Source organism: Wolffia australiana, chromosome 18 (assembly GCF_029677425.1).
Source record: "Wolffia australiana isolate 7733 chromosome 18, ASM2967742v1".
Taxonomy (NCBI): domain Eukaryota; kingdom Viridiplantae; phylum Streptophyta; class Magnoliopsida; order Alismatales; family Araceae; genus Wolffia; species Wolffia australiana.
The window spans coordinates 8,646,747-8,718,835 of record NC_135852.1 but is presented as its reverse complement, the minus strand read 5'-3'; the positions used below and the strand labels follow the sequence as shown (position 1 = coordinate 8,718,835).

Sequence of the window (72,089 nt, the reverse complement as noted above, 5' to 3'; positions counted from 1 at the left end):
GTAACTTGCTCTTTCTGTTGTTTCTCAAAAGCCAGGGTACATGCAACATTCTCTCTATCAAACCAACCTAATTTTAGATGTACATAAGCAATGGGACGGGGAGAAAATAAGGATAATCAGGCTAAAACAACATCATGTAAGTACTTTTGTGACTGCGTCTTGAGAATGCTAGGTCGTTGTTTCGTGAGTGATTTAGAAGATAAATAAAGTAGTACAATTCAAAGATTTCATTCGTTGAATAAGCTGTGGTGAGTGGCCCATTTCATTGAGGGAATTGGTAATGCTTCTTTGAATACATATCACTGAGCTCAGTAGTATTTAGGACTAAACAGTGGACAATTGACCAGCGTATGATTCAACTGACAAATCTTATCAGATTAGATTTGCTAATTATTATACAATTTTTAGTTAACAATGTTAATAAATATTGGTAATAAAATTAATAAGAACACGAACACAGTAATGTTTATAAATATTGGTATATGATTCTCTTTTTGATTTTATCTGAATAGTGAGTTCAATAATAGTAGTTGTGAAATAAAGAACTTGATTGTTCCCGATATCATTAAAATGTGACGTAGCTGATCGTTGCTCCTTAGTATATCGTGATGAACTCAAATTGAGGTTGTTAATTTGTCATTGTTATATAGTTAACCTATACAATATATAATACCATGAGTTTTAGAAACTATAAAACTTTGATTCCCCCAAGAACAATCAAGGGTTCCCATATCTCTAATGAGTTGAGAAACCACTACATTAGTTTCCCAGAGGAAAATAAATTGCTTCGCAGGGATATATTCTAAAAATAAGTTATAAATTGCCCCTCGTCTCAGCTTATGTGAACAATGGATTCTCAGCTAATGGGAACACTGGATTATTTTAGTTCTTCAGCTTGCGGAATTAGCTACTCTATCTGTCTCTCTTGAAAAGTTTCTAAGTGCGGATGATTCAGGAAGCGAAACCGCCAATTGGGAGACGCGCAGGACGTCAATCAGGCGGTCAGGAAGCAAAGTGAAAGTGCACGAATGAACTGTTGAGTTTTCAAAATTCCCGTTGGTGCATATATTTTTGGGAAGAGTACTGTCCTCCAGAACGTTATTCATAACCCCAACCCACCCCCCAACCCTCAGGCTTTCAACTCAGCAGTGTAGAGAAGAAAGAAAACAGTCGAATAAAAGAGAGACAGAGAGAGATCATCGACCCTTGTCTACAGCAGTTGGTGGAGCGTTTCAACGACATGGCAGACGCGACACGGTGGAGAATGATCAAGAGCTACCGACGAACGATGGAAGCTATCATGAGGCAGGTGGTAGCGAAGATGGAGGTTATCCTCTCCAGGTGGGGAATCGTCTGCCCTCACGACATCGTCGACTACCAGCGCGTCTTCGGCCCCGCTGAGATTATCGACATCGATATATCGCAAGGCAGTCAGGTCTTGGAATCCCTCCTGTCTAGCTTCACTCTCCATTACCGAGACTTTGTTACTCTGTCCTACAACGGTGTGGATCCGCCCCCCGAGCTGCAAAGGGACAACCAAGCACCAACTCTCGCGCTATGGACATGTCTGGCTAACCATTGTGAGAGCTCACGCTGCGACCCAAGAACGACGCCGCCACCGGCGCAGGTTCTGGTCACACATCTTGGGGCGAAAGCGAAGGACGACGCAAGGAGGAAGTCTTTTACACTCCTCAAGTGGACCGCCAAGACGAGCCCGGCCCCTCTTTGATGCCGACTCATGCGCGTCCTCCTCAAAGGGATTCCGTCTTCTTATCTCTCTTTTATCTCTGTCTCTTCATTTGTCTTTCTTTTTATCTATCTGTATCTCCACATGGGTTAACGTCAGTCAGGATCTGTTTGTTCTCCGCGTAGAATAGGGCACATATAAAAGAAATAAAGAATGAAAAAAACTGTTTTACCGGAAAAGCAGCAGAAGGTTGCCGATGATAAGAATCAGAACTGCCCAACTGCTCTTGTACAAGCAGAACCACGGGACCGAAGAGGAGACGGCTAAGAGTAAAGGGACGGAACAACTGCTCTGATAAGAATCCGTCTTCTCGACGTCCCGATGACACGTAATTTGCTCCAGCCCTCCTCCCCCCCCAAGATGTTTAATGTGCAGGTTTGCAGCGTTTGCTCAAAGAAGTCCTACATTGCACAGCTGAACAAGAACAAGCCCCTTGAAGGATTGATTTTGCACGGCGGAAGAACACCGAAGGTCAATCGTCGCAGTAATCTTTCTTCAATAAGAGAACGCCGATGCAACCAGCGGCGGTTTGGAAACGATCTTGTTGCGGAGGAGAAGAATACAATCTTGAAGGAGCGAATGCTGCAGCAATCAGTCGACAGGGAGAAGAACTACATTTGAAGGGGAGAACGCCGAAGAAATCAATGAAGGCGGAGAACAAGATCTTGGAACAACGAACGCCAATGCAGGCAGGGATAGGGCGGGGCCAAGATTGCACAAGAACTTGAAGAACAAGGACGACGTAGGTGGTTGGGCAGAGTTTGAGTGAAATCTCAGCCATTGGGTCTTCGCAAAAATGGTGCGAGGAGAAAAGATAATAAAATGACTCATGAAGAAACCGTCTCAACGGTGTTCTAACTGTATAGCTCTCTCTTTTCTTTAACTTATCTCTTGCATTCAAATCATATCGTTATCTCTGGCGGCATTGTTTCTGTTACGTTAGTTTTTTTACGACTCCATTTAAAGGAGACCTTGATAATAGTTTTGTGATTAAACTCTTTATTCATGAATAAGAAATGTATCTTTTTTCATATTCAGTATTTTTTAATATTATTCCGAAAGGAGGAGACGAAGCCTTCTGTCTCATTCATGAAGGCGTCTACCTGCTGCATCCTACCCTAAGTTATCTCTCAATCTCAATCTATCACTTTAGTGTAGGTAAAAAACTGATTCCATCATTTCTTCTGGACTTTTTGTCTTCAGTATCTTTTCCATTTCAAACGCCCCTTTCCGACCAAGCCCATCGCTCGTTTACTCTTACGAACAAGTCGTTTCATTAAAATGCATTCTTACTCACTTTTATCTCTCTTCCTCTTCCTCTCTCTATCTATCTCTCCCTCTCTCTCTATCTATCTCTCTCTCCCTCTCTCTATCTATCTCTCTCTCTCCCTCTCTCTATCTATCTCTCACTCCCTCTCTCTATCTATCTCTCTCTCCCTCTCTCTATCTATTTATCTCTCCCTCTCTCTATCTATCAATCTATCTCTCTATCTATCTATCTATCTCTCTCTCGCCCTCTATCTATCTATCTATCTATCCCTCTTTCTCTATCTATCTATCTCTCCCTCTCTCTATCACCCTATTTCTCTCTCTCTCTCTCTCTCTCTCTCTCTCTCTCTCTCTCTCTCTCTCTCTCTCTCTCTCTCTCTCTCTCTCTCTCTCTCTCTCTCTCTCTCTCTCTCTCTCTCTCTCTCTCTCTCTCTCTCTCTCTCTCTCTCTCTCTCTCTCTCTCTCTCTCTCACTCTCTCTCTCTCCCACTCTTTCTCACTTTCTCTCTCTCCCACTCTCTCTCTTTCTCACTTTCTCTCTCTCCCACTCTCTCTCTCTCTCTCTCTCTCTCTCTCTCTCTCTCTCTCTCTCTCTCTCTCTCTCTCTCTCTCTCTCTCTCTCTCTCTCTCTCTCTCTCTCTCTCTCTCTCTCTCCCTCTCTCTCTCTCTCCCCCCCTCTCCCCCCCCCTCTCCCTCTCCCTCTCCCTCTCTCTCTCTTTCTCTCACACAGACACTCACTCTGACAAACACACTTGGTTCTATGTGATCCACCTGTAGGGAAAACATGCTGGGAAGAAATTTCCAAGCTTCAAAAGTCTGTCAGTTTCTGCTCTTCAATACTCTTCAAGAAACGTACATGGATAAACAAGTCCCAAGGACACCAAAACAATTGGGTGAGCAAAAAAAATCGCCCCAATCCATTTTTTAATAATATTAGAGCAGTAAATTTTATTCATAGTTCATCAGCCATCGAATAAAAAGGAAATGTAGATAATGTCTTCTGGCAGTGCAACTGTTTGAAAGTAAAATTGAGGTAAAATGTGATCTAACCACGAGAACAAAAATTGAGAGTTGGAGTTCACCCTTTGAGGAATGAGCAGACACTCTGTGCTGACCAAATGAACTGTTCCAGTCTCCTCCATTATGGGCATAATAGTCCATGGGATATCTGTCTTCTTCTTATTATTTTACTTCTTTTGCTTCATCTTCTTCGGAAGGAAGGTCCTGTGGTGCAGTCTGAATTTTTCTGTTGCTGTGAGAATTTTTTTGTCGCATTGTAGGCCATGTTCAATGTCATGTGCAAATTTGTGCAAAAATTTGCATTGCACATCCCACGAATCTGCATAGCTGAAGGCCCACTATTGTGTTGTTTAAAGTTTTTTAAAGTACATATATCTAATAGGTTGTAAAATTCATATTTGAATACATATACTTATGTATAAATTAATCACTATTCTGAAATTCATTTCATACTTATGAAATTAATTTCATAACTATTTCTTAATTATTGCATAATCATTATAATGGTATTAAAACATAGGGCATTATGTTCTATATTTTATGAACATTAGGTGTTACATGGGCTCCTGGTATTATAAAAAAAGAATGATTCAAAATTAAATTTATAATTATTTTGTTCTTCCTCTAACTAGCTAATAATTATAATGTTGTTCAGACTTAGGGGATTTGTTCAATATTTTCAGAACATTAGATGCTTTGTGGGCTCTTGGTATTCTAAAAAAAAATTATGATTCAAAATTTAAATGTTTAATTATTTGATTCCACCTCTAACAAGGAGTAACTTTAATATTGCTAAGACTTAGGGCAGTACGCTCAATATTCTAAGAACATTACATGTTATGTGGGATAATAGTATTCTATAAAATATTTATGAGAAAAAAATTGGAGACAATAGAAATGAATGGAGAAATATTTACAAATAACATGTTGCCCCAAAAGTATAGAAAACATTGTTTAAAACATTCAACATGCTAATTGAACCTTGGATCCTCGTCGCTGTCTTTGTCATGTTTGTTGCTATAATTGTAGATATTTTCATCCACTCGCCACCAACTGTGTCATGAGTAGCTCAATGCTCTCCACTGTCAACCTTGATCGCTTGTAGTTGATGTCAGCATGATCGGGGGAGAAAATTCTCTCTAAGGGCACACTTGTCGCCAGGCTAACAAGAACTCCTTTGCAATTACTAGTAATCCTGGATATGAATGCTCACCTGTGACCTTTTACCAACATAACAGTTTTGTCCCCCATTAATAAAAGGTGAACTATTGTGGACATCTAACTCGTGCTCTAGATCAGCGGTGGATGTATGCTCATTGGCTTGCAACAACTCATCAAGTGCTTCACTGAAAAGAGTTGTAGTTGTCCAGGAGGGATGAAATTATCCAGAAGAAACTGAATTAAGCATGTTTTGATCATTGCTGAACCCATGCATAGTTCATATATTCCACTTATAACTTATGACTTCGTCCCCGGAGTCATGGTCAAATGATCATACCTTCACACATGGATCCATATTTAGCCGGCAATGGGAAAGACTTGGTTGCGATTGAGGACATTTGCATATTTGTTCGGCTTGGTCTTGATTTCAAGACAAGCATCATAGACAGAAGTTTTTTTTCGTGTTGATATGACTCTGTTTACTAGAAACATGGTTGAATCTCTGATTCTATGCATGACACTATTGGGACGTTTGACTATCACTCTTATGATAACAATTGATTCATTTGCTGTTTGTGACTTTGATTGCCAAGTGAGGGCAATAGCCATCACAATGGGTTGTAGTGGCCCTACAAAATCCTTGATCATATGCTACTCTTCTTCAACCGGCACAAGTTTCTTCAACACATTCAATGTAATGATGTCAAGAACATCCCTCTTCTCGATGCCCATGACAAGCATCTCATACATTGAATTCCACCTTGTCGGTTAATATTATAGGATAGTTCTCTAGTTCAGAAGGCCAAACTTCTTGCATAATTATACATACCACTCACTACGTTGTGTCGACCCACCTATTGTAGTGATTATGTCCCCCAGCCAAAGTACAGTGTCGCCCAAGGTAGATGAACTGAAGTCATCATACATGTTGAATTCTTCACTGTCATTGGACCCAAGACTAGGGTTATCATCCAAAATGACATGCTCTGATGATGCTCTATCACCCGTAGTGAGCTCAACAAAGCCTGGACTACAATGTTGATGATGTGTGCCAAGCATAAGACATGCCTACTTGTAGTGAAATGAGGGTGTTACAGCTTTAATTCATCTTCTACAATAGTAATCATTTTCTTGTTATTTGATGCATTATACGAAAAAAATCATGTGACAAAAATCAAAGTGCTGGAACTATAACTAATAATGTCATGCATACCTTCGATTGCAATTTAAAATCTACCAAACTTTGGAGGATACTCATGCTCATGTTCTCCCTTGTGTGAGGGTCTTTCAATTGGCGTATCCCGAGCACATACTCACACAGATTCCACTCCGTGTCTACCCAATGCATAGTCACCCCAAAAATTCAGTGGTATTCTCTGAAGTCCATGTGTCAAGTGTTAGTGAGATATGGGCACGGCCAATTTGCGCCGTATATTTTTTTTCATATCCTTCTAAAGTTTATTTTCTTTTGCTTTGATTTCCCTCACTGATGGGATAGATATCTCTTTTTGTGTGATATAACGGAGAAGTCTTATGAAGTACTTCTTCTTAACAGTTGCCCATTGGTGAATCAAACACACAAATGAAGCGCACTAGTTCTTGTTTTGTATTTTCGATTGCACAATAAGTATAATATTGCCTCTTACTATCTGTTGTGTCAAAATAGTCAGATATTGTCATGTCCCTTGGAACTCGTCTCCCCTTGCCTTTCAAGGTAGCATACACTTTACGAAGAAACTTTTCCAGATGTCTCCAAAGAGGATTTCTACTTTAGATACTTGCTAAGGTCCACAATTACACCACATAAGTCGCACTCGAATTTATGTTCTCCCATGGACATGTAATACCTTAGCGCATCGAATGCATTAAGGCAGGGTATTTTGAGCCTGGTTTGTCCTACTATCGTTTGCTTCATCTTTCGCATACATTACTGCAAAGTCATGGCCATGTGAGGACTCACAGTGTTCCATCCTATCAGTTCGAAGTATAATGAAATGAGTGTAGATGCAAGCGGGAACATTGTAACAGAAATAAGAAAAACAATATTGGTCGAGCATCTAGGACGAGCTCATTCCTAGAACTCTTGCCCAAAGGTTTCATTATCTATGGAGGAAGGGTAACTCCTTTGTCCATGATGCATATTCGGTAATTGGATATTCTAAGTAGTAGTCATTCAAAATTTCAAAAGTTCAAAATTCCAAAATATCAAATATTCAAAAGTTCACCAATTTAATTATTGCGTGTATGTGATGTGAGAAAGGAGAGGTAGTGTGTGTATGTTTTGGAAAGACAGTGCATGTGAGCAAGATAGAGAGGATGAGAGGACTAGATGGATTACATTTATCTATAATTACATTAATGAATTCCACTTATCATGTTATAGTGGAGAGATCTTATTAAAATCAGATCTCTTGATTGTAACAATATAAATGGAATCAGCCACCTTGTTACATTCAAGCCATCTGATTTTAATCAGATGGCTCGATTGTAATAACATTAATGGAATCCATTCATGTCATTACGGTCAAGAGATCTGATTAAAATTAGATCTCTCGACCGTAATGAGATAAATAAAATTAGCCATCTTTTTACAGTCAAAACATGTGATTTTAATCAGACGTCTCAACTGTAATAACATTAATGGAATTGATTAATGTTATAACAGTCAAGAGTTCTGATTAAAATCAGATCTTTCGGCTGAAACAAAATAAATGAAAGATAAATACTGTGTGTCTCTAAAATAGAGAGATATAGAGACATGATGTGTGTGTTTGTGAAAGAAAGATATATAGAGACATGAAGTGTGTGTGCCTGAAAGAGAGAGATATAGAGAAATGATGTGTGTGCATCTGATGTGACTGAGCAGAGGTGTTGTGTGTGTGTTTCAGAGACACAGTTCATGTGAGAGAGATAAAGGCAGAGAGATTTCAAGAGGGGGAGGAAGATATAACACTGTTAAGAACACCATATATCACATCTGATTGATGGGATGCGGCCACCTCATTACAGTTCACATATCTGATTTTAATCAGATTTCTTAATTGTAATAAGTATTTCACTTCTTTATCATATTTTCATAGTAGCTAAGAGTAAGAAGATTACACATCCAATTATCTTTAAAGTCGACTAGAATAAGATGAGTGCATAAGAAATATTGAACCATTGGCTTTGAAAAAATCATTTTAGATTGAAGGAATTGCAGGAGGTTGAAAGCTCTTAATAAGGTAAATTAAACAGAGAATGAGCTATCAAAAGTAGTATGAAAAATCCATATTAAGCACACCTGATTAGACCAAGAGAGCTTATCTGCTGATAAAAAAAATGCTTAGAAATCTTCAGCTGAACTACAAAACAAAATTCATAGAGGTTCAGTTTGACAAAAACATAAGGATATATAGGGCTTCTATCTGGACATACTTGCTCGAAAGATCTTGTGTCTACCAAATTAATGACCCTGAGAGGAATTACCACGGTTTCTTTCCCCGTTAGCATCTTCGTTCCTTTTTCAGACTTAGTATCTAATTGTTGCATTATGTTGTTTAAAGATATATAAATTTTCCTTATTAGATACCAATAGGAACTTACAGAAATGTACAAACTAGTAAAACCTGAATCATTCAACTATCTCAACCAATCCAAATCCTACAAGCTGGAAAGGGTAGATGATAGAGAGGAATATCTACCAACCAGAAGATCCCAGGATATTTTTGGAATTAGTGAAGAAGAACATGTCAGTCCCTATAACAATAATTTATGATTTATGTATATATGTATCTTTTATTCTTTTTTTCTCAATTGACATCATTTTTGTTACATTTTATTTTATTCTATTTTGGATTTTTTTTATCAAACCGGATAGAACAGAAAATCAAATGGTCAAATAATATTTTGGTAGTTTAAGCCCCAAGAGAATGGCCAAGTATTCAAATGAATCAGATTAGTGCCTCTCTTGAAAACGGCAAGAAAAATACATAATCAGTGTAAGTTGAAAATGGGAGAAATAATCTAAAATGATACAATAGGCCCTGGACTTCCTCCTACAACATAGTACATTCAGCGAAGGCCATTCAATCTGCTAGAGAAAGGTCGTTCAATCAACCATATTTGGAGAGGCGCCGCTGCATTTCTTAGACCTTTAGACCGTTTGAAGGCTGAAAAATATTTTTCGCACGAAACTGCGCATTCGCTCTGCACAGGGCCTTGCATGAGGCATGGTGAGAAATACCCAATAAGTCTTCAATGTGCGGTCTGGAAAATTGAACTGGACTGCACATCGCACTTTTTTTGCACCGGTCATACGAAAGGACTATACATACTTCTTCCTCCTCATTCATCCCATTCTCTTCCATTCTCTCCGCCACGATCTCTGGGACCTTGCAACTTGTTGGGTTTCATCTTGACCATTGAAAGTTAAGTGACAAATAAAGCTTGAAAATTCATAGTGGAGAAATGAAATTCTTCCAACAATCTTATTAATTCTCTATAGAATTTATTTTAAAATTTTATTCCTAATGGTTCTTTGAAAAGTTGTATCAATGCACTATAAATGTGATTTTCATGTATATGATGATGAGAACTAATGCAGTTGATCCTTTCTTGAATTTCTTTCACTCTCTTGTTTATTTGGTTCTCTTTGGGAATCAACAAGGAGACAGCCTTGTAATGTTTCCTAAAATTTGTGTGGACACAGTTTTTTTCTGGTCCTAGTGGAGCCATGTCAAGTAAAAGGAGCAACCTTGTTTGATAGCAGGACTTTGGCAGGGGTATGAATTATCCCTACTGTGTCACAATTCAACTACAAATCATGGGACAACTCAGGCTACTATGGTGGGAAATTTACTCTGGGTGGTAACTAAAAAGGTTTGAGCCTTCAGTAATATGCTCAAATAGTCTGTCACTATTATGACAATGACCTTAAATGAAGCGTTTACATCATCAAAACACAATGAATAGAAGGTTTTTGATATTCAAAGTAATAACAGGCTCTATAAAAACACTCAAATTATTAGCTTATTTCTGATATATTTACATAATTATAATTTTGTGTGTTACGAATCTATAAATGACTAGATCTCTTTTTTACTGTTATTCTGATTTTCAGGATTTATTTTTATTTTTAAGGATTTTTTGATATCATATTCTTAAAGAAATTAACTTTTTATTAGAAATATGTTTTTGACATTTTACTCAAGGACATATTAATGTTATAAATCAAAATATATATTTACTATATTTTTATGCCTTAATACTTACTTTTTAATGATTCTTAAATACATTTATGCGTTAAAAATTTACCCACCATGTGTCACAATTTGATCCGATAGAATGGCGACCAATCCAAAGCTTTGGCAATCATTAGCTTACATTTTTTACTTATTTTATTCGCAAGGATTACATGGACCAATAAAATAAATGGTGTGATTAAAAATGCAAAAAAATGTGATGCAATAAATCGAGATAGAAGAATAAAAATATATATTCATTTAAATGTCAATATTTGTGGTGTTACATGAGTTGCGTACGTGTAATGCTGTCAATGGTTAAAAATATATGATGCTGATGTGATGTGAGGAAATGTGTCACCACATCACACAGTCATTGGCAATTGTTTTGCTTTTCCTAACGAGAATGGCACGCATCAACGTGTCATTCAAAGTAAGAAAATAAATTAAAATAAAAGAGAGAGAAGACATGTGACATGGCACGCAGCAACACGCCCCCCCCTGTCACACAAAGACTGATTAATAGAAACAATTTTTTCTATCTTCTCCTCTATGTAGTGACACATGGCATCATCAAAGCATGTGATGGGGCAAGATGAAACGATCGTGTTAATCATTAAATAACTGATGATTAGACATATCCTTCCCTAAAAAGATGAGAAACTTTCAACACTGATGACTAGGATAGAGAATAAATTGATGGCTAGGATTTCTCCAGCTTCAACGCTCGATATCTGAAGGTCCAAAACTTTGATTGAGCTGAAAGTTGAAGGGATGCTTCATCATTACCCCCTCTTTTCATCCATCCCTCCACTCTATAAATAGAGGCATGGATCCTTGTCAAAATCATCCTTGAACTTGCTCCTTTTTTGGGTGGGTTCCCGAGCTTTCAACCAACCCACATGTGGTGTCACAAGTGTGTAGCAAGAGGCAATACATAAGAGGGGGAGCTTATCTGCACTCTTAAAATGTCTTGATCCTAGTGAAATCTAGGTATCTAAGGTAATTATCCTTGCGTTATGTTGGTCCTTCTTGACATCATCCTTAACTTTGATTGATTTAACCATCATATCCTGCCATCATATTTCATCTATACACTCTCTAATCACATCTTACCATATTCACATCACGATCATGGAGTTAGCTTACTCATGATTCACAATAGATGACTTGATCTTTACCTCGCTCTCATGCATTCTTCTATATATCATTACTTCGTCCTAGCTCTCGCTTGATCTTATCAAATCCAAATTATCCCTATCTGCTATCATCATCTAAATCATTGTAATAATTCTCATTACCTTGCCTCGCATTTGTTTGTCACTCGACTTTCTAATTTATATGTATCTTATAACATTACATTAATCAATATTTTAAGAATATTAAATCCTTAATCACCATTCTCTGTGGTACTGAACCATACTCATCATTAGCTAAATTTACAAAGTAATTACAGATTTATATTTTTATTAAGTAATCTCAAAAATACAAATGACGAATCTAAACCCTGATTTTTATATCATCACTCAACTAGCATGTGTAGTTGAGAAATTTAAATATAAATTAGAAAGCTCCAGTGAAATAAAATGAGGATGAGGTATGACTTGTTGACATTGAGGCGGCAGGAGCACCGACGACTGATGTGATGGTGATCAAAGAGAGGAAACTAAGAAGATGGCTCGTGATAATTCTGGTATTAAGTCTTAAAACTGCTTAAAATATAGACAGTTTACATCTAGATGCCAAAGTGAAAAGAAGGAAGAGGAGTGAAAATGACCAAGATACAAGAAAGGGAGTCAGAAGCAAAGTCGATGGGTTTTGTTGAGGAAGATGCCAAATTCTGCTCCTGTGAATGATGATGCTCAGTTTTTAGATACAAGAGCTAGCAACCATATGATAGGTAATCAATCCTTATACTAAGATATTGAAGATTTCCTTGTGGGGTAGTGAAATTTGGAGATGGCTCTAAAGTCAGTATTTATGGGAGAGGAGATATACCTCTCCAAAAAAAATACTAGCTCAGAGAGGAAGTATACATAGCCTCTCTTTCTCAGCTTGATGAGAAAGGGTATAAAATGGTGAATCCTGGATGGGGAAGAAGACAATGCCAGTCATCTCAAAATTAGAAGACAAATATTTCATTGCCAAAATCAGGATACTAATAAACTCAAAATTAGGGTAAAATTATGTAATGATTTATTTGGGTTTAATCAAAAAAATATTACCATGAGTGGTAGATGGAGGGATGTGAATGAAGGGAATGAAAATGAGAGACTAGAATATAGGAAGACGTGAAGGGGTGACAATAAGATAATATGATAAATAAGGAGAAATAATAAGAGGAAATATTTTAACTTGGGCTTGAAGTTAATACATGATGGAGATGATGAAATGAGGCATAGGTATGAAAATGGTGGATGTAGGGAATGAGTAAGGAATGAGATAGGGGAAGATAAATGTTTAGTGTTATTTAGGTGTATAGAGAAGGAAACATGTGACAAGATCATGACAAGATAGATGATCCATAACGTAGGTGGTCGATGAAATGTGACACAAGGGACAGATAATGATGGATAGTGATTAATGATGGAGGTTGGTGATGGCGAAATGAATATGATGTACCTCAGTGTATGTGATTGAAGATGGATCCTTGTAAGGCAAAAAGCAAGCCATAGATCCCTATGTTTCACCAAGATCAAGGCGTCTTACTGATGTAGATCAGCCTTCCCACTTCTCTATTGGCCTTCTTCCAGCACTCCAAACACCAAGAAAACCCTTGTTAGACCTTCAAAATCTTACTCTCTTTGAATCTGCCTCTCTAAGAGGAAGTTAATTAAAAGATCTTTTTTCAAAGATCGGAGGTCAATTTATAGATCAAACCATGCTTATGTATAGAGAATCAAAAGATAAAGATGCCCTCAAGATTTCATTTGGATCGGACTTGTGGATTGTCAAATATCAATAACTGAAGTAAGACAATATCTAACAATTGATGTCATCAAAAGACTTTTATCTCCTCATCCTCATCAGTGCCATCATGTCATTTTTAGATTTTTGTCTCCATGAGGTCATAAAATGAAATCATTGTCTAGGATTCACCCATATCATTCTTGATCCACACATGCCATCGCGGCATGTGAGATATACATGCATCAAGATGGGTGACAACCTCATATTCAAGTTAGGATCACATAAACTACATGGAAATATGGAAATCTAGAGTGATAGAGATCAAGAGAGAGAGAGATAGAGATGAACAATGCATCTAGAGGAAGACCTAGAGGCATAAACACCAATGTTGAAGAGACGCATATATAATACATATATAGGAGTAAAGAACCCCATGTTCGAGGCAGGATAAAAAAATTATAGGGATAAAAAGAAAGTCCCAAGACATACAGAGAGGCTCAAGGAAGCAAACTGTGTGTGTCCCTATAGGAAAAAACAAAAAAAACAGGAATAACAATACATACTTGTAATCATAAGATTAAATAAAAAGACAAATGTGTGACATGGCGCCAAGTCAGTGTGTGCTACATCAAAATATTTTTCATTATGTCCAGTAGAAAAAGGACACATGATGACATATGTATCATGACACAACATCGTCACCGCAATACTTGACTATTCCAATGTATAAAATAATTGATCATTTGTAGGATTCGTCAGCGTAAGCCCGCATGCACATTAATTGTAAAAAAAGGTGTTATTTACTAATCGAGGCATATCATCCTGCTATTATGTGATGACTTATGGTGACGCCATATCGGTTTTTCCTTTAATGATCGGATGTCGATCATTAATCATAATTGTCAGTTGGTTGTCGTTTGACAAATTGAATGCAGGTACGTGTTTCAAAATCTTAAATTATTTCTACCAACCCCTGTCTTTTGTCATAAGTAAATTTATAAAACATGACTAATAACTTTTGGCTCCATAAATAAAAAGAATAGTTCAAATTGTCATTAAGAAACTGCTTTGGATCACAATGAAATTGCATGCCACATCCCTTAGAGTGCCTTTTGAGCGTTCTCCTTGCTCAAACTTCTGGATAGAGGGAAACTTAGTTTATATGGGAAATATAATTTCTGAAGATAAATAAATGAATTTCAACTTAACTTGCCAGCTCATGCACTCTTTTAAGTATTGGTTGTGATAATGAAATCACGCACTTAACATAATCAACATCTCAATGTTTTTTATGTCAATATAGGATTTTAGATATGTGATAGTGCCACGATTAACAAAGAATAGTCACTCCACTAGTAAATGTCAAGTGGAATATCAAAGAAAAGTTATCTACTGATTCCCAGACACTCATCACTAAGTCAAACGATAGCGTGGGGTTTGATAGTTTACCATACCCTCACTAATCTTAGGAGCATCAAGCAGATGAGGGAGTATATGTACACTGTAATTGATGAAGAAAAGTTCAATGTATAAGTCAATACACATCTTTGTTTCTTCTATAGCACAAAGTATTTCTTAGCACTCCACTTAATGTAAACTCAACCTATTACTTGGGCTCAGTAAATATATATTAAGTTCTCGACCATGATAGTGGAATATCGGAGAAGAGATTTACAATGATTTCTGAACGCAGTAGTAACTAGGATGAGCGATTATATTTTGATAGTCAACAATACCCTAAGCTGATGACAGAAAGATTTGATGAGTCTATTAATACACTCCTTTATAGCTTCTAGAGCGCGAGATGTAGCTAGGCATGTGATGGGTTGGAGACTCAACCTCTACATTCAGATAAATTGATCTGTGATTAATCAATAAATATGATAATATAGATAATAAATTTGGGAGTCCAATAAAGGTTATTGGGACACTAGAGTCATTAACGAGATTGATACATGGGCCTAGAGGATCACATGCAAATGGTTTTTTTTATCAGAAGATATACATAAAATTTATGCTTAAATTTTATTAAAAAATTAAAGTTAAGCATAAATAGGGGGAGGTCCTCAACCAAATTCATCATGGCAAGAATTGATCAGGTGTCACACCTTTTTTCTTCCTTATCCTCTTAGCTCCTCTTCATTCCTGATGTGATTACAATGATGTAGCAATGATGATGGGATGATAACGGATATTCTTAAGTTGAACGAGGAGATCTTATATATTGTGGCTCACGTGGATGCATTTAAGGGCTAGACACATGAACAGCTCGAGCCTTCTCCCTCAAGGAATTGAGAAATCAGAGATCTGACTCATGCACATGTGATTTGATTATCAATTTGAAAGGATTCTGAAATTTCATTCTTTTTCTTCAGTTGCTTGAAAATTGTTGCACTTTTATCTTAATCAAGGACTTAGTACCGGACACAATTTTGGAAAACTTGAGAATTATCATGCGCTGATCTCCATCCATGATGAGAAATTATTGTGTAAGTTTGGCCAACTTGGCAATCACTTTCCGTGTAAGTAATGTTCATGCCCAAACTCTTTGCGGCCCGCGTCTAGTACTGGTATAGACTTCAAGAGAGCACCAAGATAGGAGAGACATAATGATGGCATGAATGGTCCTCCGCATCTAATTTTGAAAATGTATCCAATATCGCCACACTAGCAAATGCTTCATCATGCTGAACCAAGCTCACGTAGTGCATGAGCATCCCGTGCATAGCCACATGGTATCTTCAACTCTTCCCTATGCTCTGCTGGCAGAAATTTTCCATAAATCTTAATAGCTTATGAAATGTGGCTTGTGAGTGAAATCACTAATATAGTGATCTTAAGGATTGGTGATTTCTTGGTTCAGGAAACAAATTCACAAGAGATGCCAAATATTCTTCAAGTATTTCCTAGTTGGGGGATGCTCACATATTCATGGTCATCGAGAGGAAGCATATAGCCATGATGTCAACCACTTTTCTTTTGGGAAGACTGCCGTCCAACATGTAAAACGTGGAGTTACAATGCATATGGTAGACCAGAACTTTTTGATGTAACACAACGACCCGGTAAGGCGGCTTGTGCTACACCATAGGGGAATGACCACGAAAAGTGAGGTGCCGACATGATAAGAAGCATGCAAGTATAGCAAAAAAAAACGAAAAAATATGTAAGTAACCGACAGTCCCGGGGAGTAGGGACATGTAGACAACACGAGGAGTCGTGCCATGGACGAGCTCCCAATGACCCCGGTGGTTGGCTTGAAGGCCGACAGAGTGGAGGACGTCACCATCCTGGCACGTCCACGTCCGTCACAGTGAACGACGCTGATCAGACACTGTCAAGGAATCTCCTAACCTGAAGAAGGTGGCTAATCCTAGAATCACACGTAAATTCTCTAGAGGCAATGGAGCAATCAAAGATCGGCACTAGGAAACATAACGATACTGCAAAGTAATGGGGGGGAGAATGTGACCTGTGGGCAAAGGCCCCCGTGCTCAATTGGCGGAGGCGGCCGTTGAGGGTGAGGGCAGAGGGCGGATCTTGGGACCGTGAAGACCTTCAAGCTTGGACGGGCGGTCGACCGGCTACCAACTAGGTAGAGTTGCAGAGCGAGGCAGGGCCACACGGGAATCCCGGCCAAGTGAGAATTCACCGGCGGGTGTCGAGAGTCACCTTAACAGCAAATTCAGGGAAGTTGGCAGCCTCGGCACGTCTGACGACTTTGGGGATCCACGGCGCCTGGGAGTCGTCAACCCTGGACATAGAACAGTGTCAAAGCGGTTGAAAGAAGAGAACGTGGTATATTGGCGCGTTCACAATGCGGTAATTTGTATCGTAGGATCGAGAGCTTCCTGTTCAGCGTCAAGTGATCGATGGAGGGACAGCCTCCGGGGCCCTTTCAGCACCAATGGAATCAGAGAACAGAAGAAGCCCTTGGCGCGAGATCTTTTTGGGTGCACACACTCGCGGAAGCGTACTTGGACATGAACCAATGCAGAAGATGTAGACGATGATCCCAAGACGATGATCCCAAGACGATACGAGGAGAAACACTGAGGCGTAGTCGTTAGCCTCATCACGTCCCCGCGTCGTCACCGTCAAGAGAGCACCAACTCCAAGAGTGAGAGAGAGAGAGGAAGAGGAAGAGACTTCTAGTTCAAATGAACTTTCAAGAAACTCTACTCAACTCAAAGAGAGAAAATAAGAATACATCATGGGATGTTGGGATGAAGAAAATAAGGGAAATGGGGGCCTTTTATAGGCACAACCCAAGGCCTGAATGGCCCCTAAAAACTAGGCACGATCCTAGAAAGTAGGCACAATCCTATTTTCAAGGATGTGCTAGGTCATCCTACTTTCAAGGATGTACCAAGTCATCCTACTTTCTAGGATGTACCAAGTCAACCCCCACATTTCCAACATGATCAATGGAGGGACAGCCTCCGGGGCCCTTTCAGCACTGATGGAATCAGAGAACGGAAGAAGCCCTTGGCACGAGATCTTCTGACTGATTTTCAAAACCGACGGTAGGATATGTATCGATAGGCCTGGAGGAGACGGCTCGCCGCGCGGACCTGCTTCGGCGGAGGTCAGACGGTCATGAGGGGAGGGGTCAACTGCACTATTGAACATATTTGGTCTCGCCGAGGTCACCATAGTTTCCATTTATTCTGTATCTTTCTTGGGTGAGGCCGTAGACCAAGAAGAGAGTGAAGGAAGATGAGAGTGGAGAGCGAACACCGTTGAAAATGAGCTACCGGTTCCGTGGTTGTGGAGTGTACAAAAGATCGATGGAATTGTAGGAGCCGACCAGGAGGAAGGAGGGGAAAAGACCAGAAGAAGGGGAACACCTGACCCAAGAGCACCAAAACCTCACCCGGTTCAGGAGAAAATTTCTTGGGAGAATGGTGGATGAGGAAGTCGGCGCAGAAAACCCTAAAACAGTAACCGTTCTTCTCTTTTTCAAAAAACCCAGCCCCTCCATGTCCTCCCATCCAGTGCCTCCTCTATATAGAAGAGAAGGGGAGGTGCCCCCCCAGAACCCCCCACAGAGAGAAGAAGAGAATGGAAGATGCACTCCCATCACTCAAAGGTGCAAGTGCAACAAAGAAGTATAAACCGAACAAACAGGGGAGGGAGGCTGAGAGGCGCGCGTGCGGGTGTGGCCTCCCTAGTGAGTGATGAACTCAAACAAACTACGCGAAACAGGGCCCCCCAAGACCATGAGAGTCTCTAAAAAACAGTAAAACAAACAATACGAAAACAACGTGGACAGCGTGGCGGTTGCAGTTTTCTGTAGTGGCTCGGGTTGGGTTCTTCCTTCGGGTTCGGGCTCTGCGGGCGAGCTGATGGGGCAGTCGGGGCGTGTTCAACGGGATGGTCCTCCATCACTTTTTTTGACATCGAATAGCTCAATTTTTACAAAAGTTAATAAACTTCTCTACACGTTGATGATGGTTCTCACCCGAGAAATGGCCATTGTGGAAGGCACAACATTACATGCAGTATTACCATCCATCAATGACTTCGATGGTTGCTCACATATGACACTGCCCCTTGGTCCCATCAGATTATGAATAATTCTCAGCTGTGAATGACATGAAAACTTTATAATCACACAAAGAAAAACATACTATAGAATTGTTCCACTTCCTCCATAGTGATCCCTGTTCTGAATGCAATATTTTCATTCTGCCATTCATCTCAGATCAGATCAATAGTGAACGGGAGCTAAGGACAGAAAGGAGAAGAAGGATGGACTCATGAATAATCTTTTACCAATTATGCCTTAAAACCATTATTTTATCAATATGAAATGAAGATAATAAAAAAAATCAGAAACGAATATTCATGATAAACCTACTGTGCAATATCATTAAAACATGCTAATCTAGTCGATCAATAGAATGAATTTTTTTGATAATATCAAAAGAAAATGCATTATGAATGGTGTAGGTAAAATCACTTAAAACAGACATAGAAGACATAAGACAATATTGATGATTAAAACCCATCACTTTCATCATCTGCAGCTTGGGTGACAATGAGAATTTTGTCCTTGTCATCCAAGTGGCAAACCAATGAAGATGTAAAATTTTGACATTGCCTCTCGTCATAGTCATGCTCAACTTTGGAGTCAATTTTTTGATCAATTTCAAATACATGCTTTACTGGATGCATCTTCAGAATATAAAGCAATCACCTCTTGAGTGATTTTGATTTTTAGTTGACCCCTTGGTTTTGTGAGACAAATATTTAATTTTGGAAGAAAGTGAGAAGTGTGGTTGATTTGATTGAAGGAATTGTCAATACTTCTTAGACTGCATTCCATTCAGCTCAAAACCTTTTAGGACTACACATTAGATAATTGGCCAGCGTGTGATTGGATTAACATGTGCTTTAGTTGACTGACTCTATCAAACATTACATGTTTTATGTTATCTTTTATTGTAATATTTGATATTAATTTATACAATAAATCTGGTATGTATTAAGAATTACTTAGCAGTATACAAATAGATGTGTTAATGTAATGACTTCATAATTCAAACAGAAATATTTTCATTTGATTACTGAAATAAGCATTAAAGTAATAATAGTATTTCTCAAATTCAGGGGTTTGTTTGAGCTTTGATCACAAATTCAAATATTCGACAATATTTTCATATTACATGTGTTTAAGCTCTATAGGTATAAGTATTATTGATAAAATATGGAAAACTTAAGTTCAATGTGATAGTGTCAATGGCGTGATGATGTGATCACACGAAGAACTTTTATTTCAAAAGAAACACCCTTGGAAAGAGCCATTTTAAATCCAAAATTATTTCAGCACCTACCTAGGGTTCATTACTCCATCTGGGTCCCCTTTTCATCAAGCTCACAGAAACCATAGATACTTATTTTCCTGTGGGAAGTTAAATGATCTAACAAGAAGTGTGCTCACTCTGTTGCCATTATTTAGTTAGTTGAAATAATCTGGCTCAGTTACACCTTATTTCTCTCATTCTGTCGACAGCTATTCATCTCTGTGTGCCCAACTGTATTTTTATAGTTAAGTAAAATCACACCCTCTGACAATTTATTTCTAAAGTTTATCGAATTTTCAGATAGTTTCATATGCAAGCCAAATTTAATAAAAAACAAGTAATAAATGATAATATAATTTCATTAATTTTAAACCGTGGAATATTTTCCTGATAAAAAAAGAAAGATCTCAAATCTACAAAATTTAATGATGATTGAACAAATTCGAAAATTAGCAGAAACGGATTCTCACTAATTTAACTCTAAAATTCTAAATTAACACTCTAGGGGTAAAGTATTTGAAAATAGCAATGAAGAAAACTCAAATAGAACAGTGTGATTTCTAAATTGGGAAGATGAATGGCCAAGACACGATACAAATGCAATCAAAGAGTAATCTTTCGAGATCGGCATGTATAAAACTATCTTCATATACAAACCAGGCCTGGACCAGCAGGTTGATCACTTCAAAAGGATTTGACCAGCTTAGCCTGACGTTGATGTAAGCCCTCGAGCCACCTTGACCATTCTGGACCGTTCGATGTCGTTTCCCAACAATCTATACAAGATAAATTCCTAACTCTGATTTCTTTTCAGATCAGATTAGATCAGATCAGATCAGATCTCCCCATTCCCCTTCGGTAGCCTAGACTCGTCCCCAGAAGCCCACGCCTGGTAGTCCTTCACTAGCTGAACAGTGGCATTAAAGATGAACTCATTTGAGAAACCAAATAACTTGCATCAATAATTAGTCTACATAATTTGATGAGGGTCAAAGTGGGGAAATCAGTTTGGATATAAATTGCAAGTTTTGGGGAGATTTTAAGAGAGTCTTCATTAAAAAATAAATCAAAGGCAAACCTGAGACAAAAATCTAGGGAGCATGATCTTCAGAAGCTGGTCAAGAACCTGGGCTCCAGTCGATTCAATCGCCTCCACAGGGATTGCCCTAAACGGAAATGGGATATCGATGCTGACCTAGAAACAGACAGAAATAACTGAGATATGGGATGATACGCCAGAATTGAGATCATATAACTTTATAAAAGGTAAAACGATATTTAACATTTTTATTCTTAGCATGAATATTGTTAGAATTATTAACTGAAACGCAGTCTGCAGTATATGAGGAATTTACAACTAATCTTGCCTTCCATGATTACATATTATATTTACCAGTTTTTAAAGATTTTAGTGGTCGAATTGATCGTTCCATGGAATTATATTTTCATGCACCAAATTCAGCTAGATGACTGGTAAAATTTCATGATCTGAGAGACAGTATGGGAGAAGCTTACCTCGATTACGGTGTCAGTAACGAGTTTCTGTGCTCCGGATTCATCTAATCCCACATTGCAGGATATTCTGTTCTCCATGGAAGCTACATCACCGAAATCAGACAAATAAAACACCCTCCAAAATAACGAGATCAAAATCGTATGCAATCGTTAAATATTTCTCAACGTGGACTCTGACACGCACAGAGTACATCTCAGTTCATTCACGGCATTAAAATCGTTCAATAGTTTGATCCGGAAATATCCAATCAATCTCACTCTATCAGGAAAACTTGAAATCAAAGAAGGAATTCAGAAACTATACCTGAGAATTTCTCATTCTGCGCAACGACTATCGGTGATCCTTCCAGCTATGGCAAAACATCAAGCGACGAAGGTCCGCAAGGATCAAAACCAACAACATCAGACGATTTTTTCGTATTTTTCTTCATCTTTTCTTAAAAAAGGGTTTATAACTGAAACAAATCTGAATCTTTCGAGAGAAAAAAACAAGAGAGAAGAGCACCTTACAGGACAAAAGCCGGATGCAGCAGCCACCGGGCTCTTCCTCCACTCTGACGGTAAGAACGGGGCAGACCTCAAAAGAGAAGAACTTAATCCGGTAAACGAAGCAACGGAAGGTATTTTCGTCCAACCGCTCGATTCTCTCAGCGTCCAGAACCGAGTACTGACTCGCCGGCAAGCTCATATACTCCTCTACCTCGAGAAAAAACACTCAATCAGACCAAAAACAATGAAAAAACGCAAGAAAAGAGAGATTTTCAAGTCGAGGACAGACCGAGAGGGCGATCGAGCTGCCGAACTGAAGTTGATTCTGTGCGCTTGGCCACAAACCGAGCCCGATTAGAAGAAAGAACCGCAGATCCCGCTCGAATTGGGCGATGTCGGAGTGGAGGAGAGAAGATTAGGCGGCTTCGGCGGGGCGCTGGCCGATTGAAGACGGAGATGAAGCACGCCGTCGAGGAGAGCACCGCCATCTTCCAAGCTAAGCGTTCTTCCGGCAACACCAACTTTGTGCGGCTGATGATTAGAGAGAGAGAGAAAGAGAGAGAGTAGGCCAGTTTGAAATTTGAAGGGCCGATAAACTAAATTGACTATTGTGTAGACTGTGGTGTTAGCGGTCACAGATGACGATGATGAGTCGTCATCGATGTCTCATCATTGGCCTTGTCAGGATGATGATGACGAGACAAAATCGTCATCGTCATCGCTCAGATCGCTTAGGTGTAGGGTGCTACTAATGGTATCAGCATCAGAGATCTGTATTTGTAGATTGTGCATAGTGCACGGATGCAGACGGGACGGTTTTTTCACTCTGTAGTATTAGCCGTCATCAATGACGATGATGAGTTGTCATCGTTATCTCATCATTGGCCTTGTCAGGATGATGATGGTCAGACACAATCGTCATCGTCATCTCTCAGATCGCTTAGGTGTAGGGTGCTACTAATGGTACCGGCATCCGAGATATGTATTTGTAGATCGTGAAGTGTACGGATACGGATGGGGCGGTTTTTTCAACCTGTGGTGTTAGCCGTCATCGATGACGATGATGAGTCGTCATCTTTATCTCATCATTGTCCTTGTCAGGATGATGATGAGACACAATCGTCATCGTCATCTCTCAGACCGCTTAGGTGTAGGGTGCTACTAACGGTATTGACATCCGAAATATGTATTTGTAGATCGAGAATAGTGCACGGATGCGGACAGGACAGTTTTTTCAACCTGGATAGAAAAAATTGCACCGCCCCTGGGCCTTGAACGATGTACAAGATGGAAATTAGTCTGTCGAACGAAGAACAGTACGGTTTTTTGTGCCAGGATGAAAAATTGTCACATTTGCAGTCCTTGGACGACAAATAGCACAAATATATTCAATTTCTAATTTATGATTTTTTTCTCGATTTTTAGAACTTCTATGAATCAAAATGTCTCTTTTTACATTCGCAATCTTTGATGGAATGTCAGGGCACAACAATTTCTCCAAAAATTGTATAGAACCATACAGCCACCCTCATCCCAATGATCATGGACTATATTCATGATATCCGTTATCGAGAAAAAAAACAATAATTTTTATCAATATTGGTTCTAATATTGTTTCTCGGTTGGATAATAGATGATGATTACAAATATCAGACACATCAGAATAATACCAAAATAGCAATATTGTTGAGCAGATAAAATAATGATAACAAAGCAAATAACATTATTGCACTTTCTTGCAGGATACTAAAAATTAAAATATTGATGTATATAAAGATATGTTGGGGAGGATTAAAGAACTATGCCAGATTAGAAATACCAAATATACTTCCCATTCTGAATTCATGATCTAGATTAAAGTAACTAAACCATTTTTATACTTTTCATTTTTATACTAGTTTTGATGACTTTAAAGCAACTGATCTTACTCTACTACCAAGTGCCACGTTGCAGGCCTCCTTGGCCTGGCTCCAGCCAACTCCATCTCTGAGGCCCACATCATAGTTAGGCAATTAGGCCTGCTTCTCCATGGACTTGATTGATGCATACTCCGTCAGGTCGGTTGGCAATGTAGTTTCATCTCAATAAAGGACATACATTCTAGCTTCCTGTTTGTGATGCTGGACGTCCCCATCATTGACGTTATCATCCCCATTGTTGATAGTCATCATCCAAATCCATGATGGTTGTCATCTTATTTTTGGCGGTCATCTTCCCCCTTATCGATGGCCGCCATTCCCATCGCCCATGGTTGTCATCCAAGTCATTGATGATCTCGTCTCTATCAAGGATGGACATCTTTGTTGGTCCTCATTGCCTCCACAATGGTCTCATCCTAATTGTTGGTGGTCCTTGTCCCCATTCACAAAGGTTGTCTTATCACGTCAACAAAAGTCCCTATCCCATATACAATTGTCCTCATCCGTGTCAAAGATGTGGATCATGCTCCTCGTCTTTATCTACAATGGATCTCATATAACTGCTTCTATCATCCAAATATGCATTAGACATCCTACGCCATCTGTTCCGTCATTTCTGTCATCAGTCGTATGTCATCTGTGGTGAATGACTGATTACTCAAGTCATTTTGTTTAGTCATATGTCCATTGCTTCGGACAATGACGGATGATGAACTCGAACATAACAGATGATGGTCCGTCATTCGTCCATCAAGCCTACTGTGAGATGATCATAAGTATTTGATGGTGAGGGGTTTGGGGCACAAATTTTCCTTATGTGGGTGAATTTCCCATTCCCCTAAAACACTTGCATGGTGAGCCAAGGTGGTTCTTTGGTGGAAATCTAAACTGCACACCACTCAAAACTAGGCTTTGACATTTTGGACCGGGACCGGTCCAACCGGACCGAACCGGGACCGAACAAGACCGGATTGGAACTGGACCAAACTTCAGGTAAGGTTTAGGTCCATGCCAAAAAACCGGACCGGACCGGACCGGACCCTGTCCCACGCACTACCCATCCCCCTCCGTGTCGCCCTTCCCATCACCCGCCCCAAGCGCTCATCGCTGCGGCTCCACATGCACAACATCCCCGCCACACCCCGTACTGGACTGAACCGGGACCGAATAAGGCCAGACTGGAACCGGACCAAACTTCAGGTAAGGTTTAGGTCCATGCAAGAAAACCAGATCGGGACCGTCAAACCCTACTCAAAACTACCCAATAGGAAAGAGAAACAAGATATGGTCTAGACATTAGAAACGATGGAGAAACAATATGAATGAGAGAGATATAAGAGCCAGACGAGAAATGTGACAGAAAGAAAGAGATGAGAATTATGAAAGAGTTTGAGACGAGGGATAGAGAGGTGAGAAATGAGAGCAATGAGATGGATATAAGAGAGAGATGAGAAATGTGAGAGGGAGAGAGTGTGAGACGAGAGAGAAATGAGGAATGACAGTGACGAGAGAGAGACGAGCAACACGAGAGACAAAGACTAGAAACATGAGAGAAATGTGTGAATGGACAGCAAAGAGAAAAACTATAAGAAACGATAGAAGGAGAGTTGAGATAAAGATAGAGAGATGACAAAGATATGAAAAATAAGAGAGAGAGAGAGAGAGAGAAGCAAAAAAGAATAGCCCTGGAATTGCACAACTGCTCGTCCAATGGTCTGGGCGGTGGAAGAGTGATGGAGAACGAGACCCCTCTCCATCAAAGACGACGCCAAAGACCCCGCCATCGTCAGCGACACCCGTCGGCTCGAGCCCCGCCAGATCAGCCCGCCAAGGCAAGGGCCAAAGGTATCTAGATAGATTTGATTTTTCTCAGGCCATTATCCTTGCAAGGGCCCTTTTCGTTTTGTATTTCCCCCTTCAAACCCTCTTCCTTTTCTTCCCTTTGTTTTGTTTTAAGAACTCTGTAATAGTGGTCTTAAGAGGGGGCCCCTTTCCTAATGGGCTCCCTCTCTTTTGGTCCCTCCTTAGGGCCCATCATCCTCCCAACATAAGGGAAGGAGAGGGCGCCCTAAAAAGAAAAGTCTTTTGAATTTTTGGAAAAGAAAGGAACCCGTCCCGTCCTCTTGTGAGAGGAAGAAGAGAGAAAGGAATAAAAAAAAGGAGAAAAAAGAGAGAGAGTGAGAGAGAGAAGGGCGGAACGGGAACGGGGCCAACCTCCGTCGCCCGTCCCGTCCTGCCGAGTCCCGTTCCGCCGAGTCCCATTCCGTCGGACTCCGCCGACGGAACCCTAGGCGGCGGTCGCCGCCGCCAGAACCCCAGGCTGCGGGTTCCCGCCACCGCTGCTCTCTGAGGCCGCCTCCCGTCGCACAGGGGCACCGCCTCGCGCTCCCTGAGGCCGCTGCCCGTTGCACGGGGCCGCCGCCCCACGCTACTTGAGGCCACCACCCGTTGCACGGGGCCGCCGCCCCGCGCTCCCTGAGGCCTCCACCCGTCGCACGGGGCCGCCGCCCCGCACTCCCTGAGGCCGCCACCCGTCGCACGGGGCCGCCGCCCCGCGTTCCCTAAGGCCGCCGCCCCGCGCTCTCTGAGGCCGTCGCCCCTTGCTCCTTGAGTCGTCGCCCCGTCGCACGGGGACGCCGCCCTCCACGACGCGATCGCCGCCCAGCGCCGCCCTCACCAAGTCAGGGACCGTTGGAACCCTACGCCGCGGATCCCCGCCGCCGCTGCTCCCTAAGGGCCGCCGGATCCACCGCCTACCAGGCTGATGCGCCGCCGCCACCGTGAAGACGCTGATAGGCTATAGCCGACGCAGGATCGCCGCCACCGCCAGGTCCCCACCGCCGCTGGACATCCGCGGCCCGTCTGGCGCGCTCCTGAGCCATCGCTCCTGCCGACTCTACTCCTGCACCATCGCTCCTGAGCCGCGCCAGTAGAGCAACGCCGAGTTGCCGCCGGCCTTGCTCCATCGACCCCGCCAGCTGGTACTCCACATCGACTGCGTACGACTGCGGGACGACGCGCCACGAGGTACCTCACTCCTCTAGCTCTCCTGTAAATTATCTTTTGTCGTATATCTGTGGACGCACTCCACCGCACGCGGGTTAGAGTAGGTGAGAGGGTAAACGGACACGAGAGTGTCCAAAGAGTGTCTTCCCTAGGTACAGGCCAAGCCCATCCGTTACGTGAGAGCTCCAACGGATTTAATCCGTCCGGTGCCGTAGATTCCTTCGTCGCTCCAACGAGGGTCAGGAGGTCACCATCACTGTCATCGGTCGCCTGCCCCAGAGCACGGAGCACGGAGCACGGCGAACCCCATGAGTCGGAGTCTGCACGTATCGTCACCAAGGCTTGCATCGCATCACATAGTCGCATCTCGATAGGTCCACATTGACGGACGATGTCTACGACGACATCCGCGCTAGCCCCTAGTACCTGAGCCTGACCTCGGTACTGACCAGACGACGACACCGTCGTCGTCCTCCATCAGAGCGTGTATGTCCTAGAATTTCTATCTAATATTTTCTCATCCCAAGCTCAATACCATCTAATGACATAAGGACAGATGTTGTAGCAGATATTCTAAATGGGGGATCAAATGATGTTATTGGATATGTTGGTTATAATACTGAGGATCTGTTATCTGTCCTGATATCCCCATCTATGTTTGTCTCAAAGGTTGGATGACGGTATCAGAAATTGGTGTCTCATATTGTTTTTTTCAATTTCTGATGTATAAATTGAAATTTAATTTAAATAATTTTTCTTCTTACTCTGTACTTATAAATATGTGATTAAGCCATATGACTTGTATTTCTTCTCCATATGACTAATATTAATCATTGTTAAGTAGAGTAATTGACATTCAATTAAGTTTAAAAGGTTGAAATTGTAGGAGGAATAATGAACTCAAATTGTATTCAGTTTTAGGAAACTCTAAAGCGGGATGGATAGGTAAACACAATTAAAGACATGATTCTTCGGGAGTAGTGTTTTTCAAATTAAGTTTTTATTTGAAATAATTAATACTTTTTTTCTTTTATTTTCTCCCTTATGGAACAATGTGTTTATATATTAAACCGATATCTGGATCTCGGATATCAATACCATATACGAATTTTTGGTACAAATTTTGGTATACAATATCCGGCACCAAAATCCACCACATCCTGACCTCGACAACATGAATCTCAATATCTGATACCAGACGGATACTAGATGTCCGATACATGGTATTTTAAATAGTCTTAGTTTCATCGGGATATCGGGTGGGCAAACACTCCCTATCATAAGGTTGGTGGACAAACGAGATGATAAAGTATGATATCCTTCATCAGTCATCTAGTTCACAAAGCATTATTCTCAATACCTTGATCTAACCCTGCTCAATCAGTCTACTTTCAATCAACCTGTCATCTAACCGGTCTACTTTTGGGCGTGGCCCTTCAGCCCTGTAACATCCATCCAGAACATTATCCGTCATTCATCTCATAAGCCTACACTTAACACGGAATGGAGCTCTAGATAAGAGAGAAATCCCAATAGAAGGAATATATTAGCTGTGCAGCTCTCATATATATATATATATATATATATATATATCTCATCTGTCTCATTCCTCATCTTCCTCTATCTTGTCCCTCTCTCTCTATCTATCAATCCCTCTTTTTGGAAGAGGGTTTTAGGGAGAATAGGGTAAGAAGTTAACCATACTCAGTCTATTCGTCATCCATCATCTGTCTTTGTCCAACCATACTCACTATATTCGTCATCTGTCGTCGGTCTTTGTCCAACCATACTCACTAAATTCATCATCCGTCATCTGTCTTTTTCCAACCATACTCATTCCATTCGTCATCCAACATCTATCTTTGTCCAACCATAGTCTGTCTGTTCGTCGCCCATCATCTGTCTTTGTCCAACCATACTCATTCTATTTGCATCCATCATCTGTCTTCGTCCAACCATCCTCATTCTATTCGTCACCCATCATCTTTCTTTCTCCAACCATCATCATTCTATTCGTCATCCATCATCTTTCTTTCTCCAACCATCATCATTCTATTCGTCATCCATCATCTTTCTTTCTCCAACCATCCTCATTTTATTCGTCATCAGTCTTTGTCCAACCACACTCATTATATCCGTCATCCGTCATCCATCTTTGTCCAACTATACTCGGTCTCTTCGTCATCCGTCATCCTTCATTGTCTATCCATCTAATCGTAAAAACGCGCATTAAATTAGCGGCGGCGGTTCCTTCAGGAGTGGGCAAGGAGAAAGAGAGAGAGATAATGGGCTAGTTTGAAGGCCCAATAACGAATCCGCAGCTTTCACGAGCAGAAAAGTAGTGCATTGCAGCGAGCCGTGGATAAGGCATTCGACGGTCAAGATCGATTGGCGATGGGGATCTGGACACCGGTGACGTACCGGTGACGGAATCCGCGTCTGTTTGACATCCGAGGGGTATAAATACGAGAGTTGCCTTGGAGAGGGGGGGAGAGAAGAGAGGAGATGGCCGCGGCAACGAACGTGATGCTGGCGATCCACGAGAAGAAGACGACGTCCGTCGATCTCTACCGGCCTCTCCGCCACTACATCGCCTGCCACTACTCAGAGCGGGAGGCGCAGAATCAAGAAGATGATCTTGAATCAGTGAGGAAGATGCGATCGGATCTGGAAAATCCTCAGTCTTCTGATTCCCTTCCCGAAGTTCGTCGCGATCTTCTTCAATCCTACTACCGTGCACTGACCGCCATGGAATCGAGATTCCCGATTTCAATCGACAAGGATCATATCAACACCGTCTCCTTTGTTTGGTACGACGCCTTCAAGACAAACAAGAAGGCGTCGCAGCAGAACATCCAATTGGAGAAGGCTGCTGTGATTTTTAACCTTGGCGCTGTTCACAGCCAGATCGCGCTTGCCGCTGATAGGACCAGTGCTGCTGGGCTTAAGGTGGCTTGCAATTCGTTCCAGGCTGCGGCTGGGGCCTTTGCGTTTCTTCGTGATAATGCGTTAATTAGGAGTGCTGTTGGGTCTTCTGCGACGGTGGATGTGTCTCCGGAGTGTGCTGCAATGCTCGAGCGTCTGATGCTCGCTCAAGCTCAAGAATGTTTCTTTGAGAAGGTTATTGGGGATGCAAAGCCCCCTGGTCTATGCTCCAAAATCGCCCGGCAGGTGAACATTTTCTTTATGACCTGTTTGTTATTCATTTTCGTGCTTGCATTCTTTCTAATTATCAAAGCTGGGGCTGTTACCTGCTTTCTCCTGAATGAATTTTCAAGACGGTAATTTTGATTTTGTTTTGCGTCAAGTTGCTTCTTTTTTAAGTATAATGAGATCCCTCTGGCACTGGAATATTATAAAATTTAACCTTCTTTTCCATTTTGTATGATTTACAACTTTTTAAGAGTGCATCCATCTTCTGAATCAAGGTTTAAACAACCACCTTGAAAGATCAACATTAGCCAATTATCGATTTTTTTCTAGTGAGGAAAGTAACTTCTGAATGAATCCACATTGCTGTAAATTCACGTCGATGATGGCTTTTCTGTCGTGCCCTTGTTAGATGTACAAAAACGCTCGAATGTAGTAAAAATATATTCTCGCGTTCTATCTCTACCCATATGTTTCCATATTTATGAAATAACTTAATTCCACACATTAGCAAGGCACTCATGGGGGTATTCAGTTGATATTATAGCATGCAATCTGATAAAATAAGAATGTTACACCTTTAAGAGATTCATTCTAGGTGGACCACCGGTTTCCGGGTGGTCTGCCCTACTTTTCTTTCAAAAGAAAAAAGAGATTCATTCCAACAATAGGATCTCAACCGTGGTTGACATTGACGGGTTTGTTTTCAACTAGAACTTTACTACGTTATGGCAGATGTCTATGGATGGTGTCAACTGTTTGTGATACCCCATCATCATCAACATCAAGAGTCAACAGTATCCTCATCAGCATCATCGTTGTAGTCATCGTCAACCACCCTAAATTTCATCGTGAAAGGGGTTGACCATGGCGGAGTGGACGTCCCCGAAGGGAGCAGTGTGGGCAGAGGAGTGGCGGAGTGGGCATCACCGGAGAGAACATGGCTCGATGGAGTGAGCGTTGTCGAGAGAGAGAGACTACCAAAAGGAAATAACAACTTAACAACTCATGTCCTGCCCTCCAACGAGGAGGGCCACGTATTTAAAGGGAAAGGCAAGACGGAAGGGAAAGACGATAATGCCCCTAGTGGGCTATCATGACGAAATTACCCCTAGATAGGTTGAGGATCCTAGCAAGGATCCTATCGTAGTCATTGTCAACCACCCTAAATTTCATCACCAAGATGACGTTGATGATGATTGGAGTTGACTCAGTTCCGAACCCTCCCAGGAAATATAAATATCACTCTATTATTTAGAACTTTCAAGTTTGATGGTATTTTTTATTCTTCAAGTTAAAATGCTTTCTCGTCCTTGCAGGTAAGTCTATATTATGAGGAAGCCTTCACAGCTCTGAGTGCCCCCCCGCTGAGTCAGCATTTTGACCGTACTTGGGTTTCCCATGTTCAACTAAAATCTGCGCAGTTCTATGCGGAGGCTTGTTACAGAGCCGGACTGGATTTGCATGAGAAAGAGGAGATCGCACAGGAAATTTTAAGGCTGAAAAGTGGGATAAGTGCACTCACAGATGCAAAAAAAGCATCTAAAGGTGTAGCCGCTCCTCTTCTTGATGCAGTCAACAAACTAGAGAGCAATTTAAACCGCAATCTGGAGACTGCAGTGAAGGAGAACGAGAGGGTGTATTTAATGCGTGTTCCTCCTCCTGGCTCCTTACAACCTCTGCCGAGCGCCTCTCTCGTCAAGCCCATAAATTTAGCAGACGCCCTCGATGCCGCCAAGGAGCGGTTATTTGTGACCCTAATACCCGACACAAGCGCAAAGGCTCTTTCTAAGTACACTGAGATGGTTGACAGCATTATTCGTAACCAAGTGGAGAAGTTGCAGCAAGGCAGTGAAATCACGAGGGTAAAGCTAAAGGAAATGGACTTGCCAGACTCTATTCTCGCGTTAGATGGGAATTTCTCTTTGCCAATCGATGTTAAGGAAGAGGTTGAGGCTGTGCAGGTTGTTGGTGGGCCCTCCGGGCTGGAAACTGAAATGCAGCAGCTCAAAGATTTGAAAAGAGTTAGCGAGGAGCTGTTGGTGCAGACAGAAGATATGCTCCGTAGAGAAGAGAGAGAGGATTCTCAGTTTAGAGTCCAGTTTGGAAGTCAGTGGACGAGACCTCAGTCTTCTACCCTCACAAAAAATTTGAACGACAGACTCAACAAATTTGCTGCGAACATTAAACAGGCCTCCGACAGTGATGCTCGAATTGAGCGTGCTATAAAGGATAATATGGCCTTTATGGCAATTCTCAGCTGCCGGCCAGTAAGTTCATTCTAACTAATTGAATGATTCCATTGATTTATGTGGGTATTTCATACAGATCTACAAATCTATAAATAACTAAAATGTGTCAAGTTTTTGAAATATTATTCTGGGATTTATCTGCAAAATTTTATCCTGCTGATTTAGATTAATGTGTCTTACAGATAGAATCTGCTCTTCCAAGTTTTTCAAGGCCTTTCATGTCTCTGGATGGAAATGAAGACGCTATTGTTGGAGCTCTTAAACAAAGCTTGGTGAGTATTTCCATAAACCAGCACGTACCGAAAAATATCTCCTTAGAACAAAAAATTATCTAAGAGTCCAGAACAGGGTAGTAATTATCTGGGTTAATAGTTGTTAAATATCTGAAAACGTTTAAACAACCTAACTGCTGTACTACATTGGAGAGGAGATAGAGTGCAGGAGAAAGAGTGAGAGAGAGACACGTAGGAGGGACCCCTCAGCCTTAGAGTCTGGCAGATGGATCGAAGGGAAAATCCAAACTCGATTAAGCAAGTGTGGGGAAAACTGAAAACCAAAATCATCGGCTATTCCTGATTGGTGTTTCTCTTTCCAGAGACAACTTGAGGCACTTGGCGCGCAGAGGGCCAGCCTTGAAGATATGCTCAAAGAGATGAAAAGAAAGGTTCGTCTTTATATAATCATTATTTTTAGTTTTTCCATCTTATACCCAATATTTTGTCTTATTATGTCATCTTCAGGACGATATACTGCCTAAACTGATGTCCAGTACGGGATCAAACGAGGATCTTTTCAAGAGGGAGATCGCCAAGTACGAGCCCATTTGCGAAGAAATCGCCCAAAACATCGAAGCCCAAGAGCAGCTGCTCTTTCAAATACAGGTGACAAGTCCTATCTTTTTGAGAAATAAAAAATATTATCTGTACATTTAGGCTCATTTTTCTTCTGGGACAGGCCCAAAATGACGAATTTGCAGCAGTTTTCAATCTCGAGGATTACAGAGGTGAAAACATTTACTTTCTCCCAGAAACCTAGAATTTTCTAACGCGCATTAATTTAATCAATTTACAGTCACCTACATTATTTAAATTTCATCTCAATATTTATTTCTTGAAACCTACTACAGAAATACACAGCTCTCAATATCTTTGCCCCTAGTCTTATTGGTTTAATGTAACAAATCTGAAAATTAATTTGATTTTTGTCTTGATTGATGAAAATGGGCACTATAGTTATTTAATACATCCTCTAAACTCACATGTTTTTTTCCTTTATTTTATTTTTCTTTTTGCTGCAGCCGCAAGGGAGAAGACATACAAGCAGCTGGCGGCAGCAGCAGCAAAATTCCGGGAGATCAAGGAGAACATTAATGAGGGGCTAAAGTTCTACATCACCCTGCAAGACGCGATCATGAACGTGAAGCAGCAGACCAACGACTTCGTAATGACGAGGGGCCTACAGTGTGCAGAGATGGTGGAGGCCATGCAGAAGAAAATGTCGTCTCTCAGCTTCTCAGAGGCCAGGCCCTCGGCCAGCTCAGGCTACGCGGCCACGGGAGCGCCACAAGGCCACCCATACTGCATGCCGCCGGAACCGCTGCAGGCGCCGCGGCCGGCTGCCTACGCGCCCCCATACCCACCACAGCAGCCACGGCCTGGCGGTTACGCACCGCCACCGTACCAGGCGGTGCCACCTGGCATGGAGTATGGCCAGCCGGCGTACCCGGGTTGGGCCGGACCATACTACAACGCCGCAGCAGCCCAGCAGCAGGCGGCCCCGCCACAGCAGCCGCGGCCGCCCTATAGCTACTCGCCAGGTGGCTACTACAGTAGACCCAGCCAATAAAACTCGAGTATCAGAGTTGATAGACGATGGGTTTGTATGTACAATTCTTTATGTGTAAATGTATAAGCCTGGACGGGTGTTTCGTGGGATTGGGTGTGCTTGTAAAATTTTTGAATCTGTGACGATAACGCAGTTTTGCTTTAATTGTTTCATGATCAAGTTTAAATCAGTAAAACTTGAATACTGATAAGAAGAAATCTGCATCTTGGTTGTTGATATAGTTAAATTCTTGAGTTTATTATTTTTTGATCTAATTTAACTCCCGAGTTTCACTGAATGAAGTAATCACAAGTACTAGAGTTAGTAGACGATGGGTTTGTATGTACAATTCTTTATGTGTAAATGTATAAGCCTGGACGGATGTTTCGTGGAATTGAGTGTGCTTGTAAACATTTTGAATCTGTGACGATAACGCAGTTTTGCTTTAATTGTTTTGTGATCAGAGTTGCATATCCGTTGCGTCGTATATATTTGATTTATTTATGGACCAAGTTTTATTTCAAGAAATTGAATGGTCCCCTTTTGAATGAACTTTGACCTTGGTCTACTCAATATGAACAATGGAATGTTAGTATCTTAACTTCATTTTTTACGGCCATAAGTTTTTTGGCAGAATGGCATGTCTAAAATTTGATTTTGGAGCTCAAGTTTTCAGGAACACATCTGTTTCTATCATTTGTCAAATAATGTTCATAAGATTTGATTTTGCCATTAATATGTCGGAGTCAATTATGATATGAATGATTCATTTTATATTTATGGAATTACCTAGTTTTTCCAATGAATAAATATAAGGATGGACTTAGTTTTTGAGATTTATATTTGATGAATTCATCCAAGTTTATGAATGAATCTTTTGATATTTTTGGAGATAATTTGAAAGAATATTCAGCTTATATTTTGAGTTCATGAGTGATATAAATTTCGTGCATGTCAAACTAAATTGCATGAAGTTGTAATGTACTTTGGATTTTGCAACTTATACATGAGATATCAAAAGTACTTTGGAAGAATCCTCACTATTTAAAGTGAAACTTAAATACGTAATTCTGTAATTTGACCTCAAATAAACAGAATTTTAATGACATATTTATATCAAACATTTGATCTTTTGGCAATGTCCTGGTCTGTCATTTAATAAAATTGATGTAAATGTTTGGAAAAAATGTTTGTAAATTTTTTCTTTCAGGTCAACATTTTTCTATCTTGGAGAAAATAATATCTTGGATAAAATTATTCGAATATTTTTATTAGGAAATGTTATTCAATATACTCTGAGTTTATGATATCACCATAGAAGATGGTATCGTTAATGAATGAAATATGCATTCATATGATCCAAAAATCTCTTTTATTAAAGAAACTACTTATAAATCATAATAACACTATTTCCCAAACTTTGAATTGCTGCATTTTTATGTTGATGAATATTTTTTGTTATTTAACATAAACATTTATAATATAACTATCCTGACTTGAAAATTAACCTCAACAGAAATGAAATCCAAGAAATAATAAAATTGGAGGATAAAAATGGGAAATATAGAATGAAGATAAAGCGAGAGTAAAAATTAATATAAATACATATTAATTAATTGATATTCCGTTGAATCCATCAAGAACTTAAAATAACATATTAGAGGTTAGCGAATGGAAATCAATAATAAAAATATAAGGTAAAAATAATTTTATTATTTTTGGCTTTTAAAACAGAGAGCATTTTTAATCAAAAAATTTGAGTCATATTCAGTTATGTAGATAAAGGAGAGAAACATGAGACATTGCTATTAAAATTGTTCACATAAAGAAGATACAAACGAATGGATTGGAAAGAGATGAAACAAATAGATTTAGATTAAACTTTATATGAATTAGTGAATTGGAACTGGTCTTAGAGAAATTGAATTGAAAGGGTTCCTAAAAACAGAAGTTCCTTTGATTTAAATTTTGACAACATGAGTTTTTTAATTTAAATTGAGATAGAGATTAACAGCCATACATATTAACTAATTCAAATTTAATTATTAACCAATTTTGGTCATAAATTTTTTTTTAAGGTATAAATTAAGATAAATAGTGATATTAATTTATATTCCGTCTGAATGATTGTTAGAATGATTTTATTATATGTGCAAAAAAATTGAAATGAGATAGAAAGTGAGCGATACTTGGTGAAATTTAACCAAATTAATCTGAAATATCATTATATGTTCAATTGATATTTGTGACACTGATTTGGATAAATATATACAAGGAACTTTTTTAATATCGATAGAATGACTAAGAGAATACTAACTAATAGTTTTTAAGAATTAAATTTTTCCGAATTTCATTATTTTTTTCATTATGTTATAAAATATTTGCAGGGTTTGAATTTCAAGGTATATTTTGAATGTATTATATCCTACAAACCCTTAGTGACAGAATTAATAAGGAAACTCAGTCCTACTTGTAGATGCGTTGACAATAAAATTCTTGAGGTTTATCTACTTGTTTTCCATTTTTTATTGATTTGTATGTGTAGTTCTATTATTAGTAGTAAGGCGGCCCTTGTGTCGCCATGTCTGTCATCCGGATTCCTTAAAATTTTTAAATTAGTACATGTGTATCTTCTCATTACTAATTATATGAAATTTTAAGGGGATGAGTTAGATAGCGTTTATCCCCCCCCATATTTTTCTAGAATCTTGTAAGCAACATATATTATTCTTAAGTAATAAAAATTTAGAATGCTTAACTCATCCAACATATATACAGGTTAAAATATCTTTTCTTGAATAAATAACAATAGAGTGAGAAAGTTCAATTTGGGTTTTGATACAAATTTATAGATACCACTTCACATTGATATAGACGTAAAGAGATTTTTATTTTTTTAGATTAAATAGATTATTTGAACAGGTTTATCAAGAGTTACTTCAAATATGTGAATAAAGGTCTCCAATATTAATATATAACCAATTTGACTTAAAAGTAGCTGAATCAGTTTTAAAGTGAATCTAGATAATGAATTCAAACTTAATTCATAAATATAGTTCTATTAATATTAATATAAATAATTTGAATTTGAAAATGAGGTTTACAGTTAAGGTTTCTATGATTTATTCGTGATCTGAAGGAGATGGAATGTGGATTTTTTATCGGAGTTAAATTTTTTGGCAGAGTACATTTGAAAAGCGACTTCAAGGGAATCTAAATTGAAAAAAAATCATTTGGAAAGGATTGTTCCAGACATGTCTCATTCATTCTTTTTAAAAAATAATTTATCTGGTTGTGGAAGACTATGTGAAAAAGGCTATGAAGTCAATTACATTTTTTAGAGCAATGTGACATGTGTCATTCGTGGGGATAAGAGCTTCATGCCCTAGACCATTTTTTGAGGAAATAGCTTGTGGAGAAAATTTCGGGAATATCTCAACATATATAAATACTTGAATCATTACTGCTCTACCTCATCCTATGTATAGTTTATATAGATAGGTTCTATATAATATTGACATATAAACATAAATTTAATTATCTAATTAACTCTTGGGTTTTAACCTATTTTGTATCATACAAAAATGCATGTCCCATTACATATTCCAAGATATTCCTTAGGCAATGAAAATAATCTTACTTGCAAAATGTTTCCATATGTCCTAATAAGAATATTCTATATATCATTTTCCATCATATGGCAGACTTATCATAATAAATATCATGCTAATTTTTAGTAGTTTCATGTAGTTTCGAGAAATTTTTTCCGGAAATGATCATATTTCATGTTATTCAAGCTTAAAGTGATCTATTGCCCTTTAATAATGAATTTACGATTTTTCCAGATTGATGTTATTTTAAAATAATTTTGTGAAATAGCTTTCATGTGCATACTTTAAGTCATAAAAAATTAGTTATATTTGTTTAAGTTTTTAGTGGTTAATTATCTTTAGAGTCATAATATGATTTTTCTAGATTTTTAATTATTTTTACGTAAAATCCGTAAAGAAAATAAGTTTATAAGTAAAAATATAACTTTTAATTTATTTAAACATCTTAAATGAAGTTTTCAATTCTTTCCGCTGCTAGAATTGTGTGCCACACTGGCAATCCGCCACATAAGTCGAAGGATAGCAAATTGGATGGCTCAGATTTCTCCAAATTCTGACAATAATATATAACAATCCAAGAATTTTGGGCTGAAATTTTGGGGGTGTTTCCATCTTTCCTTTCTCTATCCATCCATATAGGATCTATAAATAATACCCCTCTTCCTTGTAGAAAAGGCACCCTAAGATTTTGTTCCTAATTAGCATTTGCAGTGTGATGTGCTGATTCAAAATCTCGTTTTGGTCTGTTCTTGTATTCCAAGAGTGAAGGATTGAAGGAGTGGCATTCAGATTAAGACACATGATGGAAAAACATCACTCGGCCTGTTGGACACATGACAACGTGGTTTGTTCACATATTCATCCTTTTTCCTAGGTTATTGTCACCAATAGCCTATGTTTTCACCATCACAAATGCCATCTCCAACTCTGCCGCTTCATTGGTTTGCATCTGCCTCCATCTCTGTCGCACCCGTGATTGGAAAATCACCATCACGCACCCCTGTTCCCCTAATTGTCGACATGTATCTATTATCATCTATGTCACAATCATTGGCAGACTAGCAGCACTCCCAAAGTGTCAGCTAAGGTATTTAAATTAGGATTAATTTGTATATTTTCTACAGTAAAACTATATAAAAAATTCTCAAAATTATTCTAATTTTTTTTAATAAATTGGTTTGAATAGGATTGATATTTTTATACCTTCCTAGAAGTATTTTGAATTACTTTTCCCTAGTTTTATTTCATTTAATTATATTTAATTCATAAAATAAATATAAAAATTGAAAAAATTAATCTTCAAGTTAAAATTCAATTATTCAATACTTCCACTATAAGGATTCTACCTTTAGTTTCCCTCTGAAGGGAAATTTGTATAAGACAGAAGTCTTAAACAAGGATGTTGTAGTAGAAAAACTAATATGATGGTGATGTACACTAGGAGGGATTAACTAGTGATTTGGCATTTTATTTTTATACTCTATTTTTTTCCCTTGAATTTATACTATCATCCCTGTTCTCCTTGGACCACATAGTTTTTTACTCTTTTATGGAATATAATGCCCTTCTTTCAGCTTCTTGGGAATCCAGTATATTCAGTAAATATTTTACAATTGCTACCTGGAAGTATTTTCTATGAAACATAATCTGTTACATATGCCCTCTTATCTGAGAAATAATATTTGAAGTGTCTACTTTGTGAATTACATCCACCCTGGTTTCCTTGGTTTGACTTTCAAGATCCCCTCGCCATATTTCCTTCTTTGCTCGACAACATCTTTGCCGCCTATGAGTATGTCCTTTCTATTCCTTGACACACCCTTCTCCCCTTGAAAACTAATGAATTCCTTAACATTTTAATTTCCCCAAGTAAAAATTTAAATCTTTTCAATTCACTTCATGACCAATAATAAGAAACTACTCAACTTTTCATGAGTCAAACACAAGATTCAGTCTTCAAAAAAATGAAATTTAATTTTATTAAAACAAAATGGTTCTGTCATATAAATTTTTCTTTCCAAATATGATGAATTTATCACAAACTACTCCCTCACAAAGGTAAGCTAGAAAATATTCAACATATTTTCTTAAATATGATAAATAAAAAACCTTATATTAGAATTATAAATCAAATAAAATACTAATAAAGTTCTTTTTGATCTGGAGAAATAAATTAATTTAGATACAAAAGTTTGAACCTTACAAATAAAATGTAAGAATTTTTTTGGAGTTAGTTGGAAGATAAAACACATGTCAACCTTAAAAGAACGAATTAAAAGAATTTGATATTTTGCTTTAAGAATTCATGATCCGTAGGTATTTTTAAATTTAAAATGAGTTACCATTGAGTCGCATGAATAATAATCTTTCCATATTCTGAAATACAATTAATCAAACCTCCAAGAAGCCATCAATTTCTTTAAATAAAGTTGTCACTGAATCAGATCTATAAAATCAGGGAACTAAATATGAAAACACCAAATTTACATAAAATTTATATCAAGATCTAAAGATTTACACTTTTTATTTGTATGTTTTTTAATAAATTTAATAATGTAAAACTTATATTTTATAAGAGAAATTTATAAAAAAATTTGTAAGATTTACTGAATAAACTATGTAATGATTTTTTTGTCATAAAAAAGGCTTTACACTAATAATAGTATTATGGAATACAAGTGAACATTCTTACAAAAAATTTGTATAATGAAATTTTTTAATGGAGTAACAATCTTATTAATAATAGTCTTGATAAAGTAAGATTTTTTAACATTTAAATTAGAAATATTTTATCATAAAATACCTGATATAGTTAATTTAATGAATTTTTACGTAAATATTAACAGAAACAATTAGAAATTGAAGAAATGTAAAATACATATCTGTTAGGAAGATGGTTCATGAGAAAAAAATTAGATTATTGATGAAAAAATAATAAAAATCTTATAAAAAAATAAATTGATAATAAAAATGGGTCATAATAATGTATGAAATATCTTAGATTCACAGTAAACCGGAATTAAGTCTTTTTTAATTACAGGCATTGTTTACAAATCGTCCTGTTTTTTATTTTGCTAGATGTAAGAATGGAAGATGATTCTATTGATTGGAGGTCGCTCGAGCCCGCACTAATGGAAGAAAGTGTTTTAATCATCCTCTTGCTCTTCTTCTTTTTCCTCGTCATCTTACACTCATCTTTGCCTTTATTGTGTGAGGGCAGACTTGGACGACATCATTTCTCAGAGTTGGGTCCATGACGTCTCCGCCCCTTCTTTGACTGGTGTGTATATGGCCCTCTTAATCTTCTTTGTCTTATCATGATTTTCATCGCCATGGGCACCACTATAAGTCTCATCATCTTAAATGAGAAATATATATATATTGATATCATAAAATATAATTTCAAAAGAGACGTCTCAGCTTAATATATAATCAAATATTATGAATATAATAAAGTATAAACTTATTTCATGAACTAATCGCTCGTGTATTTATTTAAAAGCATAACTAATGATACGCAATAAATCATGGGTAGATTATCATTTTTTCAAATAAAATCAGACTCCAAGAATAACGCAATTTACTATCCTCTGAATTCAAAGTTATAGTTAAAACATTAAAATAACATCTACTTATAATGGTGATCTACCATGTATAACTGATAGTGAGTTTGATTCTGATTTTCTCTATACTTGGATGTTGACTTGCTAATTCAGGATTTAGGTATTTTCAATCGTTTATGTATTAAAAGAAACCAAATAAATACATACATTTAATGCATCCTTACATTCTTGAACTTACGATACTAAATTAAGATGTGATGTTCAAATAGAGTTTGTTGTTTTTTATTTTTTAAAATATATTTTAATCTTTTTTGGATACTTTTTTAGGGTAAATATATAGTTTAACTTTGGTATTGTGTAAAAGCATAAATGAAGAAAATCATGGTCTTTGATCAACACAAGCACCCAATCGATGTGATAAGTCAACAAGAAAAAGGAGGTTGATTGGGACCAAGCTCCACAAACAATACTGATTTGTGGGTGTAGCAAGTCAACCAAGAGATTTTTTAAGTAGAAACTTGAGAGTTGACATGGTACCTTCCATGATGAAAAGTTATTGTTCCAGCAAGTAAATCACACATTTCATGCCACGTTCATCGTTCAGTAATACAATATATTCATTATAGTGTATGTGTGATGATTATAGCCAAGTTCATGAATACGTGATTCAATTGTGTGAATTATAACATCATAATACAGAGATCACTAGTCTTTAAGCATGAGTTCTACATATTTCTATTTGAAGGATACTTGAGAAGGACTTCAAATATCAAGATAGAATAGAAATTTATAGTCCTACTCATATTCCATTATAATGGAGACACTTGGGACAGATAGTGGGTGATCTTTTTAGGAAAGAGTTCACCAAATTTTTCCATCTAAATTTTTTAGTGGTATTAACTATCAATCAAGTTGGTTCATATCATGGTTGTTTAAGTGGCCCTTCGACTTGAGACACCAAAGATGTCTTGTGGATGGAGGTTTGTACTTAGACTATGCCTTAGAAAATCCTAAAAACATGGAGTTCCAAACTATCTTTGCTCATGTGCAAAAAGAAGTTCACAAAGATAATTATGTGGTCACAAATGTTATAAGTGGAGACAACTCAAGGAAGGTGATGAAATGAAGTCCTTGGTCAAGGTAGAAGAATATCAGTACTATCCAAACTCAAGGAAGGTAGAAGAGCTCTCTAGCGATATCCAAACTTATCGGTACTAACTCAGATAACCGATTAACGTTTGAAAGTTGACCATACCCTAAGACACCCAATGAGTGTCAAGTAGATAAAATATATGTACAACATAATCAATAAAAAATGATCCATGAGTGCGTCGTTACACTCCTTTATATCTTCTAAAGCACAGGGTTTAGCTTGGCAACTCAAGGCCTTGAGACTCAATCTATCCATGGGGTTCAGTCATATGATGATATAGATAATTAACTTATATGATGATACATATAATTCATCTGAAAGGTCAATAATGGTTAGTGGGTCACAAGATTCGTTAACTAGACTAATACATGTACCGAAAGGGCAAAATGTAAATGGTCTTTTGGACGTAGAATATGGACTTTAAGTTTAGGGGGATTTATGAAAAATTTCTACTTCATACAAATGGGGGAAGGCCTTGAAAACAATTCCCCCAAGCCCAAATTGTGTAGTGTCCTACTCTTCTTCTCCATTTTCCCCTTTGCTAATATGCACTCCTAATGCAATTAGAACGGTATTATGATGACGATGGAGCATGCATGTGGCATATCAAGATGATGGTAGAGTTTCAGCGTACTTGGGATTGTTTAGATACATCTAAAGGTTGGACACATGAACAACTCAATCAGTTTTTCTCAAGTAATCAAGATATCATGGATCTGATCATTACACAAGTCATTTAATCATCATTTTCTATGTGTTAGAATGGTTTGGTCCATAGTCTTCTGCTGTGTGACTCAATATGGTTTTGATAATCTCAATTTAGGGTTGAAATTCGTCGTTGGTAATTGAGATTATTCAATAAAAATACATTTAACTGTACTTGAAAATACTTAGTTAGTGATGAGTACGGATCGTCTCCACAAGAATGATGATTAAGGAATTACTTTCTTAGACTAGTGATGATCAATGAGAGGATCGACAAAAACACGATTCAAGGATATGGCCTAGTGATATCGATTAAGAAGTACTTAATTTATATGTTAATTTAACTTAAATAAAAGATTAAGTGATTGTGACGGACACGATGATGAACGACAGTATGGACGAGGATAGTGGTTGGATGTGGAGTGGTACGATGGCAAGGATAGACAGACGAGAGAATGGGGACGTAAGTAAGTGAAGTGATAAATGAAACATTGATAAGAAACTATAACTATGATAACGATGATGTTGGGAGAGAAACAACGTAAGGCGAAGACACTTACCTTGGATCCTTACGTTCCACCAGGATCACGACGATTTGCGAGTGCCGATAAGCTCCCCCTCTTCTCTTATGTCTCTTCCCACACACCCAAGACACCAAGAACACTCTTGATGGATCTCAAAACTCACTATCTTTCAATCAGCCCACAAAAGTAGGAAGCAAGTTCAATATGATTTTTACAATGATCCAGGCCTCTATTTATAGATCAGAGGGTATGGATAGAAAGAGGAGGGGAAGATCAAAAGTTAGGGCCGTTGGAAGTTGAAGTAATCCTAGCCTTTAATTTCTTCTCTCTCCTTATCAATGTCATCGGTTTCGTGCAAGTTAAGAAGTCAAAGCACTTGGTATTCTGTGACTTTTCTTATTCTGTGGCTTTTCGTCTTCCGTGGCTTTTCATATTCCGTGGCTTTTTGTATTCTGTGGCTTTTCGTATTCCATGGCTTTTTGTATTCCGTGGCTTTTCGCATTCCGTGCCACATGTACATGATAAAAGACCAAAAAATAAAGAAAAAAAATCTCTTTCTCGACGCTGATGTGGCGGCGCATCGGCGCGTCACGTCACCCTATGCCATAAAAAAACCAAAATACTTAAAATTTCATATTAAATAAAATAAAATCCCAAAAAATATGTATAAATATATATTTTGACTCAAAAAATCATATCTTTCCAAAATTAATATCAAAAAATTCCATAAAAATCATATTCTGTCTCAAAATTACCAAAAATTATTTTAGAATATATTGTTAGAAAAATTGTAAAAAATACCGAAAATTCAGAATTTTTTTCTAAAAATAGATTTAATCTTTTTAAGCTTGATAACATGCAAAATTGAATAATTTAATGCATAAAGACACATAAATATAATAATATAAGGCTCTAGAAATGCATGTTATCAGGTTTCATCTCAATAAAGGGGATAGAACCAAACACTCCAATTATCCCAAAGTAGGGACCTTGGGCCCACCCCTACTTACCAAGTGATTATTGGATTCCATGACTTTAATGGACAATCCAATTCGGTTGTGTGTCCGTTCACTTAACCAAAATAGATATTAAAATCAAAAAACATAAATGATTATATCGCCTAACTAGGAAAAAAATCATCAATCACTCCGTTCGTCTAATGAGTTTTTCAGATCATTCATATGCACAACTAGTAGATGTATTGATGTTATCTTTAAAACACTAGATTTCCTCTTTGTTCCCTGACATTTAGCATCAATACATCTATGAGGATTTCCTCACCATTTAGTATTACCAAAAGCAAACTCATGTAGATCAAGAGAAGAAACATGGCTCGTAATAATGATTTGCATGGGTATCAAAAGATGGTTATCTACTCTATTTATAGTCCCCAAATTTTTTTCATGAAAGTCATTAGGAAAACATCATGTATGTTCCCACTCTTAGGAAATTTTCATAAAGTTTTTTATCTTAAAATATATCCACCAACATATAAAAATCTTAGGTGTGTAATCCTCTAGGACCATGAATTAGTGTAATTAATGACTTTAAGAGCCCAGTCAGTTTTTATTTGCCAACCAAAATGATTAAATATATCTATCTATATTACGTAATCAAATATTGATTACATCATATTGATTTGGTTATGTGATGGCCCCTAAGGGGCCAAGCTACATCTCATTCTCCAAAACATATAAGGGAGTATGTCAACTCTTTCATAGAATATTTACTGACATTACTTATCATATACATATGATATTTCATCTGCTTGATTCTCTAAGGATGCCCTAGGGAACAATAAATCATCAAATCCTAATCAATGATATAAGCTATTACTCATGCATTGTGAAATCATCCTAAACTCTTTTATAATATTCTATTTCTAGCACAAAACTTCATTATATTGTTTTCCATGAGATGTATCCTCATACATCAAGGGCAGATGGTCCAACCTTGACTACAAAAAACTTTATGAATATCTCCTTAATGGACTTGATACTAAATCTGACATAATACAATGTAAATAATATGATTAGGAATTTGGTGTTTAATGTCCAAAGACAACTTACACACGTGATATAAATAAATTTGGTTAATATAAGGTATATAATATACTTCATAGATTTTGTCTTGTCCAATTCATTGAACTCTTTCCTTAAAGAGTAGACATGATACGCCCTTAGTGTCTCTACACTTATGGATATGGGATCAAACATATGAAATGAGCAAGACTAAAAAGTGTTATTCTATAAGAATATTTAATGTAGTTAAGGGGTATCCTTCGAAAAGAAATAAGTGCACCACATGTTTAAAGACCAGTGATCTCTATATTATGATATCCCCATCACAATTCATTCAGTCATTGCATATATTTAAGGACTTCATCATAAAAAATGCATATTAATAATGATTAAAGTTTAATCCAATGTACAAAAATGAGAGATGGAAGTGTGACCGACTTTTAGGCGGCATTCTATCCATCAATGACAAGATCATTGGGCATTGAAGAGCGCGAGATATATTAACGTATTTTCCAATCACTTGTCATACTCAGGCAAGAATATTTCAAATTTTGTACAGTTTAGAATGAAGTTAACCCATGGGGAGATTGGATATAATACTTCTTTTGTTATTGAGTCATATGGAAACTATCATTGATTTCTTAGGAAGGTATTTAAGTAAATAAATATCAACACAAAGAAAATGGAAAATAATAATGATCAATACAATAAATTGATATGTTTTTTTTCACAAGCATAGTTTGGGATTAATACCCAATCAATGAGAAACTTATTATGAACCTAGTTGCTACTAAAAATAAATAAAGAAATTCTGGTCCAGAACTTTACATTTATTTCACATTGAGCCATAACCCTCAAATAAAGCACTAGTTTATCATTTGTTTGGCCATATTTTTGTAATCTTGCACAAAAATATAGATCACCTCTTTTTTCAAGGAACCCATGGTAGATTTGCCACACTCTATATACGCAGGCCAAAAGGTGAAAATGCAAACTATGAAAGACTTCCGCCCATCCATTTCATTTTTGGGGTTGAGTCTGAAGTGCAGATAAGTATTACCTCATTGAGATATCTGATATTTCTCTCAATGAAAATATTTCCTTCCAAACGTAACCCACGTATCAGTATATTTTTTTGGTATTTGCACCAAAACGGTTATGTGACAAACAAGTTGACAACATCATGCATAAATGTTTCCTTCAAATGAATTGAAATCAAAAGTCATAGAAATTTTTAACTTGGACTATAGAGGATTATGCTTGTTTTTATATCCATAATTGAATATTTACTTCAGTATGTTTTCCTATAAAAATTCTGAAACATAATGTCAAATTCATACCAAATGTATATATATATACAATTGATTCATGACTGCGCCACTCCATTCCCAAAATGACTTCAGATAAATATAATTTTTTGTCTGACAATGCTTATTATTAATTATAATGATAGGAATGTTAGATCAAAACCCGTAGTAGGGATTGTTCATCTTTCTATCCAAAATTAACATATCTTCATAAGCATGGAGATACATAATGAACTTTCTCTCTTTAACTTGAACTTTACATCTTCAATCAAAAGAGGATATCACACTTTATACCCAATATATTCCCATTGTGAACCAGGTTCAGTGAACTCGTAAAATCTTGATCAAAGTTAGGTCAAGCTAGATGACTTAAAACAACAAAACCCAACTTTAAAATTAACAGAAACCATGATTGTACACATTCTAATTCAATGTCATGGGATAGATTAATCATATTTATTCCTTGATTTCCCTCTTAATTCAATTTTCTAACACAGATATATCTCCATCCCTTACAAGCTGCAGATGGTGCTGAAAAATTCCTCTAAGTCACCAAGAAACTTCTTGGTACACACCGGCTGATGCCAGTATTATGATTCGTCTAAAAGAATTTAAATCAAAGATGAGGATACTCTTCATCCCACACAACTTGATTAATGTCCTTCCAACCAGTTGCCAAGTAAATTAATCAGATACATTTATTTGGACTGAACTTTCAGCATCAGCTCCAGTGCCCTATCTTACTAGTCCCACTTTCTCCAAATAGAATCAAGCCCATGTCTAGCTCTTCTCCTCGTCCAATTTATATCCAACTCATTTAAGCTCCTGAATAGTTCCATTTCATATTTTCTATCACCTATGCTTTATCTATGTAAAACCACTAAAAAAAGTGGCTACAATTATTACGTTTGACTTTGTTGGGGTCATGCACAGTGAGCCAGAAAAAAATAGTAAGAATTTGCATGGATGAATTCAAATGATGAAGAATGAAAATACATGCATTCTCTATTATGTGTAGCGGAGCCAAATAATTGTTAAATGAGGCATGAATTCAATACAATTTACCGATAGTATTACATCAAATGCCAACAAGACAAAGGTTTATGAAGAACAACAATCTCTATGATCTTTGAATTAACTGTTTTCTTAATGCAAATTGGGCTGACTGAAGAATTGATTGGAGATCCATCAACTGATATAATTATTTCTAGGAGAAAACATGTCTCCTTGAAAATGGAGAAACATTTCGTGGTTTCTGGTTTGGAACTTGAATCATAATATCAAGTCAAGGACTTTGATACATGTAATCTCATGAAGAATATCAAGTCAAGGGCTTTGTTCTATGAATGGGCTGAGTACATCAAAGTTGATTGTATTTCATTAGAGGAGAACTTCAGGCCAGAGTTTTTTGCTCAATCTCATGTTCAGTCGTCCATCAACTTTTTGCTATGATTACAAATACGTCTAGTGGTTCTCAGGTTCAGTTCCTCCAGACTAATTAAGGGGAATACAGTTTTATGACCTCAAATAAAGTCCAAATTATCCAAGGTGATACTGATTATTTAGATTCATAGTATTCACTCTCTTACTTCTATCATAGTGCAAGCTGAATTGTATCAAAATGTTCAAACTGATTAAAACAGATACGAATAATCTTCACTAAAAGGGCAAAGAAGAATAATCTGGATTGGAGCTATGGAACTATTTTCTGTTCGGGAGTTACGGAACTATTTGGGGGGTCACAGATGGTCTCCCTTTTTATCTAAGTCTGATCTGATCACAAGGCTCAATATGAACTCCCTAAGTAAGTGTCTTCTCTTGCTCTACCCTTCCCTCTCTAGCCAGTACTAGTTCATAGACAACTTTAAATGGAAAAATAATAAGTGAACGGTATGGGTGTAGAAGACAACAAAATGGGTTGGAATGAGGACCGAGGTAAAATTTCTTTGTAGAAAGGAAGAGAAGGGAAAAAGTATACCTTTTTTACCGCTCCTCTTCCTGCGGCACGTCAGCATGAGCCAAGAAGAGCCACCACCAATGAGAGTGTTCCACGTGTTTCAGACTGTGTTAATCTAGAACCTTCTCCCCAGTCGAGAACAGGTTCCAAACCAGAGTTCCCACGAGGTACAAGGCGACTGACACCTTGAACACATCATCCCACGAGCCTGCATAGATCAACCCATTCCATAAATAACATGAAATGTTTTTAGTATTAGAAAGAAAGAACGAATGTAAGGTAGTTAAACAAAAAGATAGATGGAAGCATGCATAGACGGAGGGATGGATGGGTTGGTATCGAGAGAGATACAGAGCCATTTTCTAACTCACAAAGAGAGAACGATAGAGAGTTATTGATAGAGAGAGAGTTGGACCAACAGACAGATGGATGGATGGATGGATGGATTTATTGATACCAAGCTTTTTATTGATTTGCATAGAGATAGAAAGATAGCGAGAGAGAGAACCAGAGAGGAGGGAAGAGATATGGACAGACTTCTTTTAAAGGATCGATAAATTGATAAATAATCGATAACAAATAAATAAATAAATTGAAAAATGTGGACAGACAAACAGATGGAAAGGTGGACGGACAGAAGGATAGATGGATTGGTAAACTGTTTGGTGTATACATATTCATAGAGAGAGAGAGATGGAGATGGATAGGTGGAAAGTGATACACTGAGAGATGGATAGCTAGATTGTTTGATGGAGAGAGAGATAGAGATAGATACAAGGACAGGCCGACAAACTGATAAATGGAAATATAGATTGTTTGATAGAGAGAGATGAAGATGGATAGATGGGTACAAGGGAAGACTGACAAACTGATAGATGGAAATGTTGATTTTTTGATAGAGAGAGATGGAGATGAAAGTGTGGATACATGGACAGACTGAGAAACTAATTGATGGATAGGTAGATCGGTTGATAAATAGACAAGTGGAGATGGATATATGGATAGAGAGTAGGAGAAGGGGGGATGAAAGGATGGATGGATGGATGAACAATAACTGATAGAATGATGAACTGATGCTAGACACAGCAAGACAAAGAAATTTGTGTAAATAAAAGTACAGGTAGAGAGATAGGGAGAGAGATTAATGCCTCGTTGGAGGATGTATCCCGTGGCAGCAGTGCCAAAGACACCCGCCAGCACCCCAGCAGTGTTAGAGAGCCCCAGAAGTACTCCCTGAAGAAGTGGACGACGAGAAATCCAAGAATCCATCAAACCTGGACAAATAACAAACTCTACCACAAAAAACAAACAAAAGTTCATCGGAAGTTCTCACCGCATAGCGGGGCCCAATGTCCTGGTGATTCGAGTATAAGCCAGACTGAGAGAAAGCGTCACTTCCCTGGAGGGTTCCAAAAGTCAACACACACACATAAGTCAACACAGGCAACATTATTTTAAAAACGTCAACTCTGTAATTTTCCTGAGCCCACCTGGCTGCAGGCCATGCAGAGAACTGCCATGGCCGGAGTACGAACACGGCCCAAAATTGTGAGAAAGAAAGCAGGCCCAAGGAACCCAATGGACTGCATTATCTGCAACCAATGAAGGGAAGGATCTCACATCAACAGGAAAACGATGGTCAACAACTTCACGAACTCAGCGGTTGGCTTACCTTCCGAACAGTGGTTACAGACATGCCTCTTTCTACAAGAGTATCCGCAATCCAACCCCCTATGTTTGCAAACACGGCCATAGTCAGCCATGGTAGAACACACAGAAGGCCAGACTCGGTCAGGTTGAACTTCAGTACCTGGGGAACAAATATAAATTTAACTGTCGAGATCTGATACCATGATATGAAACTTGATGATCAAATCGGGAAGTAGTCTGGGAGAACGGAGAGAAGATCAATCCAAGGTAGAGGGAACCGACTGAAGATCATGGGAAAAAGGGAATCACTGACGGAGAGTGGAAGGGATGATCAGGAAGATGGGAAAATCACAGAAAACGGAGGTTGGGGATCGTATCAGACCCATAAATGAGTTCACTCATTAGAAGAACTGAGTAAAGAGAAAATTGATTAAATCATCCTTACGTGGGATAAGTATTTGCAAATAATGAAAAGAGGAGTTTACCTGGTTGTAATACGTGGGCATCCACGTCAGGAGAATAAAAGTTCCCCAGTTATGGCAAAAGTGAGATATTATAAGGGCCCAGACGGGAGGTTTTGATAGGATCAACTTCCAGGGAATATCTGAAGCTGGATCCCTGGACTGGGTGGCGCTTAGAATTAACTTTTTTTCAGATTCAGAGATTTCTGGGTCTTCTTTTGGAGAGCTGTAGGCCTGGCAGGAAGATAAAAGGGACAGGTTAGAAATTGAGGTTGTATTAGACAAATAAAATGCAACAATAAACAATGAATTTGTGCGAAGCAGGGATATTATTGTAATTTCTTTCATTAGATTTTTTGACCTCATAAATGGTGAGGGTACACTCTAGTCTATGATTCCATACCTTGCTTCGCCACAGTGCAAACCAGATACTTCCAAGGGAGCCAAATGAATAGAAAACGGAAGGCCAGCCGAATCTGTTGATGAGAATTGGAGAGAGACCCAGGCCGATGACAGATCCCAAATACATGCCACTATACACCAGACCAAGCGATCTGCTTCTCTCAGACACGGGGACCCATTTTGAGAGTAAATTATTCATTGCTGGCATGGCAACACCCTATAATTCCAAGAAATTGATCAGTTATTGAAAGACATATTCATGTTGAGAAAGCATACTTCAGATGCAATTACAACGACAGATATCAAATAATCATAGACTAAAAATGCAGGCCCTACTTAAGAAAAACAACTAATCGGAAAAATCGAAAAGACTCTAACCTCCCCAATACCCATCAAAGCACGAGAAAAGAGCAAGAAAGGGAGTCCACAACGTGCGGCAATAGGTGTCAGAACTGTAGCCAATGACCACCAGACGACTCCAAAACCAAGGACCACCTTTCCACCAAGCTTGTCAGCCCATATCCCTCCAATGATCTGCACTAAAGACACAAGTCATTATTAAAAAATATTAAGTTCAATGAAGCAAATGTAATTTTTGTATTACCTATAAGACAAACGACGACAATTCAAAAATAAAAACTGTTAATGATCGAGGCTCAGAAATAATCCTCTAACCAGTAATAATTTTTATTCATTAGTATAATTGCAGCTGTAAATGAAGGATTCAGACCTGTGTAAGCAAGTAACCCCAGAAAAAGGAGGACTGAATTAGCCCCACTGTAGCTGGATTCCAGTTGAATTCTGTGGACATAGGAAGAATGGCGATGCTCATGTTCACCTGCATAACGGTCAACTTTAGAAACTCCGGAGCCCTCGTGATCTTTAAGGCAAGAAAGGACAGAAACCTACACGGTCCATGTTGCAGAGGAGAAATGCGACGAAGCATAAAAGCACGATCACCCAACGCTTTGGAAATTGTGAAGATGAGGTCAAGGCATTATCAGAACCACTTCCTGATATGGAAGCTTCAGCTGACCCATCCGATGATAGAGATAAGTCTATCTCTGACCTGCTCAATTCATATTCCCCAGATTGGAAACTAGCTCTAGTTCTCAGTAATCGGTGACGGTCATAGGGTTTGGAAATTGTGCCCACTTTGAGGTCAACCTCGTTGAACCTTTTCAAGTAAAGCAAGTTTTTATTCGAAATAAATGATGAAGATAAACAGTTTGCCTGCCCGACAGTCCTCTGACTGTGATTCTGGTAATTGTACGGGGCTTCTTGTTTCTGGGAGAAGGAAGCTCCTCTTTGTAAAACGTTCACCTTCTCCAAGGGATAACTGAAGCGAGATGGCCAATGGATATTTCTAACACGATGGGCGCAATGGTAACTCAGGAAAGACGGCTTTGTGACACTGTCTTGCTCTTTTCTATCGGAAAGGTCCCCTCTCTCTCCATGTTTGAATTTTCCTGCACAGCAAATAAAACAAGCGGATTAGATGCTAGACGATCTCCGCTGACTTCGACAAGTTTTACAGTGGGAAATCACCACTAATCGCGAGTGATTATCGTAATCCTTCCCCATCCGACAACGTTTACTAGGAAAAAAAACTCTTGCATCAATGTATTTTGAAGTCAAACTATAAAGCCACAAAAATACCGACAATTCTGTTCACGACATACACACAGTGAACCTCAAATGAAGCACGTCTACTCGACTATTCAGGAGGAAACTGATGGAATTTCAAGCGAATATGCCAAAATCGACTACTATGGAAAGAAACTCATATGAGACGCCGAATCCCAGCCGGTACATTAACCAACAAAAACCGTGAAAGCACAACAGAAACGAAAAAAATAGGAAAAAAGAACGAGCCATAGGAAAACAGATAAACCAATTTCACTCTAGAAACTCAGTAGCAAGCAAACACGAAACGAAACGTGACCGTCCGGAAACAAAAACAAGCGAAACAAACTAATCGAAGACGTCATAAACCAAAGGAAAACAGTGGAGGAAAGACCTGCGGCGAGGAGAGAGCTCAAATTCCTGCCGGACACCACAGCTCCGACCGCCATTGAAGACCGTCAAGACCTCGTCTGAGCCTGAGAAACAGTACAAATTCAACACCAGAAGCACATTCTACTGAACAGGAGTCGCAATCCAAGAGCAAAGATGAAGAATTCCCGAGCAAAGCGAAGATCTACGGCCGATTCCTCGGCGCCGCTCAGAAGAGGATAAAACGCCACTCTTTGAGCGCAGATGAACGTCGCGGCCAATTTGGCCGTCCTACTAGGCGGGAAAAGGCGACGTGGCCTCTCCTCGCCTTAAATATACTCGTCGGGAAGGTAGGGTTCACAGATTGACACGTGGCCACGGCCCGCCCAACTCCGTCTCATCTAACGGTTCCACGTCAGGGCCCCACGGACGGCGTTGTCACCTTATTGTAGAATATTCCATTCCGTTCCGTCCGAATCTAGAGCTGGAGGACTGATGACGAAACGTCATCCGTCATCGTCCGGAGTGACGGACGGATCACTGAATGGAGAGCTTTTAGTCATCTGTCATTAGTCATTGGTCATCTGTGACGGATGACAGATGACGGAAATGACGAACTGATTAAGGAGAATGACTGATGACTTTTTTGGATGACGAATTTACTATACATAAAAATAAGAAAACTATAAAATCTAAAGACATTATATTTTTAACTCCTTAAGAACAGCATGACCGCGCTGCCCAATGATATCCCACTTCCCAGCACACGCATAAGATGATGAAATATTGTGCCCAAATTAGACTTCTCTGGAGAATCCGAATCGAAGGATTATGGAATTTAAACTGATTCCTCAAAGATAAAATAAATGTCTTCTGCATTACGTCAGTTTTCAGCTTGTTTCCACATTATCCATTCTCACGTGAATCAGGTCCCATCCTTATGCCTTCATGTAACAGAGCATAAGACTCAACTAGGTTATCACGATCCGAATCATATTCTTTATTGTTCTTTGGTTATCTTCTTATATTATGTATGCCATTAAACGATTGCTGCGCATACTCTCTTATACATCAAGCGAACCTCTCAGGACCAATATTTCCTTGTTCTAGGAGTTAAATATGTTAAAGTTTCAATGCAGAATGCTAGCGATTTCTCATTGATTGAAAGACGTAATAGGAAATGGCACAAACATAAAAGAGTCTGCACCTAATCCTCCTCGTTGTGCTTCTTGGAGGTATCACTATGATATTAGCTCCAAGAAATGGGAGATTGAATATGAGTATTTGTAAAAGTTATCACAATCCTTTTATTTGTAATTACTAAAATAGTTTTCCTAGTCATGAAAATTTTAATGCATGGTTTTCTACTCTCAGCTCAAATCATGATGTACTAACTTTTTTAATAGTAGCTACTAAGTAATCGTTTTATGATGTCTAGGAACTAAATGATAATCACAGTAATATAAATGTCTGTTCTAGAATTTTTTGTATAAAAATGAGTATCTACAAAGAACACATAATTATGCATTAAATTGATTCTCTCTCTTGATTATTTCTTCTTGTTGTCCTGTGTCTACTTATGTATAAAGCTGCAAAGAGAAGAGAGTTCTCCCCGCCAACCACTATAGATTGGATTCAATTATGCCAAATACTGCTGAGCCATGCCCACCTCTTCGTCGAAGTCAAACCTACCCTGCTGTCAAAGGCCACAGCCAAACCTACCCTGCAGACCAGGGAGCCACACTCAAACTGGAATGAGAGAGTTGGGAGACACCAAAGAAATATAAAATAGAAAAAAAAGTATAAGAGTGAGAGAAGAAAAAGATCAACAAGTAGAGAAAGATAAGGAGAAGAAATATTTTGAAAAAAGAGAGAAGTAAAAATAAGAGAGAAAGAGAAATGTAATGTTAGTCACAAACTGGGGAGAAAGATTTGGGAAAAATAACATTCAACATGGAAAGTACGACAGAAAGATCAATAGAGGTCAATGAAAATGTAAACGAAGAGAGTAGAGAGAGAGAAGAATGAAGATAGAGAGAGGGGAGAGAGAGAGAGAGAGAACATAGATGATAGGGAAGGATAACATTCAATTTGGAAAGTACGACAGAAAATGCTGAGAAAACTTGCTCACCATCAGGAGAAAGGCTAATCAAAACCTGGTAAATAATTCTTGAGAAAGAATATGAAAGTAAGTACAAAAATGACTGTGGATTCTCTATATGTCCATAATTTCAGAGATAGAGAGGGAAAGAGAGAATTGTTTTCAACCCTAACAGAGTGAAATCCCCATAGCGAAGGTCGTATTTAATTTCCTGAAGACGTTTGATCTTCATGCCTTGCTCGTAAAAGGACGCTTTGATAACATAAAAATAAGCATGATGATTCATGTTTATTTCATACATTTTAGAGCATTATTAAGCTATTTTATGCATGTTATCATGAACTTTATGTAATTTTCACAAAAAATACATATATCCACTAAAAAATTATTATTTCATAAAATCAGTATATTTTGATGTTTACGATTGAAATGGATAGTATGTTTTAAAAGAATTAGTTTGGTGAAAATTTCACCCAAAAAGGAGTTGTAGATAAAGAGATATTTAATTTTGAATTTTGGAGAATTTTCTGGATTATATTTGATATTTTTCAAGTATTTTTTAAGGTTAAATAATGGCAAAATCAAGGCCCAGCAAGGAGGGATGATGTGGAATGACTGGTGGCTCTCTTTTCCTGTGGAACAAGGTCAACTTCGTACCCTACAAAGAGGGATGATGTGGAACAACTAGAGGCTCTCTCTTCTTGTGGAGCAAGTCAAATTTGTGCCCTACAAGGATGGATGATGTGGCATGCTCTGGTGGCTCCCTATTTTAGTGGAACTACTCAAACAAATTAATGGCCAGAAATGCTCAAAATTCAAAGCCATATCTGCTGATCCCATGTGCAGTTTTGGATCAAATGGTCACTTCTTTTTTGTCTTTCCATGACCTATGGTTGAGCCTATAAATATATCTCAAGATTAGGCTCTTCTTGAACTTCATTTAGCCTTTCTTCATGGGGGAGACATTGTGAAACAAAGGTGTATGAGTGCCCATTTAGGATTTTTCCTCTTTCTTAAAAGTGAGTTTCTTCCCTCTCTTGATATATCTTCATGCCTATTGCAACACACCAAGGCACTGGGCGCAATATACGGGTCCATGAAAAGGGATTAATGCTTTGGGAGTATCACCAAAGGAAGAGGTAAGTCCTAAAAACTTAATAAGTATTTTTATTCCATTTTCTATCCATTCCAGATTCTCAAATCACTTAACTTTTTGTAATAAGTTATTAAACCCTATGAGTAGGGATTACTAGCTTATACCACCCATTCCTAATTAGGGTCATCATAGGAAACCCCTAATTAGGATTTCTTCATGACATATAGGGTTCACCCGTCCCGATATCCATCCGATATCCGGTATCAGACAACCGATATCCGGAAAAAAATGGGACGGTTCTGGATATCGGATATCGGATATCGGATATCGGGCGATATCCGTCTATCAGGGGTTAGACGGATATCGATACCGGATATCGGGGGGGGGGGGTGAGGACGAATACGATATCGGATACCGGATATCGGTTTTCCGATATCCGGATGTCGAAGACGGATACCGGATGCCGGATACCGGTTTTCGATATCCGGATATCAGAAAACCGATATCCGATATCGACCGATAAAATAATCAACCATCAGACATTATGCTTGTTACTTCATATCGCATTATTCGATTTTGATATATATTCAATGCTTGTTATTATATAGTGTGCAATTTTTTTTTCTTCCATATGGGATAAAGGGATTCCAAATTTAACACAAAACCAGAATCCCTCTATCCCATATGGAACAAATCAAAAATAGTCACTTGTATATAATAACTAAGTTGTATGACTAAGTAATAATATCCTGTGGTACCCCCTTGCCCACGTTATTTCTGCAATGTGTGAGATCCCAGCCGATCAAAATTTTAAATGTGCTTCTCAAATTTTAAGAGAGACAGACATGAGAAGTTAGAGCGAGAGGGAGGGAGGGGGAGAGGGAGAGAGAAGAGAGAGAGAGAACGAGAGCGAGAATGAGTGAAAGAGAGAGAGATAAATAATTCAATGCGGATATCGAAAACTGATATCTGCATCCGATATCCGGTACCGTCATCAGTCCCCCTGAGACGGAGACGCATGCTGGTATCGGACAGATACCAGTATCAGATATCAGCACTTAGCAACCGATATCCGATACCGATATCCAGTATCCGGATATCAAAAAAAATGGATACCGAAAAATTCATTTCCGGTATCCGGTTCAGCATCCGTCCTGATACCGGCAACAGGACGGGCGAACCATAATGACATCCATTCATTCCTCTCATCTTATCCTCACTCCAAGACTGTAATACTATCCTAATCTCTATTATAAGTTCATAATTCTTATGAGTAAGAATTAAGAACTTATACATATAATTAATTAAACTAAAATCTCAATATATATCTAGTACCTTTTATTTCCACGCTCTCTCATCATAACCACTTTCTTAAGCATTACTCTTTTCGAAAGATCAATCTTAATCACAAAGCCTTCTCTATGATTCAACCCCTTGCTCACCAATTACATCAGTAATAAGTGAATTAGGGTTAATTATAAATATTATTGCATAAGCGTCTCAAAATTACACGTCGACTAGGTAAATTTTGACTTATCACGCTGCAATAATAGAAGTAAGTTGAGTTAGATTTAAATTAAAATATTGAAAAATCATTAAACGAAAAATTACCTCTTTTATGTTTACAGATGTAGATACATCGTTTTCATCACTAGGTGGGGTTGTCAGGCATATCCAATAGTGTAACGCACATAATACCTGAATACTCTCTACATCTTGACTCAATCTTTGGAGTGTCACAACCTTAACACCCACCGAAAAGAGTCGCTCCAATGGTGTACTTGTTGCTAGCACAGAGAGGTACTCCATGGCCAACTTCGCGAGATGTGGATAAGCACGCACATTAGTGACCATCCACCAATTTAGAGGGTTTTCACCTTTTGGGATGAGAGGCTCATTGAGGTAGACATCCAGCTCCTGTTCTAGTCCTGCATTCGGCTTGGATTTAATGCTAGCTTTGCCCTCCTTTAGCATCTTTGCAATTGCAGGAGAATGTTGCTGAAGACCTCTAGACTCGTGCACATCCATTAGATTGGGGTGTTCATCATGATTTAGGGAAGTATGGAGACAAGATCACAGGTACGCAATGGAATCTTCTAAGCTTCAAAGATAGACCAAAGCCATCGTTCTTGAGGGATCAAGAAGTGCTATTGCTGCTACGCATTCATTGCGATGTATGATACTCTCATATTTGTCAAACTTGAACTTCATGGCCTCACATGCTTCCTGAATGGATTCCCTCTTTGAGCTTGCTAACATTTCCATTATGGAAAAAATACAATCACTCTCGAATCGTTCCAGGATATCGTTAAGGTGATCTGAAATAGTCTTTATCATGACAAGAACCATAGTTGTAGTGACAATAACGTCTTTGAACCTCTAAGCTGTATTTGAACTACTGAAATAGTCTTTGAACTACTGATGAAGTTAGCTGCCTCGAGAAATATTGATAATATGTTGCAAAATCCTCCAACATCATCCACTCTTGAACCTCTAAGCTGTATTTTTTTTTGCTCATCAAGATGAGCACACACGCCATGTAAACAATAATGTCTCTCTTATTTATGGCACCATGTAGCATAGTGTACATTGAGTTCCACCTTATTGGGCAGCACTTTGCTGTCTTTGGTTTCACAAGAATCTTGCATATTTTACGTGTAGTTTGCCCTCTTTTGAGTTGAATGAGAGATAGCCTGTACAAGTTCAAGGACTCGGGCCATTGCCTCCTCAAGGGAGGTCCTGCTATGTCTATATGGTGTGTCAATTGGATCTCTGTCTTCGTCAAACACAGACGGCTCTACTTCAGTGTCGCGCAAAGGCTTTTCAAACCCTCCTGCACAATCAGGTTCAAAACATGTGCCACACATGGAAAATGTTGATCACTACTAAATTTTGGATTCGTAGATTGTGAACTTGTTGCTAAAAAATGCATCATTGTCATTTTGTTCGCAGCATTGTCAGTGGTGACAGTAAAAACCTTCATGTTAGTGGAAATTTACTTATTGATGGTAAAGCAATTATCAATAGTGACTAGCTTCTATTGGAAAGAAAATGTTTATCACATCTTTGACTGAATGTTGAAATCTTCTATAACTTTGGCAAGAGACCGCTCATCATCGTCCCATCATGCTTGTCTTGGGTGACGCAGGCCAAGCATCTGCTCTTGAAGGTTCCATCATGCGTTGACCCAATGACTCGTTACACCTAAGAGAGAATAACAGTTTGGAGTAGTCCAAGCGTCCATCATGAGGGACACATGGTGTACATCATTGAACCTATTTGCAATAAATGCCTTTAGTTGGGCGTACACTGTCCTACCGGTCTCCTTGATTGCCCAATGTCCATACATCTTTATGTTGGACTGTGCTCTGAATCGCCATGCTCGTTGGAATTCCTCTGAATCAGCAAATGACAATGGCAATGCACTATAGAAAATAAGCTGTAGAATTTATTGCTTGTCTACCTCCAGAGTGACCCTGGCGAAATACTATTTCGAGGACAGGTTGGAGAACACTTCTGCAAAAGAACATTGCAAAGTTTTATACCTTTGAGTTCATCATGTACCTTTCGATGAACCACTTGTAAATGTCACCAAAAAACATTTGCGCTCCCATCTTCAGGTCATTGTAAGTAGAATTTTTTGTGGGGTTAATACCACGACACAGTTCACATATGTACTTCAAGTCGTCCGCTAATGCTCTAGGTGGCTTCCTCAAATTTTGACTCCGACCTTGAGGGCTTTTCCTACTATCACTAAGTATTCCTACCGCCTGCTCACCGTCATTGTGATGGACCGTCACATTGGCCGCACCAGACTCCATAATAGTCTTAAATTACTCTGGAAATATTTTTTCCTCAAAAAATATCTGATTGTAGTGAAATCCTCTCCTCTTAAAATTGAAATAGCGCCAATTTCTCAGATTTATTCTAAAAACTCAGATCTTTGTTTCCCTGGAACTGCCTAACGGCATATCGCACTTCATGAATAAATCCAAGCACTTGTTGTACAGATTAATACTAAAAAGGTATCGTATTGAGAACACAGACCGTTAACCTTTTAAGTCACGAAGGTTATCAATTGGAAATCACAGAATTTATTTTTTTGAGAAAACATAAGATATTTCACGCTGAATTAAAGTTCCAAATTTGATTGAATTTTCCATATCAATATGATGATGAAAGAATTATTCATCCTAACTGATTTATACCATGAGAAATGAATGTTTCTAAATAATCACATTAGCAACAGAGAAAACAATACCAAAATACATAAAGATAAAAGGGGATACATTAAGAAGAAAACAACGAAGGAAGAACACATAAAGATAAATGAAGTGGAAAAGAAATGGCTAAATTTCTCAACATAGATGCTTGAGTAGAGAATAAAGTGTAAGATAATGTGAAAAGAGGAAGGCAGAAGGAAAAATGAAAGTGAGAGGAAGAAATAAATAACTATTTGGAAATAAATGGCTAAATTATCACCATATAAACAGGAGAATAAAAGAAAGAGTAAGATAATGGAAAAGAGGAAGACGTAAATGATAGGGAATTAAGTTAAAGTAAGAAAGAAATAGCTGGAGAGAAAAGTCTAAATGTATTATCATGCTAAGGAGAATAAGAAATAAAATGATGACAAGGAGGAAGCCAGAAATTAAAGGGTAAATATAATAACATTATAGCATAGATACAGGTGAAGAAAAGAAGCAAGACAACGGAGGAGGAAAAATAAAGTGAGGAAAAGGAGAGAAATAATAGGAAACAAATGGTCAAATATTTTCACCTACAATAAGTAAAGAAAAGTAAAAAATTGAAAGAACAAAAGGAGAAATTAATGGAAAGAAAAAAAAAAATAAGAGAGAGGAAAAAATAACGCAGGATAACATCACGTAAAAGTGATAATCAACAACTTTATGCGACGGTCAAATTGTTTTGACATAAAAACAAGAGAAGAGGAGGAAAATTGAGAGAAAAAGGATAAATAATTTGAAAGAAAAAAGAATAGGAGGGAAAAAACCGCAGGATAACATCGTGTAAAGTGATAACCAAACATTTTATGTGATGGACAAATCATTTTTACATAAAAATAAGAAAATAAAAGGAAAAATCAAGAACAAAGACCATTAAAATTAATCACATTAGCAACAGAGAAAACAATACAAAAATACATAAAGAGAGAATAATTGTAAGGGGTAAAGAGAAAGAGAGGAGAACTGTGGACTATACAGATAACTCTAGTCCACGTTCTCCTATTATTGATAGATAGGACACCCATTGAATTATGAGAGAGAAATCTTAAATTAAGATAGTATATATATTAATATACCTTGCCACGACTGATACATTAATATACCTTGTCCTCATTGTACAGATTAATACTGCTGTTCTGGAAATGTATCGTAAAGATTAATACTGTCGTTGAACTTTTGGACGCAAAGGTTATCATTTAGAGACCACAGAACATATTTTCTTGAGAAAACATAAAATATTTCTGGCTGAATTAAAGTTCCAGATTCTGATTGAATTTCCCATATCAATATGATGATGAAAGAATTATTCTTCGTAACTGATTTGTACCACGAGAAATGAATGTTTATAACTAATCACATTAGCAACTGAGAAAACAAAAAGAAAAAAACATCTCAAAGAAGTAATGTAATGTCAACGAGTAGGACCAAAAGAAAAGGTGCAAAAATTACAGATAACAAAGGAGACAGAGAGAGAGAGAGAGAGTACCAAGAAGAGTGGAAGACGTTGTCACCTTTGATGGACATGTGGAGAGGATGGGTGCACGATGGCTAGGCATGTGGGTCACAAGCAGGCATAAGCGAGGCCAGTGGGTCACAAGCGCGGGTCATAGGTGGGCGACGGGTCACAAGTGGGAGACAGGTCACAAGCGTGTGTCACAAGTGGGTCACAAGTTGACGTATTTCAATTTTTGAATGGGAAGAGGGATTTAGAATTTAGCCTAAATCATAAATTTCTACTTTATAGAAATATTTTTATAAAAAAGGCCCCGTTCCGTCATCCATATGTCTGTTATCCACTCCATTTTTTGTCACAAACAAATAATGGAACAGGACTGATGATGAACTTCTGATGATGTCAAAACGCAGACGAATGATGAATCGGACGGAGCAAAGTGCCCTGGACGGATAACTGAACGGAAGTCCATTCACTCCCATTCTGTTTGTCCAAGATCATCATCTGTCCACGTCCAACAGCTCTATCTGAGTCCCCCGCCCTAACTACTGCCTAAATAGGCCTCGTTTATTGGCCCAACTCACAAGTTATATATTTTTTTTATTTATGGTGACGAAATAAAAGAATTTTAAGTTAATTGAATTTTTCGTCTGGTAATTTCTAGAGTCGATTATTATGTGGTTTATCTGACATATTTATCTCTTAATCATTTTGAAATTGGAAGGAATTGTGTGTGTAGGGCACGGACGCAGCCATGATAGTCTTTTCATCTTAGGAACGTGAGACTATCCCATCCATGCCTTGGACGTTAGATGAGTCAGAAATTTATTCACCGGAAGGCAGGGATGGTTTTTTGTTTCAGGACAAGAAAATTGTCTCATCCGCAGCTGTTGGACTAGATGCTGGACTAATCTCTTATAATTTTGTTTTCTGATTTTTTTTCAAATTTAAAAACTTCAATTTTTTTCCATTCCCGATGTCATATTGAATTGAGACACCAGGGGTTCATCTATTTCCCAACAGGATGGTTCCCAAACAAAACCGCTTTGGAGGGGATAGTGCTGGAACATGACGGTTCAGATACCCACAAAAAAATGGGATGTGGGATGGAATGAAAACCATCACAAACCATCCGACAGGCCAGTCCCGGTCGATGATGCACTATAACTGTGTGGGCCTTTGTAGCTCGTGTACATTTTTGGGGTTCTGGTTCTGTTTTATTGTAGCAAAAACTTTATGTCTTAGGTTTTATTGTGATTTGCAGAAGGTCTATTTAAATTTATATTATCTTTCTTTAGGTAAATGATGAGAATTCTATTTATGAGGGGTTGTTCCTTTTGATAAATTTCATGAATATTATCATACTGGATATATTGGACACGATTAGAGTAATCAAAGTGTATTTCATGGAGATTTGTTAAAATTCTGTCCATTGTTTAATATCATACAAAAAAGGGATTATTTAAAAGGTTATGTTACAGAAAAGATATTTTCTCATGTGCCACAGATTAGGGTATTCAATCACACAACAATGAAAATGGAAAATACAAAACATAAATTACCCCCATTTACTATCTTAAATGACAATCATAGACAGATGGAAAAATTCATTTTTTAAAAGTCTATATGGCTTGGAAGAATGATCTTCAGGCACCATTGATCAGGATAGAGAAGTACATAGCCAACACAAATCATAAAAGTTACAAAACCTAGCCTTTCATCCCCCGGAGTAAGATTTTTGGGCAGATTAGAAAACTAAAAATGAATTTTGAAAGGTTTTACTGATTGCAAAATGATCCAAACAGAACATCACTTAGGGCAGTCAAGCACGTTCCCAACCAAAATTGGAAAACCTAGAAAGTAAAGAATACCAAGTTATGATTTGCTCGTTTAGTTAAATAAAAATTTAAAATGTAAATTAAATTTTCTGGTCTAAATTATATATCATAAAAAATTAATTATTATATTATGAATTATAGAGTATAAAAACCTAGAATCATCAGAAGATGTCATTTGGCACTTCTGAATACATCATGTGAACTAGAGAATCAAAACTTTCATTCTTATATGAGTTGAAAATATTAAAAAATGAAAAGCAATCTTTTTTATCTCAATTACAAACCGTAAAAACTATCTTTATGTTTTGAGGACAGAAAATAATGACGAAACTGAGTACATATATTATGGATTACAAATGAAAACACCTAAATCCATCAAAATGTTAATCCTGCCTGTCAGATTATATTATTTAAAATCTTAAAAGTGTAAGTATATGGACTCTTCCATTTTAAAAAATATGATATTTTTAAAAGGAAAATAAACTTTTGTGGTGAAATATGTGTTAAAGACATTTGAATCTTTAGAAATGAGATTTGGCATTATATACATTCATGTGAACTAGACACTAAAATTCTTATAAAATGTTGGTTGAAAATGTTATTAAAAATGAAAATATCAGAATGGGTGCTTTAGGTAACATAAATTAACATCAATGTACATCCATGAGAATTCTTTGAGACCAATTCAAAAGGAAAAAATCAGGAATAGCGGAGGTGAATATCTTCATCATTATTGTAACATATTTATTGAACATACAAAAATGTATAAATTTAAATAGGATATAAATATTTGAAAATGGAGGAACGAAATAGGTCTTCTTCAATTTCTTGTTTGATACAGAAACAATATTATTGTGTTCACAGATTGAGTTTGTTCTAGATTGATTGATATGGGGGAAACAAGTGAGAGATAATAAGGAAGAAACTTAGAGGCGATGCGAGAGGTTGAAACAAAACTACACTTACATTAAATTTCCAAATGGGGGAACATCAAAAATTTCCCATTGCAGGAAAAAGTCTCAAAATAATTTTGACTTAAAAAAGAAATATGGTAAATTACTATTATTTTGTTCATATGCACAAAATGGTTTGATAATGATGGCTCACATTTATTCCTATCTCGGTGTCATTGCAGTCTACGAGTTAGATGGTTTTGGGTTCATTGAATGGTGCTGTAAAGGGAATAAAATAACAAGATAAAACAATATCCATGATCATCTAAGAAAATTCATTGAGACCACTTGGCCCCACTATATCCCTATAGATTTCAGTAATTGTATGTCTATTGAGGCAATTGGGCAGCCCTATTTAGCATCAACAAAACAAGATGTTCATCAACTCGTAAATAGATAAACATATGATCAAAAAGTCAGCATATATTTGTGTTTCATTTAAGATGACATTTCTCATATTTTTTTGTGGAAATGATGCTAATAGGAAATTCTAATTCATTTTGGGACACCTATTTATATGCTCATTTTCTGGCACTATCCAACCTAAATAAAATATGTATCCAAAATAAGCACTTAAATTGGCAAAGGGAAGTTTCATTTCACAAAATACACAAAAGTGATTTTGTATCAATTAAAATGAATACTATACAAATCAACCTATCATTTTTTTTCTCTGGAAATATTGGACAAGTATGTGAATTCCCAACCATTGTCTGCGTTGGGCTTGTTCTCCATGTCCAATTTGTTGAATGAAAAAATAATTAATTTTTTGGTGAAGTATATTACTTGACATGAAATAAAGTAATCTAAACACAACACTGACTCTTATGTTTGCTATTTTCATATTCTTTATCAGAATTTGATTAATTCCCATCATGATGAAGAAACCAAGCTCTCAACATCATCAACATCTCAAAGCTTTATACATCAAGATGTGATCTTCAATATGTGACATGGCTGATGGAGAAGAGTCACTCCATTGTTGCAATTGTGGGGTCTTCCAAAAGGTACCCAGAGGAAACCTTTTTAGCAGCTTAGGAGAGTAATATGCGTTAACCTCTTTGCACCATGTATCCTCCAATTATTGATAAGATATATTCTGGTACTTCTATAATTCCTACCTAGCCATTGAGTTTGGAAAATGACTTCGTTCAGGTCTGATGAACTGGAGTGTGAAATTAACATGATGCGCCAGTTTTATGTGTTGACGCAGTGATGAAGCTTAAGGCCCCATTGTGAAGCACCTATCACTTGGTGGGAGTACCCTACAACATGTCTTATGAAGAGATCTAATGCATCGGATGGTCAAGTCAATACTTTATTCTAATTAATCATATTAAACTGAGTACATCTCTTCAATATAAATTTAGACTAAGGGAAGACTGATCTGAGTTACCCATCGATCGAAGTACCAATGGAACCTCTCACCCCTAATAGTGGGCGCTATTAGGGCGAGAACCATTGTTAATGAAATTCTGGGCTACATGCAATGAATGGAAAGCTATGTGGCCTTTTGAATTTCGTTGGAATTTTGTGGCCTTTTGAATGGAAAGCTAACGATAGCAGAACAGAACATTGGAATTTCGTGGCCTTTTGAATGCCAAAACAATGCAATTGGGCTTGTCGTTTAGAGGCAAAACACTGGATTTGCTTGCTCCAATGATAGCAGAACAGAACACTGGGATTCGGTGGCCTTTAGAATGCCCAAAGGCCACCGAATGGTCAAAATGAAGAGAGCATTAAGCCTTCAATCATTGATTACAACAGGGTAGACTAAATTAGAAGGAGAAGCCTACAACTAAATGGGGAAAATGGAAAGGAAAGAGAATATAAAACCATGTAGGGGTATTTGAGTAATTCTCCAATATGCACAAATGCTCTCTTTTCCACTCATTTCCCTAGCAAGTGATAGACAGCAGAACAAGGCATTCTCTAGGGTCCATATTTTTTTGAAGTTTTCACCTAATCTATTCTCTTGTTTGAATTGGAAAATGTGTGATCATAGTAAAATATAAGGATCCAGACTTGGGAGGAAGCATTAAGGACTCAAGGGATGTGCATTAAGGTTGAAGAAACTTACATATCAAATTTTACACCATTTCTTTTTTCATTCTACGATTTTCTCACCCTAAACACCTATTTTTCCTTATTTATATGTATACAATCATCTATTTATCTCTACAGATATTCATCCATGTCTCTATTTTATTTCTATAAATTTCCATAAGAAAAATAAACTATTTTTAGTGTCAAATTCCATTCTCAACACGTCCTACACCATTTCTTCACTTCTCTCTCTATCTCTTCATTTTGACCATTTTATCTCTTTATAATTCATCCCTTTATCTCTCTAAACTCCCCTTTTCATCTCTAGTTAATCTCTCAACAAATTTAAAAATTTTCATTATTTACTTATCAAAAACTAGGTTTTCTATCCATTGCCACTCGTTGGGTCTTAGGTGGGCCTCACATACACCAAGCAAACCACAATCGCCCATTAACCCACCAATCTGCACATGGGACAGTGGCGCATCCACTGGTGCATAGATTTTCCCATCTTCTAGACATAACTAAATTTGGTCAAGTCTGGAACAGGATGAGGCATCTTGCATCGGATTGAACTTGTCTTAACAAGCCTAAACCAGCCTAGTCTTGGCCAGCCAACCCAAGGGCCCATCTCTGGCAATCCGCGGCAAGCTACCGTGATCGCTGCTATTGTTGATTGCAAGAAAAAAGGTAAAACAAGGTGTTTTATTCATTAATTATTTTTTTCAAAAAATATTAAAAAATCCATAATAATAGCATTGTTCAAAAGGTCATTCCAGCCTCTAAATAAATTTTAGGAACTTATCTATGTATCATATTTATTATTTTTAGTCATTTTCTTGATAAATTAATAAAATATTTAAAAAATATATATATTTCCCCATTTCGATACCAAATAAATTCAAGAAAATTCATCTAAAATTATCTACTGACTTTGGATGCATTTCTGCTAAAAGCACATCTTATAAATCATATAACATTTTATTAAATCCAAAAAATACCTAAATATATTTATTTAACCTTGAATCCATATATTTTAGTTTAAACTTCATGAATATTCTGACATTGAAGTTACTTCTCCTTAAGGATTGATCCCTGATAATCTCAAATTTAGGGGTTCTAATTCATCGTCGGTAATTGAGATTATTTATAAATATATATTTAACCATACTTAATAATATATAGTTAGTGATGAGTACGGATCATATCCATAGGGAACGATGATTAAGGATTGAATTTTTCTTGCTATAGTGATAATTGATATGAGAAGAGATAAATACGAGAATAGAATAGGCAAGATAGTGATAACGAGGAAATATAAGTAGAATTACGCGAAGTGTTACGAGAATAAGGTAGAGAGCGTGATGGATACGATAGTGATCGAATGCACGAATGGTATGATGGCAAAGATTGAGACAAGATAGTGGGGACTTAAGTAAGTGAAATGATAAAGGGAAAGATGATAACAAACTCTAATTATGATAATGATGATGTCAGGAGAGAAACAACGTAAGGTGAGGGCATTTACATTAGATCCTTACGATTCGCCAGGATCACAGCAATTTACGAGTGCTGGTAAGCTCCCCTTGATGTCGGACGTTGACAAAGGCGTCGTCCGATGGGTAAATCACTAAGTGGATGTAACTACATGATGCGAATGTCCTAGATGAAATGTACGTTCAGGGATGACGAGTGGGGTTCACCGAGTTCTGAGCTCCGGAGCGGGTGACCGATGACAATGATGGTGCCTTTCTGATCCTCGTTGGAGCAACGACGGTGACTACGGCACCGAACAGAATAGTTCTATAGGGGCTCGCACGTAATGGGCGGGCTCGACCCGTACCTAGGAAGACACTCAATTTGTGGTTTTCTCGAAGTGATTCTCTCACCTAATCTAACCCGAGTGCGATGGAGTGCAGTCGAAAGATATACTAAAAGACGCAATATAACAAGCAAGCTAGGGGAACGGCGTACCTCGTCGGTGGCTACGTTCATCATCGACGTCTTTGTCAGTGCACAGAGCGATGCGGGTAGGTGCTATGGAGACGTGTCAGAGAGGGTCGGAGGGCTCAATTGGTGGCGCAACACAAGAGCAATCTGTGGAGGTCAGAGGAGTCGAGAACCAAGGTCGACGGCGGAGGTGTCGGCCGATGGTGTTATGACCAAATGGCAGCAACGACCCAACTGGCGGCAACTTGAAGCCTGCGACCGTCAAACAGGAGAAGGTCGATGTAGTCTCAATAGACCTAGGGTTTGGCTACGGGCTTGACAACAAAGCTCGGCACGACGGTTGGTCCAACACGGTCGTTTCCCCATTAAGGATTGATTCTAACCACGGATCAAAAATCTCTAACAACTTCTATTGGGCTAGCCAGGCAAGTGACCAATCGGCTGAGAATTGTCTGCGTCCCTCTGGCAAAAGGAGGGGAGGGGGAAGACGGCGGTCATGACTGTTCGTGGGTGTGGATTGTCAGCAGCAGGCGTAGTCAGTGAATCGCGGGTTGAACTCCGTCTACAGCGATGAGGGATCCACTCTGGGAGGGCACCCTATGAAGACATGGTCGAACTGCCACTGGTGTGGTTCGACGACCGCGGATGGAGCCCATTCGCGTTGGTACAATGGCCCAACAATCAGTCGCAGCCGTTCGGGAGTGCGGACCAACTGTTTGCGGGCGTTGGTCAGCGTTCCATGGATAGAATCCCGTCTGTGGCTGTGAAGCGGGGCCCACGATGACCTGATACCCGTACGACGGCGTGTCGAACAGCTGCTGGCAGTCCACATGAGCGCGATGCAAACCAGATTTGCACTTGACGGTGCGGGTTCCGTTCGGGAGACCTGGAGGTGCCAACACTTCCAGAAACGGCGTCGTCTTGACGATTCCAGGGATGGGAGAAGAAAGGACGCTTGATAGACAGCAAATCCTCCCTATTTCCCTCTACCCTGGCCTTCCCTTTCTTCTTGCTCCTTCACTCTCGTCCTCCCTCTTCTCTCCTCTTTCTTTCTTTCCTCCTCTCCTTCTTCTCCTTCTTCTCAAGGTGAGACCTGGAAGTGGGGTAATTGCAACCATAAATTCCAGATCTAAACATGAATGTGGTCCCATCATGGCCTTATATAGGTCCATGATGGGCCCTTACAAGGAGTTCAGAAAGGAGAGTCCAATAAGGATCTTCCCCTCATTTACAACACAAATAAGAAAATAACGGATAAGACGATGTGAACTTAAAACGATACAAACGAGTGAAAACAGATAACGAAAACACGAAGATATGGGTGTGGACGTGCTCTACCTGAGGTATTTAAACCCGGGCGTCTTCACGGGCGCTTTGGCATGCTGGTCGGGTTGGACACGGACCGGCGGTGATGCTGATGTCGACGAACATGGCTCCACTGACGATTCATTGGCATCATCTAGACGTGCTCCATCACCCCCTCTTCTCTAATGCTTCTTCCCACACACCCAAGACACCAATAACACACTTGATGGATCTCAATGGTAGCCACGTGAGCGCCACGTCACTTTGCACGGCCACGTGTACACGTCACCCCGCGTGGTATAGACACGTTGCTCACCTTTCTGTCAAGAAAAAGGGAAAAAAGTTAAAAAAAATGTTTTTGTCTTTTTCTCCCTCAGCCCACGCATGCATTCATTGCAAAAAATGCCTTTTTTTTTAATTGGCCCAGGCCACTTTGCGCCAAAATATGTATAAATTTGATGCGTCATCAATAAATGCAATCATTGATTCGCGAATTGCTAAGCAATGATTGCTTGGCTAATGATTGGCTGATGCCAATCATTGGTGCAGCTAATGATTGGCCATCGCCAATCATAAGCGAACGCCATGATTCGTCGTCGTTCCACAAATCAAACTACGACACGTGGCAGCATGAATAAAAGGGCTAGAAGTATTTTTTAAAAATCATATTAATTACAATAAAATGCCAAAAATACATATAAATATATATTTCTACTAATAAATATCATATCTTTCAAATTTTAATGTCAAACAATTCCAGAAAAATCAATTCTTTTAGAATCTATTGTCATAAAATTCCCAAAAAATACACATAAAATGTAGAAAATTCAAAAAATTATTCTAAAATAGATTTAATCATTTTAAGCTTGATAACATGCAAATATGAGTGATTTAATGCAAATAGACATGTAAATATGATCATATTGAAGTAATAAATATGCATGTTATCAATCCCTTAGCATGTATTTTATTATAGAGTATTTAAAATATTTTTGCTTAAGTCTAAGTTAAAACAGCAACATAAACCCCAAAATTTGAACTTATCAACTAGTGTTGTTGCTAGGGAGGCAAGGAAAGTTTGATTTCCGAGTTTTTTAACATTTTAAAATTTGTTATCATGTGATTTTGGACTAAAGCTTTAAGTACAGAAATATTTATGAAACTAAGTTCAAAGATGCGCTATGTGATCGACTAAAACAAAAGAACAGTACATAAAATAAATAAATTAGATCAACATTGCCCTCATATTGAAAGTAGATCTTGGTCTTGTTGGGTTATGTGCCTTGGCTCGTCCATGAAATACATGATTCCATGAATGCGAAAGCGTGGTAATCGATTCTTAATCAATCTTTAAAACATCAAACATTGAGTGTAACTTGTGGGGAACTCGTTCCACCCTTGACTTTGTTGCTTTGTGATCGTTCTGAAATTGTTCATGCATCCTGCATCAAGAAGTTGC

At 38.1% G+C, this 72,089-nt stretch overlaps 3 protein-coding genes across 3 annotated transcripts; 1 reads left to right on the top strand and 2 right to left on the bottom strand.

Annotated features, from left to right (window-relative positions):
• Nucleotides 1-20,645: 20,645 nt before the first annotated feature.
• Nucleotides 20,646-22,715, bottom strand: LOC144715257 (RAP release 2, galactose-binding-like domain protein, putative (DUF1997)). The gene is made up of 6 exons (XM_078590192.1): nt 22,431-22,715; nt 22,158-22,348; nt 21,957-22,002; nt 21,653-21,735; nt 21,216-21,332; nt 20,646-21,044 (listed from the first exon to the last, which is right to left on the bottom strand). The coding sequence occupies exons 1-6, from the start codon at nt 22,627-22,629 to the stop codon at nt 20,973-20,975; spliced, it is 708 nt and encodes a 235-aa protein (XP_078446318.1). The 5' UTR covers nt 22,630-22,715; the 3' UTR covers nt 20,646-20,972.
• Nucleotides 22,716-29,542: 6,827 nt separating this feature from the next.
• On the top strand, nt 29,543-34,457 carry LOC144714786 (Endosomal targeting BRO1-like domain-containing protein). The gene is made up of 7 exons (XM_078589570.1): nt 29,543-30,237; nt 31,536-32,486; nt 32,651-32,740; nt 33,064-33,132; nt 33,209-33,349; nt 33,423-33,471; nt 33,766-34,457. Exons 1-7 carry the CDS (start codon nt 29,572-29,574, stop codon nt 34,311-34,313), a joined length of 2,514 nt encoding a protein of 837 aa, XP_078445696.1. The 5' UTR covers nt 29,543-29,571; the 3' UTR covers nt 34,314-34,457.
• A 14,576-nt stretch (nt 34,458-49,033) lies between these two features.
• Nucleotides 49,034-53,955, bottom strand: ANTR2 (Major facilitator superfamily protein). The gene is made up of 11 exons (XM_078589964.1): nt 53,667-53,955; nt 52,556-53,115; nt 52,377-52,484; nt 52,025-52,180; nt 51,648-51,863; nt 51,269-51,478; nt 50,806-50,943; nt 50,624-50,725; nt 50,467-50,532; nt 50,282-50,366; nt 49,034-49,341 (listed from the first exon to the last, which is right to left on the bottom strand). The coding sequence occupies exons 1-11, from the start codon at nt 53,719-53,721 to the stop codon at nt 49,244-49,246; spliced, it is 1,794 nt and encodes a 597-aa protein (XP_078446090.1). The 5' UTR covers nt 53,722-53,955; the 3' UTR covers nt 49,034-49,243.
• Nucleotides 53,956-72,089: the final 18,134 nt, after the last annotated feature.

Bases quoted from the DNA above. Each gene is read 5' to 3' on its own strand.
- LOC144715257 (XM_078590192.1), bottom strand. From the start codon at position 22,629: ATGGCGGTGCTCTCCTCGACGGCGTGCTTCATCTCCGTCTTCAATCGG. The intron at 22,349-22,430 runs GTCTGTCCTCGA...TTCTCGAGGTAG, and splicing joins GCAGCTCGATCGCCCTCTCG to AGGAGTATATGAGCTTGCCG. The intron at 22,003-22,157 runs GTGCTCTTCTCT...GTTTTGCCATAG, and splicing joins TCCGGCTTTTGTCCTGTAAG to CTGGAAGGATCACCGATAGT.
- LOC144714786 (XM_078589570.1), top strand. From the start codon at position 29,572: ATGGCCGCGGCAACGAACGTGATGCTGGCGATCCACGAGAAGAAGACG. The intron at 32,741-33,063 runs GTGAGTATTTCC...TTCTCTTTCCAG, and splicing joins GAGCTCTTAAACAAAGCTTG to AGACAACTTGAGGCACTTGG. The intron at 33,350-33,422 runs GTGACAAGTCCT...CTTCTGGGACAG, and splicing joins AGCTGCTCTTTCAAATACAG to GCCCAAAATGACGAATTTGC.
- ANTR2 (XM_078589964.1), bottom strand. From the start codon at position 53,721: ATGGCGGTCGGAGCTGTGGTGTCCGGCAGGAATTTGAGCTCTCTCCTC. The intron at 53,116-53,666 runs GTCTTTCCTCCA...TTTGCTGTGCAG, and splicing joins GAGCTCTCTCCTCGCCGCAG to GAAAATTCAAACATGGAGAG. The intron at 52,485-52,555 runs GTAGGTTTCTGT...ACCGTTATGCAG, and splicing joins TCCTCTGCAACATGGACCGT to GTGAACATGAGCATCGCCAT.